The sequence below is a fragment of the Bombina bombina genome, chromosome 6 (assembly GCF_027579735.1).
Source record: "Bombina bombina isolate aBomBom1 chromosome 6, aBomBom1.pri, whole genome shotgun sequence".
Classification (NCBI taxonomy): Eukaryota; Metazoa; Chordata; class Amphibia; order Anura; family Bombinatoridae; genus Bombina; species Bombina bombina.
This window is the reverse complement of record NC_069504.1, coordinates 694,527,025-694,599,113: the sequence shown is the minus strand read 5'-3', so window position 1 is coordinate 694,599,113 and position 72,089 is coordinate 694,527,025. Positions and strand designations below refer to the sequence as shown.

Genomic DNA, 72,089 nt, shown 5'->3' with positions numbered 1-72,089 from the left:
TCATATATTTAGCATATGATAAATGCATATTGATTACTTTATTCAAACACAATAGCGCATATTTATTAATTAGATATGTTCAACATTAAACACAACATTAATTTTTAAGAAAAAGGAACATTGTTGACAAACATATTAAACATGGACTGTAGAGATTTGCACTTGCCTAGAAATATCCTATGCATGAAAACATTTTGCTTTCGTTCGTTGATTCAACCAGACATCCAGCAAAAGAGAATGTGTTGGTCTTTATCAGCTACGGGTCAACAATGTAACATGATGCAAATAATACATATTCGCAAGCTTTTTAAAATTGCATGCAGTCACAAACGTTTTTAACGTGCACAAATATTGCGGGACTACGCAATCCAATCACACGTTTTTTTAACTTTACATGTGCCGTCTTAACATGGCGCTTCCTTGATCACGTAAGAACGCCATCCAATGAAAGGCACATTATTGATCACGTAAGAACGCCCAAAAAAAAAAGGCGCATCCTTGATCGCGTCAAAACGCAATCCAATAAAAGGCATATTCCTGATCACGTAAGAACGTCAGTCAATACAAGGAATCATTGGACAGCCTGGCAGGTGACGTCTTAAGCAACATGGCGCATCCGAGATCGCTGAAAAACCGCAGACAATACAAGGACTCAGTGACATCTTGGCATATCATTAAGAAACGTATTTATATTTTAGGAACTAGTATGTGTGTAGATTGCTATCTAGGAATGTCACCAAATCATGAATCATCTTTTCGGACTTGACTGTCCCTTGAACTATAGCTATGGTGTATATCTTTAACATTTAAAAGATACACATGAGAAATACATATGCCATTGATGTTTTAAGATATCTTTGGATTGTTGTTGAATAACAATAGTTATACATGTATTGATTAAACGTGTCATTTATTCAAGTTTAATTATGGTCAGCCTACCTATAGCCATATATGGGAGGAGATGTATTTTGTTAACATATTAGTTAACTAATATTCATCATCTACATTATTTGTATTACACACAGAGATTGATTTGGTTACACTTTGACAATAATATAGATTAGAAAATGAAATACAGGTGCTGTCAACATTACAATAAGATTGTTTATTAATAAAACTATATGTCCTTGTTCTTGTAAAAAGGACAAAAACGCTTTACAAATGGAAATACATTCATTTACAATAGTGATCAACATCACTTAAAGGGACATTATTTTGTTTTTAAAAAGAGCATACACATAGTCAATACTATTTAAATAAAATGAACACTTTACAGGGATTATATCATTGTATCAATACTCAGATCATTTGGTAAAGGTGCATCAATTCATGCAGAGTTTATAAATACACACATGGATATGAACATTTAAATATACATATATACACAAATACAAAAATATATATACATATATAAAGAAATTACTCTGCTAATCATAATCAGGCAATGATAGAGCTAAGAGAAAATAATATAAACACAAATAATAAGATTACATTGGAGATGTTAATCTTAAAGTCATTTACTATTGTCTTACATATATGATTTCATTATAACAAATAGATTTGTTAGGTCCCTTTAAGGATAAACAACATAAACTAGAGCTTGCAAAAAATAACAGGAAGAATGAGGACAAATATTTGTGAAATAAAATTTATTTTATTAGTATGTAAGAAAACATACACAACGTTTATAAATAATCTTGTAAAAATAAGGAATATATGAGCCATATGACAAGGTAACACAGTGCATCACAGTCCATGAAGAGAGTTGCCAAGGGCCAGCATAGCCCCATTGGAGACACATGACAAGGTAACACAGTGCATCACAGTCCATGAAGAGAGTTGCCAAGGGCCAGCATAGCCCCATTGGAGACACATGACAAGGTAACACAGTGCATCACAGTCCATGAAGAGAGTTGCCAAGGGCCAGCATAGCCCCATTGGAGACACATGACAAGGTAACACAGTGCATCACAGTCCATGAAGAGAGTTGCCAAGGGCCAGCATAGCCTCATTGGAGACACATGACAAGGTAACACAGTGCATCACAGTCCATGAAGAGAGTTGCCAAGGGCCAGCATAGCCCCATTGGAGACACATGACAAGGTAACACAGTGCATCACAGTCCATGAAGAGAGTTGCCAAGGGCCAGCATAGCCCCATTGGAGACACATGACAAGGTAACACAGTGCATCACAGTCCATGAAGAGAGTTGCCAAGGGCCAGCATAGCCCCATTGGAGACACATGACAAGGTAACACAGTGCATCACAGTCCATGAAGAGAGTTGCCAAGGGCCAGCATAGCCTCATTGGAGACACATGACAAGGTAACACAGTGCATCACAGTCCATGAAGAGAGTTGCCAAGGGCCAGCATAGCCTCATTGGAGACACATGACAAGGTAACACAGTGCATCACAGTCCATGAAGAGAGTTGCCAAGGGCCAGCATAGCCTCATTGGAGACACATGACAAGGTAAAAGAGTGCAACAGGCACAACAAAAAACTCATAAAAAGGCCAAATGGCAACAATATAAATACAAATTCAACATGTGGACAGAGGATTATTATCTGCCACCATGGAGCATATCCAGATCCTCCACTTACTGGTCATCCTCTTCATTGTCCTGTGCATGTCCAGCTCCAGATTCAGGCCTTGAACGTAATTGCATAATTTCACGCAGAGTCAAGTCCTGAACCCGGAGCTGGGCCTGCATGGTGTCGTTCATCCCTCTCAGGACAGCTGCGTTCCTCAACACGGCCTGCTCTACTCTTGCTATCCCTTCTAGCATGAGCCATGCTGAGTCACAGCCTAAAATAAAATAAAAATTAATATTAAGGATAATTACACAACAGAATAAAAGATTTTAATACATACATTGTCATCATAAAGACAAATAATTATTTACATCAATTATTTTTCATATATTCTTTACACATGAATTAGGTTATTCAGACAGACAGAAATCATTAAAGGCTCATGTTACTCAAACATGTTGAACCCTTTAATTGGTTTTAGATGATCCACTTATACAGCTTGAGTGTATCAAATCTTGTTAAAGGATTTACATTGTACTTACATTAGCAATTTAAAAATTCAATTTAGACTGTGGTAGGCACACATATCCTTAAACATTTTGGCATTGAGGACAAGCTGTGTAAACATAGCAACCAGAAGAAATTACATTCCCACTGGGTTAGACAAGAGATAATGTATCCACATTTGGACATAAAATTTTGTATCCAAGTAGTGGTGTTTGGTATATGTAGTGATATCCAATTAAAGGGACACTGAACCTAAATATTTAATGGACTGATTCAGATAGAGCATGACATGACAAATCTTTAGAAATTACACATATTCATTATATGTTTTAATTGTCAAGCTATATTTTGAATGCAAGAATGTTGGTTTTTATGGAAGCCAATATTTGTTGATGAACCTTGTTTGTGCATGCTGGTTGATGGATACATTCATCCAACAATAAAGAAATGATGGCCACATTTATTTTATTGTTTAAACTAATTATAGGAATAAGTTGTTTTCAATTAATATATCAAGAGAATGACGAATAATTCATAAGAGTATTCTATTATACATTGGCTTAACATTGCATGCTGGATTTGAATCACAATTTAACCAATTTAACTTCACTGTACCTTTAAGTATCTTATAAAGTGTATTTAGAATGATACTTACAGCTGTGCCTGGGAAGGACAATCTGACACCCAGGACAATGAAGGTTTAAACAGGGGGGAGGGATGGGATTGGCTCGGGGAGGGATGGGAATGGCTTGGGGAGTGGTGAGCTGCTGCTCCAGGGTAGGCCGTACAGCTGGGGAGTGGGGAGTTTGGGTCTGGGCAGCTGTACGGGCCAGAATACGGGGAGAGCGGCGAAGGGGGGTGTATGGGCGTTTTTTGGGAGGGACAGGATATGAAATATGGGAAGGGCTGGCAGTGGTCGGGGCATGGTCATGGGTTTGGTGATGGGAAGGGCTCTGGGTGTGTGCAGAGGTGTGGCCATGGTCAGGGGTGTGTGCACGGGGAGGGGTCTGTGACTGGGCAGGGGCGGAATCCAGATGACCAGAAGTGGTGGATCCATCTGAAAATGTAAAATAAATATATTAACATCTCATACATCCTGACATCAAATCAACGCATTTAAAATTGATTATGTTTTCAATATACCTCGAAGTGTGTTTGAATCTGTAAACTATTCTGAAATGAGGATATGGTATCTATATAGGCACTCAGATGAATCTCAATGACTGTCTGTACAATGTGAAACTTATTATTGTGTTTTGGCATGGAATATGCATGTGACATAATGATGGCATGAATTATATATTCTTAAAAAAATATATACAAGCAGATTTTCATGCTGCCTGATATAGAAAGGGGGCAGTAGTGTATTTGAACAGACAAATAATATTCCTTTTTAAAGGGAAAAAGCTGTAGACTTTGAATGTCTTCAATAAAATGATTTCAAAAAAAGAAACATGTTGGAAACATGATAGATATATTTCACATACCATCAGACTCCAAGGCAGCCTCTTCCTCCTCCATCCCACATGTGACATCAATCTCTGTAAAACATAACATGTTGTGTACACCTTAAGATCAGATATTATAACATATGTTACTGTTGCTCAAATACGCACATCAATGTTGCATTAAAGATATACACACACAAAGTTATGATTTACATCATTTTGATGGAGCATACAAATGACAATAGATTTGTTATTGTCAATAAATCAGAATATTAATGTATTGTTTGTCTTAATGTTAAATTCATAAAAGCATAGTACATAGAACATTTAAGATTTCTCATGTGTGTATCACTTGATGACTGTTGTTAAAAAAAAAAAATTTAAAAAAACATATGTTAGACATCTTATGAATAACAAATGTGTAGAATAATAAAGTAGAAATTATTAATCGCTCAATATAAAAAATAAATATATAATCAGAAGATAAATTCTATGATTTTTTATAATGTTATGCTTCATCGGAATCATGATCATAATATTGATTAGCAATACACCTTCAATTACATATAAATGAGTCAATGGACTTACCAGGAGACCGCAAAGGCGGCTCTATGTCACTGCTGGATTCCTGTGGGCTCCCCACACCAACTCTCTCTATGAATGATATAGATATATATTATTAAACACATTTTGGATATCACTAAATCACATCTGTCTAGAATTTTAACATTAATCAACTTTAAAATGTGAAGAATAGAGCAGTCATTACACCAGAAAATGCTTGATTGAATCAAGGGGATTCTGTAAACATATCTGTATTCAACATATGTTTAATGTCAGACTACATTAGACATCAAATTCATCTCAGATGCTGCTATTGCATATCTAAATATACCCAATGATCAATGTTCTTAACCCTTTAAGGACACAGCTTTCACTTAGCTCAATTGTTTTATGACGGAATAATTCCGTCATATGTCCTTAAGAAGTTACAAGAATACACACAAACCACATATTGAGGAGCATCTGTTGACAAATCTAAACAAACATGTGTCACATCGAGCCATTTTTTCAATGTACAGTAATCTTGTTTAGGACACAACACATATTTATCACAATACATAACAAACTTTATTATTACAAATATGTAATCATGGTGCTGTTAGAGTATGCAGATATATATAAAGTAACTCCAACAGATAATTAGATTTATATATCAATAGTTTTTAATAAAAATAATGTAATGATGAATGAATCTATTTTGTCTTAAAGGGACACTGACATGATTAATTTAAATAATTGATTTCTATGTTCAAACTGTAAAAAATGATTTAACATTGACTCCTATTATAATTCGAATGTTGTTCGATATTAATCTTAAAGGCAGATAAGGAATATTGGATTCAATAAATATTGTTTGTTGAAGGTATCCACCAATCATCAATATAAACCCAGGTTGGTCAACAAATATTTAGATGCACATAAACGTACTTTATTTATTTTAAAATACATTTAGCAATAGAATATGTCACATATGATGATAGTATTATATTTTATGTTTATTAATATTGCATACTGTATGTGAAAGACAATATTAATAATTGTAGTTCAGTATCCCTTTAATCTAAAATTAAATAGATTCCACAATGTTGTTGTTTGTTAATGAATTATCTACTCCATATGTTGATGTAATGAATGGTATTGAGCATGCAATTAAAATCAAATATGTTATTTAAGTATATCCGAATAATTATATAATTTTCATCTATTAAATAGACATTACATATAAATATAGAACAATGTGTATTTAGTATGTAATGTTCATTCCATGTTTCTAAGACAAATGTCAATTAAAATGAGACATACCATACTGTGACAAGCCCTGGCTTGAGGATCCAGCAGCCACATCCATATCTGTAATATATTAAATGAGGATTGCATATCATTAATACTAATCATGCCATGTTTAAAATATTTACATTAATAACAAATCAATAGAAAAATATTAATCCTTTGGTAGTCCCATGAGTTAATAGTTTCCGCAATTAAATGAATGATAAATATATCCTGGACTCTTATTTTCAATCAGTTGTGTTGTTTACTGTATCTTTAAGAATATATGCTTGTTATTACATAATCATCAATTGATGGCCATATGTTATAATTTATTAGTATTATTCGTTTTTTATTAGATATAATATTTAAAATAAGAATACTGTATTCTTCACTAATCTAAGATTTTCCATTTAATTTTTAACAACATGTATAAAGCAATGCCACTTTCCGCAAACCCATGTTAACGTGGATGAGAAATGCCATTTTCGCGATCATTGCGCAATGATTCCAAGCGGAATTACGCATCCGTCATTTGACCAACATGTATAAAGCAATGCCACTTTCCGCAAACCCATGTTAACGTGGATGCGAAATTAGATTTCCGCTCTGTGACGCATATTCTGTAGAGCGCAATAAACATCATTCCAATTTCATGTATCACTAATGTAAAATCAGATATCTAAACATCATATGTAGTGTATGTTGTGAGATCTGTATAGGTTTAGTATCTGACTAAATACACATTTTGGATTTTTAACATTATAAATATTATATGAAGTTGGATAATTACCTGGTTCAGATTCTCTATCGGGTCCTCCCAGGCCACCGGACGGAGAAGCATCTGCCCTGTCCCCCGCGTCAGGACTTTCAGATCCCGCAGCTGGGAGGGAAGAAGAGGAGGCCGAGGATGGCGAGGATCTAAATCTTTTGGGGACCCGGAGATTGAGGAGCTCGCATAAAGTCACCTCATAAGGGAGTAGGTACAGTTTCCGCGGGGCCTTTCTTTGGCCCCCTCTTTTACGGGCTTGTACCCAGTCCCTTATGAGGTTGACTTTTTTCGATAAACGCAACCTCATATCTCCGAATCTCCTCATGATCTGATCCTGGGTCCTCTGGACGTCACACACCAATCTAACCGCATTGGTGATAGACTCCCAGAGGGCCTTCTTAACAGGCGCATCTGTCGAGCTCCTCTTGTTCCCAAACAGCTGGGGATAAAAGTCCTTGACGGCGTGGACCAGTGCAGCGCTCTCCTCCTTGGTGAACCTGGGAACTGACATGCCTGCTCGGTTGGCTACTAAATATATTATAATAATATTAATATATAAGACTGCCTGCATGCATTAGAGAACTGACAAAGATGGCAACGTGTAATGGACTTTTATATGGTGAAGTAAACATGAGATGCACCATGGGACAATTTATCTGTACATCTGATTGGATAAAAGTTTGAAATATTGTTATAATGTCTGTGAGACCATCCTGACTCAAGTTGTGTTTGTGTGATGAACTCTGATTGGCCGTTCCTTAATGTTTCATATCTTAGTAACTTCCTTACACATACCGCTTGGTGGTGCTGTAACTTCATTTTTCATGTAGACTTATTTGTAACTCATGGGCCTGTCATGCGGATATGTGTGACGCAGATTTAATATCCGTGATCCGTGAAATATTAATGATTAAATACTCTTTAAAATCTCATCCTGTCACATTATTAATGTTGTAGACATTTCTCGGTTTAATAACGGTCTGTTTCTTTAATACAAATACACATTTAATATTGTATGTCTTTATTGTTCTTTAAATAAATTGATTGTGAAGTATTGACATTGCTCTATTAAATGTATTTATAATGCACATTGATTGTGTGCTATTGCGTGACATTACACTAATGTTTAAATATGCTAATCTGGTGTTTGAAGATGCGTTTCCAACGCAATATTTATTAATGTTAAAATTCCGGGAAGAATGTCAGTAACTTTGATAATCTGTTTATAAATGTTAAACTACAGCTTTGTTATTCGCAAATAAACCTCGAGCTTGTATTTCTCTGAAGTGCTCATATATGTTATTGTGCAATGGCGTCTTTAGTTTTAAAGAGACATTACAAACAATTGTATCAAATGATCTGTAGAGATAGAAGATTGTTTAGACTTTAAAATGTAAATCATTTTCTCTTAGTATTTATATATCCTCAACATAAGAAATTTAAATGCACATGGTTGAGCCAATCACATAAGGCATCTCTGTGCATCCACCAATCTTCATCTACTGAGCCTATCTCGATATGCTTTTCAAGCAAAGTATGTCAAGATAGGAAGAGAAGTAAATACACTATTTCAAGCTCTTAAAGGGACACTGTCCAAACAAATTTACCATTGGTGATTGAGCATTAAATTTTAATCAACTTTATTATTTAATACGATTATCAAATGTTAAGTTATCTTGTTATGTTTCTTTGAAAATCAATAATGATATTTTATATTACGGACAATTGTTTAATAAAAACCTGGGTTGTCCTTGACGATTGTTGCATCAATTATTCCAAACAATCAAGTTCTGTCCAGAGTACTGAAGCAAATAAATTAGCTATTTACTGCCTTATTTCTAAAGTAATGATAGCAACATCACAATGAGCATTCATAATATGAGACAAGTTTTAAAGTTGATTAAAATAGAATACTCATTCAGAATGTATAAATCATTGTTTTTTTAAATGGCTACCTTTAAGTATATTTTGAGTTCATGTCCCTTTAAATAAACATTTCACAATAATGCTTAATATATCATAAACCTAGGCACCTTCCTTTTGCTAAATGAGTCTAACATATGAGTAAAGCAAATTTAGATTAACTTCTAGATTGTTTTACACACTGACTGAAATATATTTATTAAATGAGGTATTTTTTAGCCTTCAGCGTAGAGGGACATTAAGCTATATGTTATGTATGCATTTTGTATCATAATCTTATATTTGACCAACTTAATATGTTTTGTTATTCAATCATTATATTGTAATTATATATATTCGTGGATTAAATACATCTCTACATAGGCTATTTTGATGCTGATTGTTGTTTGCATATAGATGCCTTATATCATTCACTAAGATATGTGCATTTATTTTTATTTTAACAAGTATATTTAAAGACTGAATGTAATTCTATAGTACATTCTAAATATGTTTAAATTCTTGTATGATATTTGTAACAATGTATACAAAATATACATTTTGAATGACCCCTTTAAGGACCCAAACATATTGTATTTTTATTTAACATTGACAAAATAAACTAAAGGGGAAATTACATTCTATATAGATATTTGATGTCTAACCCAAGAGGTAAGATTGTAATAAATACATAATATTACTAAGTATAGTTAAATGACTCCACTAGAAAATTACATAGATTAACCTGGCATCCAATAACTAATTATTAAAAATTATAAAGTTAAATGACCTACCATTTATAAATGTAATAATTGTAAAATATTTTCTAATAATGTTTTGAGATACCTAAGGAAGATACATGATCTTATACAATTCTTTTTACATTCAACAACACTGTCACTTTCATGTAATTGAACCACTTCACCTTATTAAATGTTAAAACAATCATAATATTAATACATATCCTAAATATTTTTAATATATACTTTTTCAATATAAAAGCATTGAAGAATATGACTCCCCAATTAATGTTAAAATATATCTTTTAATATTCTCTGAAGAATTTTATTTTCTACTATTAATGCATTATTTTCTCTTATGCATGTGCTTGTCAAATAGCCAACTACCAGTCATGGGAGTCCAAGTTTTATTTATTTACAGATTATATTGATATATATTAGAATCTGCTAAAAAAAAAATATATATTTAATAGAAAATAAATAAATATTCCATGAAGTCATCAGATGCCAATCTGAAATGACAAATAATAAAAATGGAACAAAGTTAATACACACGTTGTAAAATATTCATAAAATACATTTAAAATCATATGGTGTCTATGCTCTAACTTTGATCAACATTTTTTAAAGATAATCATTACATTCATTTTAAATTAATGAAATACATACACCATTATATTGTTGATTAAAAATAATATTTAAATTTCAAAAATTAAATTTATACATAATAATGTATATCACATGTAAACAATATATGTATGCTGAACATAAATGTAATATTTCATGTCCATTCAAATACCTCTATATCAACTATAATATGTATTCCTTTTTCTGATTGTGATCCCTAAATATCTAATTAAGAACTAAATATGACTAATGTATGTAAGCTACTAATATTCTACAGTCTTCACTAGCATGCATTGGTACACCAACCTGGACAATGCATGGTCTTTGAAAGTCAATTCAGGGGTAAACAGTTGATCTTCAATAGGTGTCTTATTCATCAGTTCATTAAATAGAGGACTGGGAAATACCATCTAAAAAAGTAAAATCATCTAAGTGTCTGATTGTGATCCCTAAATATCTAATTAAGAACTAAATATGACTAATGTATGTAAGCTACTAATATTCTACAGTCTTCACTAGCATGCATTGGTACACCAACCTGGACAATGCATGGTCTTTGAATGTCAATTCAGGGGTAAACAGTTGATCTTCAATAGGTGTCTTATTCATCAGTTCATTAAATAGAGGACTGGGAAATACCATCTACAAAATAGAAAATCATCTAAGTGTCTCCAATAGGATGTCTCCACAGCCTTATTCTATCAAATAGTTTGCACTTACCATGTGAACATGTCTTTGTATGGTTTTCAAGGTCAGCAGAATTTAAATATGCCAGACATGATCCCATTGGTATACTTCAATTTCAATCTTGGCTTTTTCCCCACTGTCAGTCTTGGAAATCTTCACTGTCAGGCTTCAAATTGTTCCCTTTCAGTCTTTATATTAAGTCATCTCCCTAATGTAAGAAATTATATATAAAGATTTCATACAAGTGTGTGAATCAGTTCTGTACCCCTCTCCCACCCCCCATTTCATAATAAATATCTATCACTAGCTTACTAAGCCTGTGTATGAACCTGTGTTATTTTCTATCAAGTGTGAAGATGAGTCATATTGAGCAGAACAAACCTCTGTGTGACATTGAACCATAGTCATTCTAGAGTATCCCTTTCTGATTATGTACATAAGTAATGTGTAAACAAAGTTATATTTTTAAAAATTTATGCCATATTATGTATTTGTGTACAAATCATGCCAGCAACAGTCCATACATTTCTACTTACCATCTGATGTCCTCTATAAAAACCAGGTGGCAAAGACTCGCTATAGGACCCAATGCCCAGAGCATCACCTATATTATGAGAAATAAATATTATTATAACATTTTATCAATACTAACATGTTTGCACAATTCTCTACTTGTCATTTCCCTAGAGTTCACATCTATTGAAAATACTCCAGTGTAACTTCTATTATTTACCGTCTAAAGTGGCGGTTGATGACGTCTGCTCTGACATCAAGTCCCTCGTCCTGGAATTCCCCCTCTAGAACAGGATCATCCTCCTCATCTCTGAGGAGGTCTCTGTCCACCGGGACGGCCTGCAGCATCCCAGCCCGCTGTGCAATATTATGCAGGACGCTACAGGCTACAACGATCTTAGCCACCTTCTTTGGGTTGTACTGGAGTGCTCCTCCAGAACGGTCCAGGCACCTGAATCTCATCTTCAGGAGCCCGAACATCCTTTCAACCACCGCCCTGGTTCTCTTATGAGCCCTATTGTAGCGCTCCTCAGACACATCAGTTGGGCTACGCAAGGGGGTAATGAGCCAAGGCCGGCTCATGTACCCAGAATCACCTATAAATTTAGAACAGAACATAATTCAAACAGAATACTTAAACTAGTATATTGTTGTATAAATATATTTTTTAAAAACCATAATCCATATTAAAAGTTGTCAGAAACATAAAAAAAAAATAAAAAATTATATCTAAATCTGTATCTAGCCATTTCATCGAAGACATGCTACATATGCGTATTTCTCCTAAACCAAACCTTGTGTAAAATGCTAACTACATGTTTACATTGCATTCTCTATATGAACACTTAAGGTAAGACATGCTACATATCTGCATTTCAATAAAACTAGACATTAGCAGAAAAATAAAATGACAGGGTTAAATTGCATGAGATAATATATTGCCATTTCATCTAAGACATGCTACATATGCGTATTTCTCCTAAACCAAACCTTGTGTAAAATGCTAACTACATGTTTACATTGCATTCTCTATATGAACACTTAAGGTAAGACATGCTACATATCTGCTTTTCAATAAAAATAGACATTAGCAGAAAAATACAATGACAGGGTTAAATTGCATGAGATAATATCTTGCCATTTCATCTAAGACATGCTACATATGCGTATTTCTCCTAAACCAAACCTTGTGTAAAATGCTAACTACATGTTTACATTGCATTCTCTATATGAACACTTAAGGTAAGACATGCTACATATCTGCATTTCAATAAAAATAGACATTAGCAGAAAAAGACAATGACAGGGTTAAATTGCATGAGATAATATCTTGCCATTTCATCTAAGACATGCTACATATGCGTATTTCTCCTAAACCAAACCTTGTGTAAAATGCTAACTACATGTTTACATTGCATTCTCTATATGAACACTTAAGGTAAGACATGCTACATATCTGCATTTCAATAAAAATAGACATTAGCAGAAAAAGACAATGACAGGGTTAAATTGCATGAGATAATATCTTGCCATTTCATCTAAGACATGCTACATATGCGTATTTCTCCTAAACCAAACCTTGTGTAAAATGCTAACTACATGTTTACATTGCATTCTCTATATGAACACTTAAGGTAAGACATGCTACATATCTGCATTTCAATAAAAATAGACATTAGCAGAAAAAGACAATGACAGGGTTAAATTGCATGAGATAATATGTTGCCATTTCATCTAAGACATGCTACATATGCGTATTTCTCCTAAACCAAACCTTGTGTAAAATGCTAACTACATGTTTACATTGCATTCTCTATATGAACACTTAAGGTAAGACATGCTACATATCTGCATTTCAATAAAAATAGACATTAGCAGAAAAAGACAATGACAGGGTTAAATTGCATGAGATAATATCTTGCCATTTCATCTAAGACATGCTACATATGCGTATTTCTCCTAAACCAAACCTTGTGTAAAATGCTAACTACATGTTTACATTGCATTCTCTATCTGAACACTTAAGGTAAGACATGCTACATATCTGCATTTCAATAAAAATAGACATTAGCGTCGGTAAATAACAAATGGTTAAATTTAATCCTATAGCTGAACATGACGCTAACAGTTAAAAAATACAGGGGCAATTGTCAAAATAATTAACCATGTTGTGCACAAATACTCACCAACGAGATAACCAGGGGGCATTTGTCTTTCCTCAAACTGTCTCCACAGGGACGACAGAGAGAGGATGCGGGCATCATGACAAGCACCTCCAAAATTCGCATACACATGCATAATCCTCATCCGTGCGTCACAAACATACTGCACGTTGAGGCTATGAAAATGTTTGCGATTTCTGAAGGGCAAGTCATCAATTGGAGCACGCAGCGCAATGTGGGTACAATCAATGGCTCCCAAGACATTGGGCAATTGAGCAATATCAAAGAATTCCCGCTTCAGGCGCCTCCAATCACCATCATTCTGTGGGAATCCTATGTATTGCTTACTGATACGTACCATGGCGTTCAGAAAGTTATCAAACACCCCAGAGAATGTACCTTGAGCCAGGCCATGCATGTACAGTTCTCCGGATTGAAAACTCCCGGAGGCCAGGACGTATAGACAGCTTAGCATCTTACTCATGGGGGGAACAGCAGTCCTTATTTGTATACGTGGCTCCAAATGAGGTTTAAGAAGCTCGTAAAGGCCAATGAGCTGTTCGCGATCGAGCCGATACTTATCAAAAACCTCAAAGTCACTCATGTTTTCCAAGGTGGGTCTCACCCTGTAGACACGAGGACCTCGAACCAGACGACCCCTTCGTCTCGGTCTGAGCCGCCGAGGCTGCCTGATTCGACCAACAGCTAGTTCGCCAATAGCACCACCAGCAGCGTCTACCATGTCATCGTCATCCATCTTTCAAAACAGCGTAACAAGGTAAGCACTTGATCTGATGTGGATCACAAGTGATGCATTGGCCATGTTGTTTGGGGGATTTATAGTACAATTAGTCCAATGGTAGTGAGTTTGTAATGATTGCTGATTGTATTCACCTGTTTGTATGTGAGCGGCGCGAATGCTTTCACAGTGGGCGTTTATTTGTTGTTTGCTGAAATGTTATTTTCAAACAATGATTCTCAATGTGAAAGTGTCAAATATCACACATACAGTGCATGTTTGTAATGTTTGTTCATATGCGTAATCAATATTTCCTAAACGCGATGTTATAGTAACAAGCACACGTCCAGGCTAACATGAATGAAAGTGCATAGTTGTGTATAATGTGCATCAAATGTGATCGATCAATGTTGCTGCAATATTGTTTGTAAATGATAAAGGAACATCTGCCATCTGTAGGATTGTATATATAAGTTATTGCCGAGCTGTCAATATTGTATGCGTCCCTTTAAAATCGCAATAATAATTCAGAACTTCCCGTCTGCCATCTGTAGTATTATATATATAAGTGATTGCCGAGCTGTCAATATTGTACGCGTCCCTTTAAAATCGCAATAATAATTCCGAACTTCCCGTCTGCCATCTGTAGTATTGTATATATAAGTGATTGCCGAGCTGTAAAATATTGTACGCGTCCCTTTCAAATCGCAATAATAATTCCGAAATTCCCGTCTGCCATCTGTAGTATTGTATATATAAGTGATTGCCGAGCTGTAAAATATTGTACGCGTCCCTTTCAAATCGCAATAATAATTCCGAAATTCCCGTCTGCCATCTGTAGTATTGTATATATAAGTGATTGCCGAGCTGTCAATATTGTATGCGTCCCTTTCAAATGGCACTAATACTGAATAACTTCCGGCTGTCATCTGTAGTATTGTATATATAAGTGATTGCCGAGATGTGAATATTGTACGCGTCCCTTTCAAATCGCACTAATACTGAATAACTTCCGGCTGTCATCTGTAGTATTGTATATATAAGTGATTGCCGAGATGTGAATATTGTACGCGTCCCTTTAAAATCGCAATAATAATTCCAAACTTCCCGTCTGTCATCTGTAGTATTATATATATAAGTGATTTTCGATCTGACGATATTGTATGCGTCCCATAAAAATTGCACGAATACTGAATAACTTCCGGCTGCCATCTGTAGTATTATATATATATAATTGATGTGCGATCTGACAATATTTCTGAATTGTCCCATTGAAATCTCCATAATAATGCTGTTCAAAAGTGTGTTTTACGTATATGTTGTATTGTAGTATTGAGTGTTAAAGTTCCTAAAGGGGCGGTACAGTGGTGAATCTGTGATGTGTATGGTTGAATCTTGTAATGACGTCATGATATTATTAACCTGCCTATGTAGTTGTGAAATCCTCATTGTGTTGTTGTATTGTGCTACATTGTTATTGTGTGCTGAATAAAATCTAAATGTGTGCTTTGTGGTTGCGTGATGGGTGATGCGTGTTATGTACATGTACGTATATATTGTGATTGTGTCCCACATATGCTGACTTCTATATAGCGGTCTGGCATTGTTGTTCCTTCCCATAAAGTGACATCTGTAATCTGGTGTAATGATGTTATTGTTGTAGGTAATTCCTAATGGTTTCTGGTGATGGAATCATGATGTTAAAAGTACAGTAAAATCCATATGTTGTGTTTTGTGATTCCTCGAGAGAATGTAATGTGTTTTTCCCCCATCATTTGAATGCACATGTATGAGTGAATGTTAAAAGTAATGTATGTGCATCCATGAGTGATCATGTGTTAAGCCTATGTAGATATGCAGTTGCTGCAAGCATATGAGTTGAATAACAGAAATGCAATAATAAAGGTAAATGAGAGATGTTTCCCATTGTGTAGTGTTTGTGAATCCAGAAATGTGTATTGAATTTTATTTTAATTGTAAATGTAATTTTATTGAAATAATAATGTGTTACTAGTGATGGGGATTTGTAGTTGATGTAATCTAAAAGTGTTAAAAATATTTATGGTGTGGTGAATATTTAATATTAAAAAACATAAATCCACCATAGGGAAATAGTCATTTCTTGATCTATTTATCATAGCTGGGTCTAACGCATAAAAGCATGTATTTTCTAGCGCTGGTATTTGGAGTTTTTCCGTCTACGCTATTTGCGTGCGTTAGGGAAATGAGGGTTTCGCGTGCACGAGCACGTCTTCCCAATAGAAGTCAATGGAGGCTCCAAAGATTTCTATATTTTTTTTTCTAAGACTGGTTTTCCTCGTAAAGTGAGTGACGTCATGAGCTTGTGTGAAAAAGTAACTAAATCGTGTTCTTTTTGTAATAAATAAATATTTTGTGTATGTAATGTGGTGTATATTGTTTGTATGCATCGATGAGTGTATGTTTGTGATAATGTTATTCGTTAGATGTAGGTATATGAGGGTCTTTTCCCGTATGTCCATGTAAGTCAATGGGAAAATGGATTTGTGTGGATTTTTTTCAAACACCCGAGATCTCGCAACTTTAATCCTTTGTATTTTAAAGAAAAAATAACAATTCCGAAAAATAAAGATAGTGTTGTGTTTGTATGAGTGTAAGTGTACTTTGTGTAATATTTGTTTTGTGATTCGTGGATGTTTTTTTGTGCGGTATATGTTTACTACTGGGTCTGAGGTGGCGGTAGAAAGTTGAGCGTTAGGTGTATTTTGAGTCGCGGTAAATAAACTCTAAATACCGGAGTGCGTAAAAAACCCGCGTTAGGAGCCTCTAACGCTGGTTTTGACGGCTACCGCCGAACTCTAAATCTAGGCCTTTGTGTGATATTAAAGTTTTGTACATAGTGGATGTTTTTAATTGTTTGTCATGTTCTGAGTGTGTTGCATTTCAGCGAATGTCAGAATATGTGTTGCATTCTAAGTTAATTGTGGTTGTTTGAAATTTGTGTCAGCAGCTAATGTTTCGTTTTGTGTAAGACAAGAACGATTGGTTTTCATTGTTTGTTATGTTTTTCTCTTTTGTGGACAGCATATTGAATTGTGAAGTGTATTTCATTTTGCTTGCTATTGAGAGTTGTCTCTGCATGAGTGGAGTGCATGAGTTATCGTTTAGTTTCTTGTTATCTTGTGTTTGCGTGTCACATGAGATGTTTTACGCAAACATGGGGGAAGTATTGATGAGTATTGATGAATATCTTTATGTAATGGAGGAGATTATTTTTAGGAGGTGAACCTAAAACGTTTTGAATCTCCTCGTACAATGTTATTGTGTTAATTTCAGATGCCTAAAATGTTTTATTTTTCTATGTGGTTCTTAACACTATATTTGTATTTGCAGGATGAGAGTATGCTGTCTTCAGAGATTGAAACACACTAACTGAATTATTTTTGAGTTTCCATATTTAGGTAAAATCTGTACAGGCAAAATTCCATAAGTGCACTCTTCAAAAGATTAAAGATTGAAAGCGAGTAAACCTTTAAAGAAAGAAAAGATAAAGATGAAAGACCTTTTGTCAAGCTTGTTTTAACCATCATACTGCAGTAAAAAAAAAAGTTACTGAACTATCTTTGGATCCATTCTTTGCTTTGCATGCTGGTACCAGCCCCAGAACTGGACTCTGGGTAATCCATGACTGTTTTCTCTGATGTGTGTCTTCAGGACATAAAGACTATCCTTCTCTGGACTGTGCCTTACCGCTCGATATGGAAGTCCTGTTATGCTGTTACAGGATCAACCAATTAAATTAGGGGAGTATTGTTTTAACTCAATTCCTTATATTGCTTGTTTTGTATTCTCTTGTATTTGTATTATTTTTATTGATCATATTGGGTATAAGACATCATATGCTTCATTGGTATTAGTGCACATGGTAGTTTATGTGCTTAACAAAGTAACCCTTTAGATAAAGGTAACTGTGAACTTCGCAGTATTGTACCCTATTGAATGGCCCACTGAGTATAAAAGATATGTTTAAGAAAGATGCTGCAATATATCATAATATCTTAGACCCTTCACCCTTTAGAACATAAGGAGGACACGTCTAAGCTAGAAGTTTATAGTAAATATACAGAGAAATGTTTGTTCAGGGAATAGCATAATTATAGGTTATGAAAGCAAATGTATTTTTCCCTTTTATCAATTAGTATGGTATCTGCAAAGTGAATTTGGTCATTCCTGATGTTTGTCAAAGAGAGTAATTCTTACCATAAAGTTGTGTTTACCTTTAAAAGAACTTGTAGTTTTAAATGATGTTCTGTTTGTATGCTTTCCTCATACAGAAGTGTATAGAGAAGTTGTAAATTATTCTCTGAGAAATGTCAATGTATTTAGTTTGTATCAACAATGTTTTGTTTGATTTTAAATGACATAAGATTAAAAGTGACGTTTTATTTGGACATAATTGTGATTGTATTGCGGTGTGTACTCATCCTGTACTGTTTCTGTTTGCTTCCTAGACTCCCTGTGACTCGAGTGTTTGCTTGCCATGGGTATCCACTGGTTGCCTTGTCTACCCCATGAACAAACCATCAGATTTCCAGTATCTCCCTGCGGAAGAACCGTGGATAAGCACCCCTACATCTACATATGCCTCAGGTGGTACACTAGGCCCCAGGCTTTGGCCTGCGCTGACACCCCCCCGTGGGATTATACACCTTACAGTGATATTGTTTTGTTTACTTATCATATGACATGACAAATGTTATCTGTATCTTTTCTCTAAAAACCTCAATAAAAGATAAATAAATAAAAAATATGGACCATTACAGGACTACCTACTCTTGTTCAGTCTAATTGAGTGAGGGCTAAATCACAAGCGGAGCGCCAAATTATCGCAGTCAAGCAAACGGCAAAATGTGCCCGTTTTATCAGGCACACGATAATTAATCAGCCATTACAAGTGGCTGGTTATTGCTACCGCGAGCTTGTGTAGCAATTAGCGTTTATAAAATTAACCAGAGATCAGATCTCCGGTTAATTTTAGAAATGTGCCCCAAATGCCCCAAAATACTGCGTTGTGTATTTTATTAAAAAATAACGATAGCAGCATTTTTATTTTTTAATAAAATAACTGCACTAAGCAGTATTTTGGAGTTAAAGTTAGCTTTAGTGGGGTGTTAGAAAAAAAATAGCACTGAAAAGTGCTTTTACATTGTGGTCTATGGGAACTTTGTGTTCCCAGTAAATATATATGTATATATGCTAATATACATATATATTTATGTGTTAATATGTGTATATACTTATATATATGTATATTAGCATATACTGTATATACAGTATATATATATATTTAAATTTGCTGCCATTGCTGCGCTACTTACCCGTTCACTGCACTTAGGTTTTGATGCTGTCTCAGATGGCATCAGAATGAGGCTTCCATTGGCACGCTGTCGTGAGCGCAATGCTTCCTAGCAATGCAAATGAGAGCTCAAATTCGCATCGCGCTTAACTTGTAATATCAGCACACATTAGTGAGCGCTGGTTTTACACAGTGGAGTACAAATATCACTTTTATGAAAGCAATATATAGCGCTCTACCTGTAATTTTGCCCTATATATGTTGCGTCCCAGTCAGGGATAGGCACGGACCAAGGCTGTGGCGGACATTTTCCAAAGTACAGACCTTAGTGAAGGACACCAAGGTACATTTCAAATGAAAAACATCATTATATAGTGCAGGGTGGTATTATACAGATGCAGATACCACTGATCCTATATCCAGCCCTCCTCAACTATACCCATGTGCCAGTGTCACTACTGTGTATTTGTATAGTGCTGGGTGTTATTATTATTATTATTATTATTATCGGTTATTTGTAGAGCGCCAACAGATTCCGCAGCACTATAAACAAAGGGGAGTACAACAAAACAATTAAAGGGATCAGATTGGTAGAGGGCCCTGCCAAGAGTTGCACTGTTGTAATCCACTCTTGAGAAGGTGATCTACAAACAGCTGGACTCTTAGGCTTACATGCTAAGGGGGTTCAGGGGATAGCAATGGAGGATTGGAACTGGTATAAAGTAAGGTTAGCATAGGTTGTATGCATCCTTGAACAGTAGAGTCTTTAGGGAGCGCTTGAAGCTTTCAAAACTAGGGGAGAGTCTTGTGGGGCGAGGCAGAGAGCTCCACAAGATGGGAGCCAGTCTGGAGAAGTCCTGTAAACGGGAGTGCGATGAAGTAACCAGAGAGGAGGAGAGTAGGAGGTCATGAGCAGAGCGAAGGGGACGGGAGGGAGAGTATCTGGAGACAAGGTCTGAGATATAGGGGGAGCAGTGCAGTTGAGGGCTTTGTATGTCAGAGTGAGAATTTTGTGTTTGATCCTAGAGGCAAGAGGAAGCCAGTAAAGGGATTGGCAGAGAGGAGCAGCAGATGAAGAGCGACGAGTAAGGAAGATGAGTCTGGCAGAGGCATTCATTATGGATTGTAAGGAGACCAGAGAGGACAGAGTTGCAGTAATCAAGGCGGGAAAGAATGAGAGAGTGTATTAAAATCTTAGTTGTATCTTGTGTAAGGAAGTGTCTAATTTTGGAGATGTTTTTAAGGTGGAAGCGGCAGGCTTTAGCCAAGGAATGAATGTGAGGAGTGAAGGAAAGATCTGAGTCAAATGTGACCCTGAGACATCGGGCATGCGGGGTAGGGGTAGGGGTAATGATGGAGTTGTCGACAGTTATAGAGATATTGGGGGTGGAGATTTTGGAAGAAGGGGGGAAAATGAGGAGCTCAGTTTTGGAGAGATTTAGCTTGAGGTAGTGGGAGGACATCCAGGAAGAGATGTGAGAAAGACAGTTAGTGACACAGGTTAGCAAGGAAGGAGATAGGTCTGGTGCAGAGAAGTAGATTTGGGTGTCGTCGGCATACAAATGATATTGGAAACCGTGGGACTTAATTAGGGAGCCTAGTGATGACGTATAGATTGAGAAGAGAAGGGGACCGAGGACAAAGCCTTGCGGTACTCCAACAGAAAGTGGTGACGGGGCAGAGGAGGCCCCAGAGAAGGCTACACTGAAGGTACGGTTTGATAGGTAGGAAGAGAGCCACGAAAGGGCTGTGTTACAGATGCCGAAGGATTGGAGGGTTTGGAGCAAAAGAGGGTGGTCGACAGTGTCAAAGGCTGCGGACAAAGGCTGCGGGTGTTATTATACAGATGCAGATACACATCCAGTATTTCACTCAGGCTTTATTTATTCAATATCACCCAATATAGCTAGCAGTCTCTTGACAAGCCACTAACTTTATTCACACTACATATTTTCCCTTTACTATTATTCAATAAGAAATAAAAGATATACTAAGGTTGTGAATCACAACCTTAGTATATCTTTTTCTTTTTAATTAAATAATAGGAAAGGGGAAATATAAACCTCACGTGTCTGTTAAAGTGCTTTACCTTTGCATATAAAGCTCCAAGGACACAGTGCTAGCTTGCTTCTTGAATCTTCCCTCTCAGTCTCACTCTGAGTTACTTTTCCGCAACTGAGCGGCATCAAGGAGGAGTCAGGACCTGCATTTATCTGCCCTATTCCTCCCTCCCCAATTCAAAATGCCCGGCAGACACTGCAAGACCCAGTCACGGACACCAGTGTCCGTGTACGGACACCTTGCCTATACCTAGTCCCAGTGCAGGTTTTTTTTTATAAAAAAAGAGTCATAGCGCAAATACAATTAAATAATATAGTTCTAGATATTCAGAAAAACAGGTAGATTTTGCATATGATCACATCCAGACCAATTATGGTGCAACTGATGATGCTCCTCCAATCATGGGTCACAGTCAAACAATCCGATGAATAAAATCTTTTTTGTGCCTAATTATAGAGCTCATAAAGCCAGATTATCCGAAAAATACTATGGTTTTTATTTCATCTTTTACTGTTATACATATTACATTAAAATTGCAGTTTTACCGAAGTTTAGCGTTGTAGATGTGCAGTGACTAATTGTGAAGTGCACTGCTAAATTATAGCAGTGTCTATTAATTATGGTCTCTGAAACAACAGAAAGTGGGAAAATGGCCTGGAAAGAAGAGCTATGCTACACTTTTGTGTATAAAAAGTAATGTGTGGACAGATCAGTAGCTGGTCATTTGTGATAGCCCCTCTCCAATACAAAAGTTGCCAGTCAGCACCTATAAATTAGCACTCAATTTAAGCACCAAAATCCTCCAGAATGCTAGAAAAATATGGGATTATGCATATACAGAGATCAGTAGTTGTCAAATTATAATCTAGTTGGCAACCGGTTGCTATGTGCCCAAGTCAAAAGGGATGTTCTTCCCGGAGTCATTCTGAAGTAATCAATGACTCCATCCTGAAGTAGGCCCACAGGCTGTAATATTTATAAAAAAAATTACAGCTCTAATCCGTTAGAACATGTCATTTTCCGACTATCGACCCTGGTCTACTGTGTATTTAAACCCTGCAAAAAGGTTAAACACACAGTAGTTGTTCCACACGGGACCTGCGGTGCACTGCTGGTCCCAAATAGAACCAGCGGCTGATCCAAGCAGTGCTAGCCGCACAACTCAGATGTGCAACTAGAGCTGCTGATTGGACCAGTGGGGGGTTCAGCTTGGGAACGGAACATCTGTAGTCTGTTTAACTCCTTTGTGGGGTAAAATACACAGTAGAGCAGGGTCGATAGTCAAAACATTACATGCTCTAATGCAGGGGTTTCCAAACTTGGCTCTCCAGAGGTTTTGGAACTCCATTTCCCATGATGCTCAGCTAGATAAAATGCTGGCTGAGCATCATGGGAAATGTAGTTCCAAAACCTCTGAAGGATCAATGGATTGTCAGGTACTACTACTTTTCAAGGGCCAGACATAGCCTAATATTGACTAAAAAAAAAAACTGATATCCCTGGTATCCCTATGTATGTTTGATGTAGGATTTTTGCATGAGTATCTATGTACAGATTATAAAATGAACAACATATGTAAGCTGGTTTAGCATAATTGTATTATGTATACAAATAGCAAGACTGACCACTAGATGTCAGCAAATACACTCCTGCTAATTTCAGTCTTATCTGAGTTGTTGCATTTACATGTAAAGATACCTAATTTATCTAACTTTTTTAAGAGTCCAGTGAGGGACTGACATTATTTGAAATCAGTCACACTATTTGCTGATATCTCTGTATACAAAAACTTATCTCCCTGAGCAAACAGGCTATGCTGTAAAATATATAAACATGATATTTCCTAATATATTAATCTGTAATTTAAAGTGAAGGTCCATTTTGATGAATTAGTGCCCAATTTTTAATAAACCTATTAAAAACAAGGGCACTTTAATTAATCAAAATTGACATTTCACTGTTTTCTTCAAAAACTTACCTTTAAATCCTGGCAACCGCTCCAGCACTTCCTCTGCCCGTCGCAAGCCACCTTCACAGATCCAAAATGACGAATCCGTCTTCCTCCAATCACAGCGTTGCATCAGGTCAAGATTCCCCCGGTTGGGGGGGGGGGGGGGGTAAGCTGTGATTGGAGGAAGCCTTGAAAAAAACAGGGAAATTTCAATTTTGATGAATTAAAGTTCCCTTGTTTTTAATAGGTTTAATAAAAACTGGGCACTAATTCATCAAAATGGACCTTCACTTTAAGAAAGACATTTTAGAGTAAAAGTACAATTTGCATATACAGTATGTTCATATAACTATTTGGTACTTCACTGAATCTAAATACAATTGTGCAGATGGCTAGCATGTAGATAATATCTTTATGTCATCTTAATTCTTTAAAAGTAACATTCTAGTGCACAAATAAAATGATCCGTTTCATTAGAGCAGTTAATTTTTTAAATCAGATTTCTTTCTTTTACTATGTGTTTTAGCCCCATCACTGTCCCTCACCGGACAAGCTCTGACCTGTAGAAAGGAACACAATTTCAACAAAGGGTTCCATTAGAAAGAAGACAATTTGATCATATTAATAAATTGTAAAGTACATTGGAAATATTGTACATTTATATTTAATTTAAAAATGTGACCTCAGTTACAAACATATTGTATTATTCATCATTTAAAAAAAGTTTGCTTATCCCAAATATGTATGTAGACAGTGTAACAGTGCTGCCATCAAATCTCCTTAATTTTTAATCTGCCATTATTATTATTTATTTAAAGGGACAGTCAATGCCAAAAAATTATTGTTGAAAAAGATAGATAATCCCTTTATTACCCATTCCCCAGATTTGCACAGAAAACATGGTTATATGAATATACTTTTTATCTTTGTGATTACCTTGTATCTAAGCATCTTCTGACAGCCCCCTGATCACATGACTTTAAGTCTTGATTGTCAATCCTCTTGATTGATACTCATCCACATTTTACCAATTCCTCCACAGTTTAATTTATTTTTATTTTTATGAATAAAGTTTCTCATTTTTTGTATTTATTGAGGGGGGGGGGGTCAGTGTGGCTCCTCATTTGAGTATGCGTATACCATACTAAGGGTGTATTTAACCAATGACATAAATAGTGAATATTATTGCAGAACAGCTGATATATCTTCCTATAAGGTTACTGCTGTATTCCCTGGAGTCAGTCCAAGTGCCACTACTTTTTACCGTTTATTTAGGGCTCTGAAGGGGCTGAGCAGGAGGAGGGATATTTACTACAGCTGTTCTAGACTCCACCTCTCTTAGGAAACGGATACTTTGACCCGAACTTTATAACTTTATGAGACAGAAAAGAGAAACGAGAATAAACAAACACGGGGAGAGAAAGAAGAATAAACAAACTAGAGGGGGTGTGAGAAAAGAAGGAAGGAGAGAGGAAAACCAAGGAGGGAGGGACTCAGGTCACAGTTTTCCCAGGAGAGTCATACACAGAGTGACACTGCTGCAGAGGCCATTTACATACACAATGTCTCACACAGACTAATAATGTTTTACATACAGTGATTGTCACACGCTGTGTCACTGCCTTGCACCCGGATTACTGCCACTTCTGGTGTCTTCTCTGGAGTTCATACAGCAACAACATGGTAAGTGACGGGGTGAGGGCGAGAAAGTGCACAGTCACAGCCCTACCCTCCTCCATGCTGACTTTTATTCCCCGGATACGTTCAGTTTCTAAATTCACTTTCTGTGGATTAAAGGGAAAAGAGGGCAGAGATCATTTGGAACTCAGAAAACATAAATGACAGGGCTAAAATTAGAAGTAATAAATATAGGCTGGAAGTAAATGTGTTTATCCATATGTATATGAAGCAGGAGCAATGTATGCTACATTTATTTCCATCGACATTTTAAAAAGCAATTTAATGTGTGGAATATGTACTTCGTGATTGGCCAATATTATATTATGCCCCCATCCACTGAGTTTTACTTGCCATGCTGTTTATATGTAGCACATTGTTGCATGATAATATAATGAATCTGCAGTTATTAAATGACACTACTTAACCTCTCTCCATTTGTAACACTATCCACATTTAGTCTCACCTAAAGGGTCAGTCTACTTGAAAATTGTTATTGTTTATTATTACCCATTCCACAGTTTTGCATAACCAACATGGTTATATTAAAGGGATAGTCTTGTCAAAACTAAACATTCATGTTTCAGATAAGAGCATGCAATTTTAAGCAACTTTCTAATTTACTCCTATTATCAATTTTTCTTTGTTCTATTGGTATCTTTATTTGAAAAATCAAAAATGTAAGCTTACAAGCCCTCCCATTTTTGTCTCAGCTCCTGGGTAGCGCTTGCTGATTGGTGTCCAAATGTAGCCACAGCATCACAATTAGAAAGACAAATAATATGTGAACCCATTCAATAATAATAACAATATTCCATTAGGAATGAATTATATTTAAATAATACACTATATCTATTTATCATCTATCTATCTGTATATGTGTGTATGTATATGTATGTATATATATGTGTGTGTGTGTGTGTGTATATATATATATATATATATATATATATATATATATATATATATATATATATATATATATATATATATATATATATACATACAACAAATGTTGCGCAAAGGAGATTTTCAGGGACATTTCCAGGGACAAAATCAGGGACTGTTGGCAACTATGCCCGCCCCAGTACTTTATGAAGTGACCACAGTTGTCAGTGACATGGTCAAGTCCCCCGGTACTGTATATAGTGGTACTGTATAGTGACACTGTTTACCCCCCGCCCCCCCATGCTGTAGTAACAAGGTCTGTAATTTGCTGGTTCCACAAACATACACACACATACATGCATAAATACACACACAATCACATACATACACACACATACATGCATAAATACACACACAATCACATACATACACACACATACATGCATAAATACACACACAATCACATACATACACACACATACATGCATAAATACACACACAATCACATACATACACACACAATCACATACATACACACATACATGCATAAATACACACACAGTCACATACATACATACACAATCACATACATACATACACACATACATGCATAAATACACACACAGTCACATACATGCATAAATACACACACAGTCACATACATACACACATACATGCATAAATACACACATACATGCATAAATACACACAGTCACATACATGCATAAATACACACACAGTCACATACATGCATAAATACACACACAGTCACATACATGCATAAATACACACACAGTCACATACATGCATAAATACACACACAGTCACATACATGCATAAATACACACACAGTCACATACATGCATAAATACACACACACAGTCACATACATGCATAAATACACACACACAGTCACATACATGCATAAATACACACACACAGTCACATACATGCATAAATACACACACACAGTCACATACAAACACACACATACATGCATAAATACACACACAGTCACATACATACATACACACATAAACACCAATGGGTAAAGCAGAAACACTAACCCCTGTAGTCAGAGACACTAGTGAAGCATCATGTCACACTCACATGATATCAGTGCAGGCAGTGGCAGGTCAACGATTTTTTTTTTTTTTTTTGCTGGGCCCCCACAATCAGTGGCCCAGTTGCAGTTGCGTACTCTGCACCCCCCTGTAGTTCCGCCCCTGTATCTATGCCTCTGCAGACTTTCATCTTATCTAAGTGCTTTTTACAAACTTGCATTTTAGCCAATCACATACATACACACACATACATGCATAAATACACACACAATCACATACATACACACACATACATGCATAAATACACACACAATCACATACATACACACACAATCACATACATACACACATACATGCATAAATACACACACAGTCACATACATACATACATACACACATACATGCATAAATACACACACAGTCACATACATGCATAAATACACACACAGTCACATACATGCATAAATACACACACAGTCACATACATACACACATACATGCATAAATACACACAGTCACATACATGCATAAATACACACACAGTCACATACATGCATAAATACACACACAGTCACATACATGCATAAATACACACACAGTCACATACATGCATAAATACTCACACAGTCACATACATGCATAAATACACACACAGTCACATACATGCATAAATACTCACACAGTCACATACATACATAAATACACACACAGTCACATACATGCATAAATACACACACAGTCACATACATGCATAAATACACACACAGTCACATACATGCATAAATACACACACAGTCACATACATGCATAAATACACACACAGTCACATACATGCATAAATACACACACAGTCACATACATGCATAAATACACACACAGTCACATACATACATAAATACACACACAGTCACATACATGCATAAATACACACACAGTCACATACATGCATAAATACACACACAGTCACATACATGCATAAATACACACACAGTCACATACATGCATAAATACACACACAGTCACATACATGCATAAATACACACACAGTCACATACATGCATAAATACACACACAGTCACATACATGCATAAATACACACACAGTCACATACATGCATAAATACACACACAGTCACATACATGCATAAATACACACACAGTCACATACATGCATAAATACACACACAGTCACATACATGCATAAATACACACACACAGTCACATACATGCATAAATACACACACACAGTCACATACATGCATAAATACACACACACAGTCACATACATGCATAAATACACACATAAACACCAATGGGTAAAGCAGAAACACTAACCCCTGTAGTCAGAGACACTAGTGAAGCATCATGTCACACTCACATGATATCAGTGCAGGCAGTGGCAGGTCAACGATTTTTTTTTTTTTTTTGCTGGGCCCCCACAATCAGTGGCCCAGTTGCAGTTGCGTACTCTGCACCCCCCTGTAGTTCCGCCCCTGTATCTATGCCTCTGCAGACTTTCATCTTATCTAAGTGCTTTTTACAAACTTGCATTTTAGCCAATTTGTGCTGGTTCCTGCATAATTTCACGGGAGTCAGCACAATGTTATCTATATGGCACACATGAACTAGCACAATCTGGCTTTGAAAAGCGAATAAAATGTACTGAGATAAGAGGCGGCCTGAGGGGGCTTTAAAACCAATAAGCCTTTACATCTCTGCCTGTTTCTAAGTATATTAATATAACAATGTTGGTTGTGCCATGCTGGGAAATGGGTAGTAAAGGCTTTATCTATCTTATTATACAATGAAAAATAAAAAAAGTAGATTGTCTCTTTAAAGCTGGGATTGGGCGAAGAACTGATTTCTGCTCACTGGAAGGGTTAAATTGTGTGTGGAGTACTACATGGCAAGAAATAGTCATCTAGTGCTCTTGCAAATGGATAACATTCTTACAAAACTGCTGCAATATAGAGCTCCAGACACGTGCACACTCCTAAGCTTATGTCCCTGCTTTTCAGCAAAAGATACCAAAGAAACAAAGACAATTTGATGATAGAAGTAAATTAGGAAGTTGTTTAAAATTGCATGCCCTATCGAAATTTGGAAATAACATTTTTGGTTTTCATGTCCCTTCTAATAGCCCTGGGTGACTTGATATAGCACAGGGTACTTTACTATTTTGGCTTGTGTAAGAAATATAATTATTTCCTGTTTTAGGTTTGATCACACAGGTGAAGTTGGGCAGAGATTTTAAAAATGAAAATTTTGTATTTTTATTTTACTTGAAAGGCATTATTCAGAAACAAATAAATAAATGTATAATTTAAATCAGCTTTGTCAGATAAGATGTATCACCAACATCTAGATCAGGGCTGGAATATTTTTTTTGTGTGTGTGTAAATCTAGGAGACATACAATTAGGAGCCAGAAATTTTTGGCCATCCATATAAAACTGTGAGGTTAAAATACCCCATTTCATAAAAGTAAGAAACACAATTATTGTATAGCCAATAGAAAGGCTAAGCTTGATTATTGCCGTATGACTCGCACAAACATTGGATGAGCGGTGAATACGTCACAGGTTGAAAAAAAGCAATCTTCACAGTGGGCCAACAGTGGTGGGGGTGAGTAATAAACTACAGAAACGTTTTAACCCTTTCAGGTAAGCTTACACTATAAAGCACAGGTACAGATATATTTTTTTTTATACATTGATTTCATATTTAACTTTTTGTAAGACTTAATTTACCATCACTTTAAAATTCTGATACCTTTGACTGTTAATGGTGTTTTTGTATAAAGTGTAGAAAACTATAGAGTGTGCATTTGGATTAATTGTTAAGATTGATTAGACTTAATGTAATAAAAATTGGGGAAGGAAAATTGTATTTTTGGGACACACAAAAAAAAAATATGCTTGAAAATGTAAATCTGTCTACAGAAACTGTGTAGAACAGGGTTCTTCAAACAATGGGCCAGGAACCATTATTGGTTTGCAACACCATGTTTACTGAGTTGCTGCTTGTGTGTGTTTTAGGAGGGTGTGTATATGTGTTTTAATTGTGTGTGGTAGTGTATATGTGTGTGTATTGTATCAGTGTGTGTGGTGTGTCTTTATGAGAATGCGTGTTACTTCCTTTTACAACACTTTCAAGTTTGACTACAATCAGGACTAAAGTACACACACATTTTAGTCACATTGCCAAAAATTGCAGATATCCTGTTATATATTACTTCAGAAATTTTCAGACCAAGCATAAAAAAATTACCACAGAGGTATGTAAAATCATGGCACTGGGCCTTGGGGAAAAAAAGTTTGAAGAACCCTGGTGTAGAGTATAGTTTGCAGTTTTTCAAGATGTTAAGAATTCCATCTAGATTTAAAAAAACACAGTGCCCCCACTTAAAAATACAAATAGAAACTTAATACAATTTTGAAGGGTTCCAAATGAGAGCCTGGCTTCTCCTGCCAACAAAAATCAAGCAAAATCCAAACTATTCTACCTTTCTTAAATAGAAATAGGAAAGTTGTGCTGGCTTTTGCTTATAAACTAGTCTGTAATACTGAATGTAGCATATAGTGTCTGTTGTATTGTGCTTGGTTATGTAAGGATTAACAAGGGTCTTAGAAAGGTCACTGGATATGTTTGTATTCATTTAGATGGCTTTTTCTTTTTTGATGACTTGCATTGGACCCCTAGATATCAAACTCACACAGACACATTTAATTTTGACAGTGAAACAATGAAATGCCAATTGACAGTGACTATGACTATTTTGGTAGTCATGATTTGATCATTTTGAAATATGCTTGTATACCATTTTATTTGAGACTTGACAGTGACAAATATGTACACTCAATAGCTGCAGTGTTTAAAACTGTGTGTTAAGAGGACCAATAAAGTGTTCTCCACAAAAAAATAAAAAATTGCCAGCTGGGTGGCATTATGAAGTAGCCTAGCGGGGGGCAGTGTAATACTTTGCAATATTATAACATTTTATGCTATTTATCAGTGTTACTTAAAGGGACATGAAACCCAACCTTTTCCTTCATGATTCAGATATAGTATAACATTTTAAACAACTTTAATCTACTTCTATTATCAAATTGGTTTAATTCTCTTGGTATCCTTTAGGGATGCACCGAAATTTCGGCCGCAGAAAGTTTCGGCCGAAAATGGCATTTTCGGCTATTTCGGTTTTTGTTTTTTTTGCCTGTTATTTTCGGGAAAATTATTGTGTAGCATGTTTCAAATTTGATGCTAGCCTAGAGCTGCTATTTAAGTTTATTACTTGACTTACTGTTCTGCATATAATGAGTTTTCTAGGACTATACTTTATTTGGATAATTAGTAAAAAAAAACTGTTAAATATGATTCTGTTACATAGAACTAAATGAAGAATAATACAGTATATTGATATTTATAATTGTTTTAAGTAGGGATGCACCAAAATTTTGGTTCCAGAAACATTTTGGCCGAAAATGGCATTATTTTTTGCCTGTTTTTTTTTTTTCTTGGTAAAATTATTGTGTAGCATATTATTGTTTTAAGATCTTTTTGTCCAATTTTAGTGTGTTACTTTCAATAAAAGTGTGGGCTTTTTTATTGGCTCTAATTATGCAAAAATAAATAAATACATTTGAAAAAATACATTTTCGGTATCAGTTTCGGTTTTCGGCCAAGTGCATCCCGGATTTTCGGATTCGGTTTCGGTCCAGAATTTCCATTTCGGTGCATCACTAGTATCCTTTGTTGAATAGCATAACTCAGTAGGCTCAGGAGCTTGACTCTAGCTGCTGATTGGTGGCTGCACATATGCCTGTTTTCATTTTCTTACTGATGTGTTCAGCTAGCTCCCAGTAGTGCATTGCTCCTCCTACTTATCAAGAGAATGAAGCAAATTTGATACTAAGGGCCAGATCTATTAAAGGGACATTAAACACTTTGAGATGGTAATATAAAATGATACATTGTATATAATAAAACAACTCTGCAATATACTTTCATTATTTATTTTGTCCTCTTTGTCTGTAATTCCATTCTGAAATTGTGAGCTTTTCAGTTCCTGTTAGAAATGGAAGTGCAGAACACTGTTAAATCCAGCACAACCATTGGCTGCACACTCTAGTGACCTATTTATAACTGTCTCTAATTGGCCACAGCAGAGAAGGTAACACAAGTTACAACATGGCAGCTCCCAGTGTTTTATAGACACTAAAACTTTACACTTATTTTGTCACTTTTTAAACAACTAATGAAACTTTAAAATAAACATCTGCATGTTAGTCATGGACTAATCTTTTCTTTGAATGCATCATTCTATCTAGCATGTATTTAGTGTTTAATGTCCCTTTAAGTGAGAGCAGCTCAGTGCGGCAAACGCTTCCAACAAATAAAGGAGCTTTTCAGTATGAAGTATTTTATACTTCATGACTGAAAGTCCTCTTTATTTGTTCCAATGGTAAATCCTAGCGTTTCACAAACGCTAGGAATTACAATCACTTTAATAATAATATTATTATTATTATTATTAATAATAATAAAATAATGTTTACTAATCAGCTGATTATTTAACCTGTGCTCTAGTTCAGTTATTCTCAAAATCGGGCCTGTTAGGAAGGCCTTAGGACAGTTTTGAAAATCCGTGGGGTGGAGCAAACTGGATGTGTTTTAACACATTAGAGCATTTTATTATTGCACTAGCATGTGCCATTATCTTTACCTTATCTTTTTAGAGTTTGGTAAATAAAATGGCGTTGATGAAAATAGTCAATTTGAAGAAATATCTCAACAGGACCATGCTCTTATTGAAAATCACTAAGAGATAACTCTGTTTAGTTCATAAGTAACTAGATATTTTCCCTATTATTTGCCTTGTGTTTTCAGCTCATTTATGGTTACTAGAAACTAAAATAAAATGTGTAGTAAACTATAAAAACCGACTATGCGAACACTTACAAGTAAAGCATAAAGTAACGTGTGATATGTAGTACTGAAATGACATTAGCACAATCATTTAACTTTTATTAACATTGAGTACATCATTCTTTCAGTTTTCTTTTTTAGTCTCACAGTTTGGTTATTGCGTTTAGTAGGAGCCACTTTGTCTGTTGTTAAGAGTTTGCTATGAATTGTTTATATTTTGGAAATTATGGCCTTTGTTCCTGCCCAACATTTTCATTTCCAATTATATCTTATGATAAGAGGAAGTTCGCAAGCTTAAAGGGCCACTGTAAGTAAATATTTTCTATGCCTGTTACTAACTAACTATCCCAAATACGCTTTTTATCAATAGCATTTCATTAACATATCTCTACCGTATATTAGAAATCTTGTCTGCAAATTTAATTGTTTTCCAAACCCACTCCGTGGGTATCCTTTGCTCTGTACCAATCCGTTTACAATACCTAGGTTTCAAAATGGCGCTTTAAACACAAAGTTATTGGTTTAAGTATTTTGAACACGCAGTGCTGAAAATAGTGGGCAGGATAATGTGACATCATCGACGAATAAAAGATATAACTTTTAGAACGTTATGAAACTTTGTTTTGGAGAAAATATAGGTCAGTAGGTTTTAATTAATGTTTATTAACTTTAATATGTTAGTTGTTTAGCTTAAAAATTATAACAGAAAGTGATCCTTTAAAAGTACATCTAAATCCTCTTGCTTATAAACAGGTAGATTATGAGTTGTGCATTCGTGTTTTAACGCTGACATTTTTTTAATTTCAGCATTAAAACAGCAACGTAGCCATTATAAGTCTTGTCGGTTTAGCTGTACCGCAAGCCTTTTAGCCTGTAACGCAGCGCCAGTCACGCACTTCCTATAACGTCAAGATCCGTACCGGCATCTGAGAGCAGTAGTTATGAGTTTTTCGCTACAAAACTGTTACATAAAACTCATAACTAATCTGTTACAAAATACACTAAACACCCATAAACTACCTATTAACCCCTAAACCGAGGCCCTCCCGCATAGCAAACACTATTTAAATATTATTAACCCCTAATCTGCCTTCCGCCCACATTGCCCCCACTATACTAAAGATATTAACCCCATTCCACCGCTCCCCAACAGTCACCACCGCCACTATATTACACCTATGAACCCCTAAACCGCAAGCACCCCACAACAAAATATACTAAATTAAACTATCGACCTCTAAACTGAAAGCCCCCCACATCGCAATAAACTAATTTAAACTAGTAACCCCTAACCCTAATGCCCCTTAACTTTATATTAAAATTACAATTTCCCTATCTTAAATTAAATTAAAACTTACCTGTCAAATTAAAAAAACTTAGTTTAAACTAACAATTAAACTAATATAACTATTAAACTAAAATTAAACTAACTACCAATTAAATAATCTATATTACACATTAGAAAAATCCTAAAACTACTATAAAAATTACAAAGTATCTAATTACAAAAAATAACAAATTAAATTATCAAAAATAAAAAAGAATTACACCTAATCTAATAGCCCTATAAAAATAAAAAAGCCCACCAAAAATAAAAAAACCTAGCCTACAATAAACTACCAATAGCCATTAAAATGGCCTTTTGTAGGGCATTGCCCTAAGTTAAACAGCTCTTTTACCTGTAAAAAAAATAATAATACAAAGACCCCCCAACAGTAAAACCCACCACCCAACCAACCCCCCAAAATAAAAAAACCTAACTCTAACAAAAACCTACCCATCTACCCATTGCCCTGAAAAGGGCATTTGTATGGGCATTGCCCTTTAAAGGGCATTTAGCTCTTTTAAGAAAAGCCCAAACCCTAAACTAAAAAAAACCCACCCAAAAAACCTTAAAAAAACTTAACACTAACCCCTCTTTAGGTACTCAGTTGCTGAAGTTCCTCTTGAACGATCTTCATCTCGGCGGCTCCATCTTCATCCTGGCGGCATCTTCTATCTTCAGCGCGGAGCGGGTCCATCCTGAAGACATCCAGCACGGAGCATCCTCTTCATACGGGCGCCGCCGTATACTGAATCTTCAATGCAAGGGAGCCTTTTCAAAATGGCATCCCTTGCATTCCTATTGGCTGATTTGATTTTGGAAATTCAAATCAGCCAATAGGATAAGAGCTACTAAAATCCTATTGGCTGTTCAAAACAGCCAGTAGGATGAGAGCTTCTAAAATTCTGTTTTGTGGTGGCTTTTTCTTTTTAGAATAGCCATTTTTTATTTTTAATGGGCAGCAAAAGAGCTGAGTGCCCTTTTTAAGGGCAATGCCCATACAAATGCCTTTTTCAGGGCAATGGGTAGATTAGGTTTTACTTTATTTTTATTTTTTGGGTTTGGGGGGTGGGGGTTTGTATACTGTTAGAGAGTGTTTGTTTATCTTTTGTAGAAAAAGAGCTGATATCTTTAGGGCAATGCCCTACAAAAGGCCCTTTTTTATTGTAGATTAGGTTTTTTTTTTTTTTTTTTTTTTAAATGGTATTAGAATAGGAATAATTTTTATTGTTTTGGATTATTTTCTTTTTTTTTGTAATGTTAGGTTTTAGTGTAAGGCAGCTTAGGTTTTATTTCACAGGTAAGTTTGTATTTATTTTAACTAGGTAGTTTGTTAGTAGTAACTATTTACTAACTAGTCTACCTAGTTAAAATAAATAAAAAGTTACCTGTGAAAACAATAAAACCTAAGCTAGCTACAATATAACTATTGTATAAGGGCGTCGATATCAGGAGAGGCAGATTAGAGGTTAATACCTTTTATTTATGTGGCGGCAATATCGGGAACGGCAGATTAGGGGTTAATAGATTTGTGGGGGTTTATGTTAGGGTGTTAAGTTTAAACGTAACTATTTTTTTTTCCCCATAGACATCAATAGGGCTGCGTTACGGAGCTTTTCATTCCGCGCTTCAGGTGTTTTTTTCTAACCCATTCTCCCCATTGATGTCTATGGGGAAAACGTGCACGAGCACATTAAAACAGCACTTGTATTTTGTGTGGTATGGAGCTCAACGCAACCATATCGCACGCACAAGCCGGCTGTTTCAAAACTTGTAATGGCAGCGCTATGGAGGGTGAAATTACGCAACTTTTGTTGCGTTCGTTAAATACCCTCTAACGTGCATAACTCTTAATCTACCTGAAAGTATATTAACCCCTAATCCGCCATTCACCCACATTGCAATCTACCTAATAAAAGTATTAACCCCTAATCCGCCATCCCCCAACATTGCAAAGTAACTAATGAAGCTATTAACTCCTAAACCACCAACCCCCCACAATGCAAATGTGACGGATAGCCCGGCTACCCCATCTGGGTAGCTCCGCCAAATGGGTCCTACTTCCTTCCTGCCGACTGATGCCCGACAGCACCAGTACTCAGGGTCCCACCCTATGGCAGACTCCAGCTACCCCGACTGAGTAGCTCTGCCAGAGGGTCCTTCCTTTGCCTGCAACAGGCTGCTATGTAGCCCAGGAAAGTGATTTTAGCTGGAGCCCATCCAAATAACTAGACAGACTAGCCTTCAGGTTAAACAGGAACTGATTTTATTGAAAACACACACTCCTTTTATACAGACAGCTCATCTTGATAAGACCCTGGACAATCCCACTATTTTCTCGCCATTCCCGCCCCTCCAGACTGACCGGCGCCTCCATAGGAGCCACAGTCCCACATAATCTCAATACCTACGGGTGGCGGTTTCAGGGTGATCCCGGTGGAGCGGCGGCACTTCCAGGGTGTCATTTTAAAGCTCTCGATCCCCAGATTTCACAGTCCAAAAATCAGCATGATTAGTTACTGGGGATCGGAGTTACAGTCCGTTGAATTTATGGGTTTAGGGGTGTCCAAAACCCCCGGTTCCCAAAGGAGCTCCCCTCCGGTAATTCCCCCACCTCTTGTCCTCTCTAGGGGCTACTAATCCCCAAAAGAGCGGAGCTCTGGGGCACATGGTTGCTGGAGCGACCAGGGGTAAAGTTAGCGGGTGTCCTGCTGTCCGACCGGGAGTTCCAGGAGCCTGGACAGTCTGAGAGGGGTTAGGTGGGTGTCTGTGGTGGGGCGGCTAACCAGGAGTTCCAGGAGCCAGGCCAGCCTAGGAGGGTTTTCCTGGTCATACCCCAGCTCTTCATAAACAAGCAAACCAAAGCTTCCACTGAGAAACAACAGGGGTGAGGTTGTAGGGGGTATGGATTTAACCCTTGCAGCCCAGTATCCGTGACAGCAAATAACTAATTTAATTACTAAGCCCCCTAACCTAACACCCCCTAAATTAACCTCAATTACCTAAAATTAAAAAATACTAAATTACAATTATAATTAAAAAAAACTAACATTACTTTAAAAATAAAAAAACTAAGTTTAAATTAATCTAAAATTACAAAAAAATAAAATCTAACATTGCAGAAAATAATAAACCAAATTATCAAAAATTAAAAAATTAAACCTGGGGGCGGAGCCAACTACCGAAGAGGAGAGACGTTTTACTTCAGAGCTCCTGAAGCCTGGCTGTTAAAACTTTTATTTATGGAGATTTAGGAACCTATATATATATTTTTGCATCACGCTATGAGGATGGAGGAATCTTCCACATGCCTCAATTCTTTATTGGAAAGCCTGCTTGAGAAAGCTGACAGTTATCACAACTTATGATCTCTCATTCAGGAACCATGTCGCCAAGATGGCGTTTCTCGCCTTTCCATCTCTGATATCCACATGGCTGACCGGACAGCAGACTTACTGCCTACTCCACACTTTATTGAGAGACTGCAAGAAAGGCAGCTTGAATGTGGTTTGACCGATCTTTTACCTGGGAATGCATATTGTGACCCGACGCAAACGCACTCTACTGGCCCGGTCTGCATGGGGGCCGTTGTATCAGGCTCAGTGAGATTCCACCAGACCACAGCTGCGCAGAGCTCATGGCCCTGTCTGTCTCCTCACTCAAGCCTGCAAATATTGTCAAAGCCCAAGTTACTTGAGACACCGGACGATGCAGGGGGCTATTGCGAGCACTTAGGGGAGAACTTTTACCTGCCATTTAAGATTACTAGATTCTCCGGGGAGGATCGCCCAGAAGCCCTTAACTTCTCCATTGGGGTTAAAGCTCTTACTCTGGAAGATCTCCTCTTTGATTCTGCCTAAAGATAGCTCAGGACTTCACCTTTCCCTGCCTTCGCAACTAGCTCAAGGCAAATTACCACAGGAGACTCACAGAATGGGTGTCATGCTTCGTAGTTCTATACTGAAAGGCCCGTATAATCCGGGTGGCCGGTTTCCCTACATACCGAGCATGGGATATGATGTGAGGTAGATAAGTAGTTTTTTATCATAGTTGTGCAGCTGGACTCAAGAGGGTTTGATACTCTATTACCCTACCTCCTTTTTTTTATTTTATTCTACTCCTTTAGGGGCAAGCTTTGGACATTTGTTCTAACAGCGCATACCTCCTCATATTACAAGCGCTTTTTTTTTTTTTCACCTAAATGACTAAATTAGACTCTACCTCACGAGCCTAGTTAATACTCTCATGTTTTCTGCAATATATTTCAAATTGGCCTAATTTTACCTGCTGTTTTGGCAGGTGTGCATATGTTTTTATGCTCCCTCTATCTAAGTGCAAAGGTTTTGTTAAATGTGGTTGTGTTTGTATTAAGAAATAATTACTTTACTCTAGCTAAACTAGCCCCTAGTGACACTTTTCTAACTAAATATTACTTGTCAGCATATAGTGTTCATATTAGTGCAGCTTGTTAAGTTTAGGTATGCACTAAATTGTTCTTAGGTTCACTGTTTTCTGTACATATACGTTTTGTTCTCTGGCCTCTATACCATGCTGGAAACTTATATGTCTCAAAATGGAACCTTAGGGGATTTTCCCCAGATATGACCTCCCTAAGGGCTATACTGACTTCATCCCAATAGTTATCCCTAGCCTGAGTAACACAGTTAATAGATTATATGTCCTAAGTATAAATGGGAAAATGTTTGCCTACAAAGCTTAATTACCTAGTATTTATACGGGGTTTTGGTATATTTTTGTGTATGACCTTGACACTCTGAATGCTTATGGGATATGTACATGTTACAGCCATTAATAGTTAAGTTGTGATGGTTACTTATATTTAGGCTACCATAGTTAGAGAAAGGCTCATATTAAAGCTACATTACCCGATAACTTACTCTGATAAAATAGTGGACCATCCAGAATATTTCCTATAAGATCACCATAAGCCACTACTATTTTATAGTTTAATACTTTTTCTACCTTTTTTATATTTGTTAGCGATTATTGCTGCTTTACCCACTATAGGGAATGCTATATGACGCAATATAGTTCATTGAGTTCTTACTAGGACCCTTCTTACTTTCCTAATGGTGCTCTTCTATATGATTGTTTTAATGTGACAAATGCTATATTTAGTTATTACTAAACAGAGTTAGCTAGCCTTGTAAAGTTTACTGTTGACATTGCATACATTATGGTAGTGTTTTGTTTGAAGTCTTAACGTGAAAAGATATATACTATTCATATATATGTTGGTTGCAATTAGCTATGGTCCCTAGATAATACCTAATTTGTGGTTCCTCTCTTACTTTATAGGGGCATAGATTTAAGTGTCATATAGACTCCAAGTCCTTCTAGTGGGCTCTCATACGTGCATACTCTAAGGGACGATCAAAAATGTATTCCTCATTTCTCACCTAGGTTTTTCTCTTAACTACCTAACTCATTGATTGCTACCACGACTTTAAGCTTTTTAGCCCTGATCCTAAATAAAGAGTACACAACAGGTCCCATACATCCTAGCATTATGTAGACTTGACCTCCTAATTCACTCTACCATATCTTATGGTAGTTATTTATTGATACCTTCTACCTGTTATGACAAAACACCTAAGTCCCATTAAAGCTTTCTGTCACATTACTTGTGCAAGAATGACATAGTCGATAACTTTTTAAATTAGAGAAGTTTTACTTCGTAATCTTAGAGCAAGCATCAGTTGTATGCACTGTGCCCTGCTATTGGACTTCTCAGGTTAGGAACTGCCCCTAAAACAGTTGTTTATATAAAATTCCTGTAGGGGCTATAGGGTAATCCTCTCGTTATTTATTTTTACAGGCTTACACTACCTAGGACTATGACTTTGCTGATTTCAGGACATTAGCGGTTTATACATATTATACAACAGTGTCGTGTCCTACTAGCCCTGATGCCATTCTTCTCCAAAAGATGGATGATATACATATATATTCACATTCCAATAGCTCCGTTATAACTCATATTTCTTTTTGTATGGATCCCCATATTTACAAACCTGACATGCTGACTGGCTCCGCCCTCCACTTCCACCCCCCCTCCCTATTCTATTTCGAGCGGCTCTTGCCGCTGCATTCCCCCCCATTTACCATAAAGCTTACTCCCCCTTGGCCCTAATTTTACTTGAATAGATACTCTACTTTACTTTTTATACGGCACAGAGAGAATCATTATTGTTTTTATTACCTTTATTATAAAACGGAAGTCTCACTTTAGATCGCCCGAATCTTATAATAATGTTTGAGCTATATGGATACATAATGCCCTGTCTACAGGGTTTTTTTTTTTTCTCTTCTGTAATTCTTATCTAACGATACTGTATATGCACTTTTTTGTAAATGTTTTGGGGCATACCCTTTATGTTGTATATGTTTATGACTTCAATAAAAATTGTTTAAAAAAAAAATAAAAAAAATTAAACCTAATCCCAATGAAAATAAAAAAGCTCCCCCCCAAATAAAAACACCCCTTAATCTAAACTACCAATAGCCCTTAAAAGAGCCTTTTTTAGGTCATTGCCCTAAATTACACAGCTCTTTTACATTTAAAAATACTAAGCCCACCAAACCCCCCAAAATAAAAAACCTAACACTAAAAAAACCTAAGCTATCCATTGCCCCTAAAGGGGCATGTGTATGAGCAATGTCCTTTAAAAGGGCATTCAGATCTTTTACAATCCCATTAAAACCCTAATCTAAAAAACAGACCCTCAAAAAATAAAAAAAATCCTAAATCTAACCCCCAAATAGGTACTCACCGTTCCTGAAGTCCGGCGGACTAGGTCTTCTTCCAGGCAGCAATATCTTCTTCCAGCGCTGCAACCTCTTCTATCTTCATCCAGGACCAAGCAGGCGCGGAGCTGAGGTGACCGCGGAACATAAGACTAGCGACCAGGGCCGGACTGGGACCAAATATAGGCCCGGGTATTTTAAGGCAAAGCGGCTCTCCCATATACACACACACATCAGATACATTCCGATGCATGCATGAGACATACACACACTCATATGCACGCACATTACACATACATACACTTGTGTATGAATAATGGCACAATACTTTTATTATTAGTTGCGATGTGGGGGGATTGCGGATAGAGGGGTTTTGACGTGCCGTGTTTATTTTTGGGAGGCGGGTTAGACTTTTACTGGAAAATTTTCTAAGTTTCTAAACTGCCGTAAGTCACTGGCAACCCCAGAAATGTATTTCTGGACATCGCTAGTTTATCCAACTTACGGCAATTTATAAACAGCCGGCGGGGTTTATGTGATTCCCCGATGTGCAGGGTAAAATTACGGGCGACGCAGGTTTTCAGCAGTTACGCTGAAGCCTGCGACGTATATGTAATCTCGCCCCTGGTTTACAGCTTTTACTTTTTTACCTCTCTAGGGAACGTGGGACAAGCACAATTTTTACACAAAAATGAAAGGTGTTTAATGTCCCTTTAAAGTGATGGTAAACTGTAGCATTTTTGAAACACTAGTCTGCATGTAAGGATAAAATAAAAGTACATCCATAATTTTTATTTAAACATGCGCTAAAATTGTATCTGTAGCGAAGGAAAGAAGGCGCCAAATAGGGTGATATCGCTACAAACAAATATAATGGCAAAGTGATAAAGAATATTACTCACAAGCCAAGCGGCACTGAATTGTGCCTTCACAAGCGGACCGGGACCTCAGCGTCGCCCGGAAGACCAACCAAGGCAAAATCCAATCGATGGTCAGGAACACTCTACCGACAGCCAATCAGGGCCCGAAGCGGCAACACACCTTCCTTTCAAAACCTACGGGTCTCTACACTTCCAGCTGGGAATAGATGATACACCACAGGTGCCGGGAAATTACTCCAGTTCCTTGGTAGTCGTAAAGGAAATGAAAAGTGGATAAAGGGGAGAACAAACTCCAGCAGGATATATAAAAACAAGTTTATTAAAATGTTTGAAGGCACAATTCAGTGCCGCTTGGCTTGTGAGTAATATTCTTTATCACTTTGCCATTATATTTGTTTGTAGCGATATCACCCTATTTGGCGCCTTCTTTCCTTCGCTACAGATACTACTTACCCTGTCTATATCGGAAGAGCAGCCTGGTTTCTACGATTTTGGAAGCCGTCGATTACCACCTTTGTTTGTTCCCTGAGCGCACCTACATAGGAGGACGACACCCTGAACTGTTTGCTAAAATTGTAACTTTATTTTGTGTCTCTTTCTACTAACATAACCCCTCCACAAAGCTAATTTATTTCACAAGGTAATATTTCCACCTCTTTTCCAATAACTGTGCTAGCCATATGGCACTGAACGGTAGCAGACTAGCTTTTCAGAAATGGTACAGTTTACCATCGCTATTTAAGGACTGATTGCTCATTGGCTGATAAGCAAATCTCCCACTTCTTTACTGGTGCAGAGCGACATGCCTCAACTAGAGATGTTTTCTTCTTAGTATAGACACATCCGTTTAAAAAATAGAAACTAACAAAAAAAAAAAAAACTGTTACATCTTTTTAAATGCTGTCTCTTAGATTCAACAAAGTAAAGAAATATAAAAGCACAATGTACTCAGACAAGCAGCTGAGAATGGTGCTTTGCATAGCTGCTGCACGGACATCCTTTCTAATGGCTGCATGTCCTTTGTCTTCCATCCTCCACTGGGCAGTTGATTTCTGCTATTTCCCCTTATTTCTTACAGCCAGTACTCCAGGATTCTTATTTTCAGTATAAAGTGTGGTTTCAACAGGCAAAAGCAGTTAACTCAAATGGAAAAATAAATATAAAGTAACTGTTTGCTAACAAAATAATACTCTCCAGCAGGTAAAATTGATAATTGGAGAGAACATTTGAAAGTGTTCCTTTAACGTGCTACATTTGATTGCGGATTTTCAATTATGTGCGCATTTTAATCAATTAGTTCACACTCAGCCAAAGCGATTATATGATCTTTGGGAAATTTTCGCAAATTTCTTCGTAATGTGACAGTGATGTGTGACATAATAACGATGTAAGGTTGACCAACTGGTAACATGTCCCTCATTATCCCACAGGCGAGCAATAACCTGGAAATGTGTCAGCAAAGCGCAGAGGAAGTGAAAGGTCTGATGGCTGATAATGTCAAGAAGGTCATCGAAAGAGAAGGAAAAATAGCTGATATGGAAGTGCGATCCGATGACTTGCTTAGCATGGTAAGTCATGGCACACTATACAGTCTACTTATTCTTCTCTTCCCTGTTATATCAATATGGCTCCCTCTCTGTCTCACCTGCATTGTCATCCTGTTTCCTTACTGCATATACTACCCCAGAATAATGCATTACTTTTACGGTAATATCTTGCTTTCATTTCCTGCTAACTATTGTCCTGTAGCTGAAGATGTTTCTCAGGCTTTATTAAAGGGATATAAACGTGCAAAAAGAGTATGCTCAGTTAGAACTTTTTTTTATTGCACTATTGCTTGCTTATAATATGTTAGATTCAGCTCTAGAGGAGCAGTGCACTACTGGGAGCTAGCTGAATACACCAGGCAAGCCAATGACAAGAGGCATGTGTGCAGCCACCAATCAGCAGCTAGCTCCCAGTAGTGTATTGTTGCTCCTGAGCCTACTTATGTATGCTTGTCAACAAAGGCAGGGGGTTATTTGTAGGGTTGAGAGCACTATTAGGCTGACATATGCCCTCTTTACTTAATATTTGCTGTCTACATTGTCCAACCCTTACCATTTAAAAAAAAATTGTGTGTATCACCAACAAAGATAAATAAGATGTAGTTTACAACATGGCTTTAATTTTTTTTCCCTTTTAAGCTGTCATTCAGTTTGAGTTATGCTTATTTTAGAGCCCCAATCTAATCCCTTTGGGATGGTGTTTAACTGTAAGAGAACACCCTTTTTTGTTTGAACAAACCAGGAACATGCTATTTTCTACAATAGTACTTAGCAATAAAAATAGCAATGTCCTTAAAGGGATGTGAAACAGTGCTCCTAGACCTATAGTAAAAACAAATATGATAAATCAAAGTAAACATAAAAAACAGATTGTGTAAAAAATAAATAAAATCAGCAACAACTTACTTGTTTTCATGCAAAACTACCACTGTAGCCCCTAGCCTTGGGGAGATGATAGGACTGACAACATTATGTCCTCTTCTGAGCATGGGCAAGAAACTACCTGTTTCTCTTGTATTCACTAAACAGTACTGGCCTGATGATCAAAAGTTTGTCACTAAAATGTGGGAAACCATGTTTAGCCGCACAGGGCCAGTCTTGGTGCAATTATCAAAGAAAATAGGCTATCCCTGCAAGTGGCCTAGGGTTGTCACTTCACCCATGTTTTCCTGGACACTTATGAGGTATACATGCTGCAGGGTGTGCAGGTAGGGACATGAATTTCAACTCTGGAAAGCACTCAAATAGTGACACTAAAGAGTGCCATTCATGTTCCTCTCTGCAGTTCTCTGCAGCATGTATAACTCATGTGTCCATGAAAATATGGCCGACGTGGCAACCCTAGAATCGCCCATAGAAATAATGAGCTCTCAGCTATGTAAAAGTTCACAATGGAGAACGAAGTACACAGGGAGAACCCGGTGTATGTTTAAACCTTAATATTATGCCTAATAAAATCAAAATACGCTGTTTTCACTGTACTATACCTTTTTAAAATAGCTGTTATTTCTGTAAACATAGGTTTTCTTTTCAGAGTAATTAATGTTTTGAGTATTTTGATAAAAGCTCACTCACCACCTTTTAATTAGAGCCAGAGAGCTTTAAATCATCTGGCCCTAAACCAGCTCATGTTACTCTAAAAGATTTATGACATCAGCAGCTAGATAAGCCTTCCTGTAGGGCTGTGCCAGGATGTAATGGTCACTGCACAAATTAAGTTTAAAAAAAAAATTATCCTTTTAAAATGATGGATAATTCATTTTGCAATTATTTCTATTAAGTATAACCCAGTGCTTAGTGCTTTTTTATTACTATGAAACATACTGTTTTATATCTCTTTAGATTACATAGATTAATACCAAACCTTTTTTTTTTAGACTTCTAAAATAAAGTGCACAGGTTTCACCAGCTTATTTACATGTATTCTCGTTTTTCTGTTTTATTGCAATAAAAAAAAATGAAGCCGTTGACTTGCACATCAAAGCTCATGCAGTCAGCTTCCTTTAAGCAGAAACAGGTGTCAGATGCTGGCTTTGTTCCAACACCCAGTAATACTCCAGGAAATGATGTAGCTCAGCCCTGGTGTTTATAGTAAAGGTGATGTTCACTTATGCATGAACAGGAAAACCAGCCGTTTATTTTCATGTAGCTTTTTGTACACCATATGCATACACAGGTTCTCTCTAACTCTGGTGAGCAGTGTGCAGAAGAAAATAAAGAGAACTCACATTTGCAAATAAAATAAGCAAATAGTATTAATGAAAGATCCATGCAGTGATTGGGATAATAATATCATTTTAAAAAAATGTATATTTTGTAAACTGCAAAGCAAAATTAGCTGGGCATCAAACTCATTTTTTATATGCATAGTATATGTCAGCAGTTAACTCTAGATTTTTCTTTGCATAAATGTTTTGTAGACGATCCATTTATATAGCACATACATTTATTTTTTTTAAATGTATAGTTTTGCTTATTTTTAAATAACATTGCGCTGATTTTTAAACTCCTAACCCATTCCCAAAGTTTTTAGAAGTAGACTGTTGGAGTGTTTTACCTTTTTGCTTTCCAGACCATTTCAGTGGGTGTCCCCACCTAACCTTTTCAACAGTGCTTCTAAGTAAGTTTTTAAAAGGTTTTATACTGGAATTTTAGATCAGTATCTGTGCATGTAGGCCACTTTGTATTTAAAGAGGACTACTACTGATTGTGCTCAAGGGCAGGGCATTCCTCTCCTTTTGTATAACTGAATAATTGCACCTACAACTGCTATTTACCCCTACTGTACTTGTTTGTGTATTACTGTATCCCTGTAATGTTTTTATTCTTTGTATAGCGCTGCGTAATCTGCTGTCGCTTTATAAATTGATGATGATAATAATAGTAGTGTCCATTACATGCAGTTATATGAAAACTGGTGTATATCGTCCCTTTAAGCACAACATTGCAGATCTGCCTAAAAAAAAGAAGTATTTTAAAAGCATTTAAACTGTAGTAACAGTAACAGTAAACACAGTAGATTTGCATAATCAACAAATGCAAGACAATGCAATAGCACTTGGTCTGAACTTCAAATGAGTAGTCAATCAGCCAATCACAAATGCATAAACACGCTTATTCTATGAATTCTTGCACATGCTCAGTAGGAGCTGGTGCCTCAGAAAGTGTAAATATAAAAGACTGTGCACATTTTGTTAATGGAAGTAAATTGGAAAGTTGTTTAAAATTGCATGCTCTATCTGAATTATGAAAGTTTAATTTTGACTTGCTATACAGTACACATTTCTCCACACTTTTATTACCTCCTTCAAGGCCTGTTGCCATATTAAAGGGGCAGTTAACACTTTGAAATTGTAATATAAAATGTTTAATTATGTGTAGTAAAAAAACAAACTTTGCTATGTACCTTAAAGTGATGGTAAATTCAAATAGTCTGACTATCATCATCGGTGCAACTATAAAAATAAGTAGGTGTTTTATTCATCAAAAATGTCAATACCACCTTATATTTATGTAAACTAAAGCAAACTGCTCTGATGGTAATGTGCGCTCCAGCAGCCCTGCCAGTCAGTGTTTGGTTTTTACTGATGTTGTCTCTGCTATCCAATCACATTCCTGCCATTCTGGCATGTTTGTAAGAAAAGAAAAAGTTCTTTAGCCAATGCGTTCGTGTGGGACAGCTCTACAACGGCGCTGTGCATAAAGCCGGAACAACAAGGGGGGCAGAGTGAACGGATGCCGCAATAAAAAAGTAAGAATCAAAGAATATAAAACGTTATCATTTTTTTCTTAAAGTAAGTGACTCGACTGTTTATCAGATTTATTTTCAAATCAAGCTTACCAGAATATATAAATTTAGTTAATTTACAACTTTTCATGTAATTGAAGAGTTTTAATTGTTTACAAGCCTAATCCTGATACATAAATGTCCCTAACTGGTCTCATAAAAGGTGATCAAATAAGATGCTGCAAAACAATTCCTGTTTTTGTCAACAAAATGACAATGGCTAGCCTTGTCTATCCAGTATCAAGTCTGGATTGACTCCTTCAAATATGACAAGTAGCGGGTAACGTTTGGCTGTTGAAAAACATCTGCAGCAAAACATTTTCAAACTCCTCTATAATATTTATTTATTGCAAGACAGTCAAGACAGACAGTGAGCTGTTGTTTACTGCTTACCAACCGGATCTGGCTCAATGCTGCTCTGTTGTTTAAAATTTCTTGTACATTAGGCTATTAGGTTCCCCTTTTTAGAATTGTATTGCAGTAATTAGTCTATATAACAGTAATCTTCAATTATTTCCTCTTTTTGCTTTTCCCAAAATAGTAGATTTGATATTTCTTCCCTGTAGTATTTGAACTATATAATGGCATTGTTTTTCATCTTATAGTACAGAATACATTGCAGACCTCTAAAGTTTTTGACCCATACTAAGTTCTCAACCAGCTATCTCTCTCCCTGTTTGCAACACACATGCACATTCTTGTCATATTCAAGTGGATCTGTGCTTATAACCACCAGGGCCGGCTCAAGAAATTGTGCTGCCTGGGTCCCAGAATGCAATGATGCCCCCCAGTAGTAACATTACTGATTAGCATATCAACCTACTAGCTGGCGCTTTCCTTACTAAGCCTACCTACCTGCATGCAACCAATGCTTATGCACAATTGTGCAATAAGTGGGAAGGAAGTTAGGGCAGAGGTGCACTTGTCCCACCTTTAATGTCACCCCTTACCGATTCTGTGTCTTTGTGCATAATGGTCTGGGTCAGACAGTGACTGACTAAGTCACTGAAGTGCTGCCCCTTGTCAAGTGCTGCCTGGGTCCCTTGGACCCACTTGGTCCCATGGTTGAGCCGGCCCTGATAACCACCCTGTAAGGAACAACCACAGTGACATGGCTGGACACCCTAGACAAATGCAATACCACCAATCTCGCTCACTCTGCGGTCTCGCATCAGCCCCAAAAGTAATGTTCCATAGAGTTCAATGCTGTCTAAATTTATTTTCCTTACAATCTAAAATGGTGCCGATTTCCTCTCCAAGATGGAATATTGAAGTAATTGTAGGAACCATGCACTGTAGACAGGAGGTGACCAGTGTTCCCTCTAAGGCCAGTTTTTTGTGAGCGGTCCAGCAGTTAAACAGTTACAAAGGGAACCATGCCTTGCAGTCTGCATTGTGCAGTGTTTGATAAGTGCTCTAATTAACTGTTTCACTGCTGGGCTGCTCACAAAACTGGCCTTAGAGGGAACACTGGAGGTGACCATAAAAATTTGCATTTGGGGGGGGGGGGGGGTGTAGTTTCTTAGTGTATTTTCTTTAAAGGGACATAAAACCTATTTTTTTTTTTTTCATGGTTCAAATAGAGCATACGATTTTTAAATAACTTTGTAATTTACTTATTTAACTCTCTCATCAAATGTTGTTGAAGGAGCAGCAATGCAATACTGGGAGCTAGTTAAACATATTGCATAAATAAATGACAAGTTATTATATACTGTCCCTTTTTATATGGCATTTTATATAGATGTGTAGTATATATCAGAAATTAAAGGGACAAGAACACCAAAATTAAACTTTAAAGAGACATTATACACTTGATTTTTCTTTGCATAAATGTTTTGTAAATTATCCATTTATATTGCCCATACAGGTTTTTTTTGTTGTTGTTTTTTTTAAATGTATATTTTTGCTTGTTTTTAAATAACATTGCTCTGATTGTCAGACTCCTAACCAAGCCCCAAAGTTTTAGGAGAATACAGAGGTATACCTACTCCAGCTTGCTCCTGTTTGTGTAAAGAGTATTTTCATATGCAGGGGGAGGGGGAGTGTTATTTTCCACTTAAAGTGAAGGTAAAGTTAACTACATATAACAATATAATAACACTTGTCACACAAATTGAATATGAGTTTCATTCATCACTTTTTGTAATTTTAATTAGACAGAAAGTTATTAACGTTTTTACTCACAACTTTTAGATAATAAAATTCAACCCGTAAATTATGTTTACTTTTTTCCTAGGGTCACGTTTTATTTGTATCCTATTGAAATGCTGGCCGTTAGGCGGCCGTCAAACAACGTCATCCGCCTCTCCTATGATATGCGCATGCGTTAGTTTGGTGCCGTTGTTCAGTGCGATATAAGCGCGCTCCTACTTTGCATCCAAAAATTGACGCCTGCGCACAAGACCTTTGCCAACTATCAGACCTTTGAAACGGAAACGCAGTGCCTTTTGGGGTTTGTAGTTCTCTTCCTGTTAGCGATCCTAGGTGAAAGCGGATGGGACCATTTAACAGCCCTGAGACAAGTGGCTGCGGATTTTTCAATGTGTTTGGTTATACGCCGGTGTTCTGGTACATCATGTAGGAGGACAGTAGTGCCACCAGGGTTACCGTAGGCCAGTAAGCATATGCGCATGCGCAGTTCGTTGGATCTCGTGAACGTGCCTTGTTGTGACGTATAGAGCGGGTGGGACCGCTCTATATGTCATTGTCAGTAAACAAGGAAATGGCTGTGGGGAGGAGTCAGGGACCAAACGGTAGGGAAAAATAAAACTTATTTATTATATATTTATTTAATTATTTGGGTAAAATAGTTAGCGACTGAGGTATTTATAACATGACTAACTCATTAGAGTGTACAAATATGTAAAACTTTACCTTCACTTTAAAGTAGGTGTTCTAGCTACGTTTTTTAACAGAGCTAAACTGGGAGCTTCTAAGTACGTTTTTAAACAGTTTTATACTGGATTTTTATCAGTATATGTGCATATTATTCTTTATAGTAGTGTCTATTACATGCAGTTATATGAAAATTGGTGTATACTGTCCCTTTAATGATTCAGATAGAGCATGGAATTAAAAAGCTAATATCAAATTTAATTTGTTCATTTTTTTATTTTTTGTTGAAGGGCATACTTGGGTAGGCTCAGGAGCATTTGTGTGTCATGAGCACTATATGGCAGCATGTAACATTGGTAGGGGTTATTACCCACATGGCTATTATTAAAACACTTGGGAGTGTTTCTTTAGGCCTCACAGCACCGGAGTAAGGTGGGAGGGGCCTAATTTTGCGCCTCAGATGCGCAGTTAATTTTGACTAGAAGTTCAGGCTGTTTCACATGGAGGGTCCTGCTGCAGTTTGAGGGCCTATAAGAAGCTTTTTCCCCACAAATCTGGTTCCTAAGGGCAGGTAGGGCCACAGCAGAGCTGTGGCAAGGTGCTGTAGCTTTTTTAACCGGTTTGTTGGCTTACTGTTGATCCGGTTTGGGCATTAAGGGGTTAATCGATTTTTTTTTTTTTTTGCTAGTGGTGCAATCTTACTAATGCTTTAGGTACATACTGTGAAAATTTCGAAAAGTTTGCTGCATTTTTCACTGTTTTGCAAAATTGTGTGCCTTTTTTATCTCTTAAAGGCACAGTAACGTTTTTTTTTTTCAAAGTGTATTTTTATTTGATTAAAGTGTTTTCCAAGCCTGTTTGTGTTACTACTAGTCTGTTAAACATGTCTGACACCAAGGAAAATCCTTGTTCAATGTGTTTAGAAGCCATGGTGGAACTCCCTCTCAGAATGTGTCCCACTTGTACTGATATGTCTATACACTTTAAAGAACATATTGTTGCACTTAAAAATGTGGCCCAAGATGATTCTCAGACGGAAGGTAACGAGGTTAGCCCGTCAACCTCTCCCCAAGTGTCACAACCAGTTACGCCCGCTCAAGCGACGCCTAGCACCTCTAGTGCGTCTAACTCTTTTACCTTGCAAGATTTGGCGGCAGTTATGAATAATACCCTCTCTGTGTTTTTATCTAAACTGCCCGTGTTACCTGCAAAGCGTGATAGCTCTGTTTTAAGAACAGATTCTGAGCATTCTGACGCTTTAGTAGCCGTATCCGATATACCCTCACAGCGTTCTGAAGTGGGGGCGAGGGATTTGCTGTCTGAGGGAGAAATTTCCGATTCGGGAAAGGTTGCTCCTCAGACAGATTCAGATACGTTGGCTTTTAAATTTAAACTAGAACACCTCCGATTATTGCTCAGGGAGGTATTAGTTACTCTGGATGACTGCGACCCTATGGTGGTTCCAGAGAAATTGTGTAAAATGGACAAGTACCTAGAAGTTCCTGTTTACACTGATGTGTTTCCGGTCCCTAAGAGGATTGCGGATATCGTTAGTAGGGAGTGGGATAGACCAGGTATTCCCTTTGTTCCCCCTTCTGTTTTTAAGAAAATGTTCCCCATATCTGACCCCATGCGGGACTCGTGGCAGACGGTCCCTAAGGTGGAGGGGGCTGTTTCTTCACTTGCTAAGCGCACAACCATACCAATTGAAGACAGTTGTGCTTTTAAAGACCCTATGGATAAAAAATTAGAGGGTTTACTTAAGAAAATTTTTATTCAACAAGGTTTTCTTCTCCAACCTATTGCGTGCATTGTTCCTGTAACTACTGCAGCTGCTTTCTGGTTCGAGGCGCTGGAAGATGCGCTCCAGACGGAGACCTCATATGAGGACATTATGGACAGAATTAAGGCTCTTAAGCTGGCTAATTCTTTTATCACAGATGCCGCTTTCCAACTAGCTAAGTTAGCGGCAAAGAATTCAGGTTTCGCCATTTTGGCGCAGGGCGCTATGGCTAAAGTCCTGGTCGGCCGATGTGTCGTCAAAATCCAAACATCCCTTTCAAAGGAAAGACCCTTTTCGGGCCTGAATTGAAAGAGATTATTTTAGAAATCACTGGGGGAAAAGGCCATGCTCTCCCCCAGGACAAGTCCTTTAAGACAAAGAACAAACAAAATAATTTTCGTTCCTTTAGGAATTTCAGGAGCGGTCTCGTTTCATCCTCCCCTGCTGCAAAGCAAGAGGGTAACACTTCACAACCCAGGGTAGCCTGGAAACCTTACCAGGGCTGGAACAAGGGTAAACAGACCAAGAAGCCTGCAGCTGCCTCCAAGACAGCATGAAGGGGTAGCCCCCGATCCGGGACCGGATCTAGTAGGGGGCAGACTCTCTCTCTTCGCTCAGGCCTAGGCAAGAGACGTACACGATCCTTGGGCCTTAGAGATTGTATCCCCGGGATATCTTCTAGAATTCAAGGACTCCCCTCCAAGGGGAAGGTTCCACATTTCTCGTCTGTCTACAGACCAGACAAAGAAAGAGGCGTTCTTACGCTGTGTAGAAGACCTACATACAATGGGAGTGATCCACCCAGTTCCAATTGCGGAACAAGGGCTGGGGTTTTACTCAAACCTGTTTGTGGTTCCCAAAAAAGAAGGAACTTTCAGACCAATCCTGGATCTCAAAATTCTAAACAAATTCCTCAGTCCCATCATTCAAGATGGAGACCATTCGGACAATCTTACCAATGATCCAGGAGGGTCAATATATGACTACCGTGGATCTAAAGGATGCGTATCTGCACATTCCTATCCACAAAGATCATCACCAGTTTCTCAGGTTCGCCTTTCTGGACAAGCATCAGTTTGTGGCTCTTCCTTTCGGGTTGGCCACTGCTCCCAGAATTTTCACAAAGGTGCTAGGGTCCCTCCTGGCGGTTCTAAGACCGCGGGGCATAGCAGTGGCGCCTTATCTAGACGACATCTTAATTCAGGCGTCAACTTTCCAAAGAGCCAAGTCTCACACGGAAATTGTATTGGCCTTTCTGAGATCTCACGGGTGGAAGGTGAACATCAAAAAGAGTTCTCTCTCCCCCCTCACAAGAGTTTCCTTCCTAGGAACTCTATTAGACTCGGTAGAAATGAAAATATTTCTGACGGAGGTCAGAAAGTTAAAACTCTTAACCACTTGCCGAGCTCTTCATTCCATTCCTCGGCCATCTGTAGCTCAGTGCATGGAGACAATCGGACTAATGGTAGCGGCAATGGACATAGTCCCTTTTGCTCGGATACACCCCAGACCACTGCAACTATGCATGCTCAAACAGTGGAATGGGGATTATGCAGATTTGTCTTCTCAAATTCAGTTGGACCAGGAGACCAGAGATTCTCTTCTCTGGTGGTTGTCTCAGGATCACCTGTCTCAGGGAATATGTTTCCGCCGACCAGAGTGGATTATTGTAACGACCGACGCCAGTCTGTTAGGCGCGGTCTGGGACTCCCTGAAAGCTCAGGGCTTATGGTCTCGGGAAGAAGCTCTTCTTCCGATAAACATTCTGGAACTGAGGGCGATATTAAACGCGCTTCAGGCATGGCCTCAGCTAGCTGCGGCCAGATTCATAAGATTTCAGTCGGACAACATCACGACTGTAGCTTACGTCAACCATCAAGGGGGAACAAGGAGTTCCCTAGCAATGATGGAAGTAACCAAAATAATCAGGTGGGCGGAGGATCACTCTTGCCATCTCTCAGCAATTCACATCCCAGGAGTAGACAACTGGGAGGCGGATTTTCTCTAAGTCGTCAAACTTTTCACCCGGGGGAGGGGGAACTCCACCCGGAGGTATTTGCCCAGCTGTCTCAGCTATGGGGCACTCCAGAGTTGGATCTGATGGCATCCCGTCAGAACACCAAGCTTCCTCTTTACAGGTCCAGGTCCCGGGATCCCCAGGCGGTGCTGATAGATGCTCTAGCAGCGCCTTGGTCCTTCAATCTGGCCTATGTTTTTCCACCGTTTCCTCTCCTTCCTCGTCTGGTTGCCAGAATCAAGCAGGAGAGGGCGTCCGTGATTCTAATAGCGCCTGCGTGGCCATGCAGGACCTGGTATGCAGACCTAGTGGACATGTCATCCGTTTCACCATGGACTCTGCCAATGAGGCAGGACCTTCTACCAAAAGGTCCTTTCAAACATCCAAATCTAATTTCTCTGCGTCTGACTGCTTGGAGATTGAACGCCTAATTCTATCAAAGCGTGGTTTTGGTTATTGATACCCTGATTCAGGCTAGAAAGCCTGTCACCAGGAAAATCTACCATAAGATTTGGCGAAAATATCTTTGTTGGTGCGAATCCAAGGGTTACTCATGGAGTAAGATTAGGATTCCCAGGATATTGTCCTTTCTCCAAGATGGATTGGAGAAAGGATTGTCAGCTAGTTCCTTAAAAGGACAGATATCTGTTTTTTCTATTCTTTTACACAAACGTCTGGCAGAGGTACCAGACGTTCAAGCGTTTAGTCAGGCTTTAGTCAGAATCAAGCCTGTTTATAGACCTGTGGCTCCGCCATGGAGTCTGAATTTAGTTCTTTCAGTTCTGCAAGGGCTTCCGTTTGAACCTTTACATTCCATAGATATTAAGCTTTTATCTTGGAAAGTTTTGTTTTTGGTAGCTATCTCTTCTGCTCGAAGAGTTTCTGAGTTATCTGCTTTACAGTGTGATTCACCTTACTTGGTTTTCCATGCAGATAAGGTAGTTTTGCGTACCAAACCCGGTTTTCTTCCTAAGGTTGTGTCTAATAAGAATATTAACCAGGAAATTGTTGTTCCTTCTCTTTGTCCTAATCCTTCTTCGAAGAAGGAACGTCTGTTACACAATCTTGATGTGGTTCATGCTTTAAAGTTCTATTTACAAGCAACTAAGGATTTCAGACAAACAACTTCATTGTTTGTTTTCTATTCTGGTAAGAGGAGAGGTCAGAAGGCGACTGCTACTTCTCTTTGATTTTGGCTGAAAAGCATCATCCGTTTGGCCTATGAGACTGCTGGCCAGCAGCCTCCCGAAACAATTACTGCTCATTCTACCAGAGCAGTGGCTTCCACATGGGCTTTTAAAAATGAGGCTTCTGTTGAACAGATTTGTAAGGCAGTGACTTGGTCTTCGCTGCATACTTTTTCCAAATTTTACAAATTCAATACTTTTGCTTCTTCGGAGGCTATTTTTGGGAGAAAGGTTTTACAAGCAGTGGTGCCTTCCGTTTAAGGTACCTGCCTTGTTCCCTCCCTTCATCCGTGTCCTAAAGCTTTGGTATTGGTATCCCACAAGTAAAGGATGAACCCGTGGACTGGATAAACCTTACAAGAGAAAACAGAATTTATGCTTACCTGATAAATTTCTTTCTCTTGTGGTGTATCCAGTCCACGGCCCGCCCTGGCTATTAGGTAAATTTTTTATTTAAACTACAGTCACCACTGCACCCTATGGTTTCTCCTTTTTCTTCCTAACCTTCGGTCTAATGACTGGGGGGTGGAGCTAGAGGGGGAGCTATATGGACAGCTCTGCTGTGTGCTCTCTTTGCCACTTCCTGTTGGGAAGGATTATATCCCACAAGTAAAGGATGAACCCGGGGACTGGATACACCACAAGAGAGAAATTTATCAGGTAAGAATAAATTCTGTTTTTATATATGTAATCTGTTGGCAAAGGAACACTCAGATCAAAATTAAACTTTCATGATTCAGATAGAGCATGTAATTTTTAAACAACTTTTAAATTTACTTCCATTAACAAAAAGTGCACAGTCTTTTTCTTTCCTATGGCATGGAGAGTCCACAATGTCATTCCAATTACTAGTGGGATATTCAACTCCTGGCCAGCAGGAGGAGGCAAAGAGCACCCCAGCAAAGCTGTTAAGTGTAACTTCCCTTACCAATTATCCCCAGTCATTCTCTTTGCGTCTGTCAATGGAGGATGTGCGAAGACGGTGTCTGAAAATATTTAATCCTTTTATGGGTACTTTTCCCTGCAAGCAAGGATCGGGGTCTAGCTGTGTCCACATCAATCTCTTTAGTAAGAGTAGTGATGGTTTTTAGCAGTTAGAAGGCGGCAAGGTTGTCTTTGCTTTACTTCTAACACTTTTGCTACCCCTTTGCAGAAAGCCAGGGTTGGTTACTCTGTTCTTTCTTTTACTACAGGTCACTGACAGTGAGTGGAGTACCAGTCACACCATAGTAGCTGTTATCTGCCCTGCAGCTGAATCCACAGGTAAGTGCTTTTGCCTTCTAGGTATTGAAGGACAGCACTTTTGAGGTTAACCCTCAAGTGGATATATTTGGGACTCAGTTTATCCTTCTATGGTTAAGGGTACTTTCAGGGGCAACTTTATTGGCAACAGGGTCAATATGTTTAAAGGCAGACTACAGGCACTTTATAAATGAGAAGAGACTTAAGGGTTAATGCAGATTACTTGCTTTTCCCCGTTTTTCACTTTCGTGCACTTATTATCTGTGGCGCAGTTCTTTTTTGGCTGCTCATGTGACCGCCACATTTCTGCTGGAGTGGAGCAGCGTGAGTTTAGAAGTGCCGCTTTTACTGTCTTTTGCTGATCAACTTTTTCTCTTGGAGGATAGGATCTCTGTTGACGACTATCGCTCCTCTTACTAGTGGGATCTTACTCCGGTTACGGTAGGAGCCGCATGGAGACATTTTTTCCTGAGGTTGCACTTAGAGGTTTTTAAATAAATATTTTTACACAAAGTCTAATTACTTCACTTGTGTTAGCCTCTGTGTTAAAGGTTTCACATATTGATTATTGTTTGGGCTCAATTTAATAAGAATTTTGCTCATATATTTTTTCCTCATTTCAATAGGATTTAGTTGGAACTAATTACGGTAGCTATGGAATCAGAACAGGATCTGTCCATCTCTATGGATAAATGTTTATTATGTTTAGAGGCTCAAATTGTTTTACCTATGCAATTTTGTTCCTCATGCTTAGTTAAGACTTTAAAATTAAAAAACAAATTACTCCCCTCTGAGCCATGTGTCTCACAGGATACTGCTGTGCTTGACATGCCTCAGCTTTCTCCTCAAACGTCCCAAGCTTTAATTGTTTCTAATTCTGTGCCTTGTGTTTCTTCTCATCCTCCTGGGGGTGTTTATTTACCAGGGGATTTTGGTGCACAGATAACTTCTGCAGTTTCTGTGGCTTTGTCTGCTTTCCCTAATTCAGGTAAGCGTAAGAGAAAATCTAAATATTTGTCTGCTAGTAAGGTTCCTGACCCATCTAAATCTGCATTGGTCAACCTGTCTCAAATGTCTGATAAGGAGAATACTTTAGTAGCTTCTGAAGGTGAGATCTCAGCCTCTGACACTATGGGGGAAAAAATCTTCTGAATCTGAAGAAGTTAATTTCCGATTTAAGCTTGAACATCTCCGGTTGCTTCTGAAGGAGGTTCTACCTAGCTTGGATGACTCTGAACCTTCGGTTGCAGTCAACCCCAAGAAGTCCTCTAAACTTAATAGAGTTTATGATTCTCCAACGTCTGAGGATGTTTTTCCTGTTCCAGACAAGATGTCTGAAATTATAACTCAGGAATGGGATAAGCCAGGGGTTCCTTTTTCTGTTTCTCCTGTTTTTAAAAAGATGTTCCCTATTGCTGACTCCATTTGGGACTCATAGTGCACTGTGCCTAAAGTAGAGGGAGCTATCTCTACTCTAGCTAAAAGAACTACCATTCCTATAGAGGATAGTTGTTCTTTTAAGGATCCAATGGATAAAGAAGCTAGAGGCTTACTTAAAAAAGATGTACATCCATCAAGGATTACAGTGGCAACCTGTGGCAAGTATTGCCACAGTTGCAGGAGCATCATCTTATTGGTGCGATGCCCTGTCTTATCTGATATCAGAAGAGACTAAGGTAGAGGATATCCAAGATAGGATCAAAGCTCTTAAACTGGCCAATACCTTTATCTGCGATGCCAACATGCAGGTAATTAGACTGGGAGCTAAGATGTCTAGCTTCACTGTTCTAGCTGACTGACTTGAAATCCAACATGAAGGGTCCGCCCCCGATCCGGGTTTGGATCCGGTGGGGTGCAGGCTTTTTTTTTTTTTTTTTTTTTTTGATAGGCTTGGATACGCAATGTTCCAGATCCATGGGCTTTGGACATAGTATCACAGGGTTACAAAATAGGATTCAAGTCATGCCCTCCAAGGGGCAGATTTCTCCTGTCAAGACTATCCTCAAACCAGGTAAAGAGGAAGGCCTTCTTAAATTGCATAGAGAACCTATCATCCCTGGGAGTTATTGTACCAGTCCTTCTAGAGGAACATGTTCTAGCATTCTATTCAAATTTGTTTGTGGTTCCCAAAAAGGAGGGAACTTTCCGTCCCATCCTAGATCTAAAGTGTCTCAACAAATTCCTCAGGGTTCCGTCTTTCATGATACACATTCCCATTCACGAGTTTCTGAGGTTTGCCTTTCAGGACAAGCATTTCCAGTTTATTGCCCTTCCGTTTGCTCTTGCCACAGCTCCCAGAATATTCACAAAGGTTCTGGGAGCTCTATTGGCAGTGATCAGATCCCAGGGAATTGCTGCGGCATCTAATCTAGTCAACATCTTGCGTCATCTTTTCAACTAGCAAAATCTCATACAGAGATGTTGTCTTTTCTACGTTCCCACAGGTGGAAAGTCAATCTGGAAAAGAGCTCTCTAGTTCCAACTACAAGTGTGTGTTTCCTAGGGACAATGATAGATTCCCTATCCATGAAGATTTTCCTGACTGACATCAGAAAATCCAAACTTCTGGATTCTTGCCTTTCTCTCCAGTCTGCTATTCATTTATCAGTGGCTCAATGCATGGAGGTGATTGGTCTGATGGTGGCTTCCATGGACATCATTCCTTTTGCTCAGTTCCATCTATGACCGCTGCAGCTTTGCATGCTCAGTCAATGGAACGGCGACCATTCAGATTTTTTGCTGAGGATAAATGTGGACCCCCTAAATTGATACTCTCTCTCTCTCTCTCTCTCTCTCTCTCTCTCGTTGTGGATTTCACAGGAACATCTGTCTCTGGGCACTTGCTTCCTGATACCTTCCTGGGTAATTGTGACTACGGACGCTAGCCTGTTAGGCTGGGGAGCTGTTTGGGGATCTCTGAAAGCCCAGGGCCTGTGGTCTCGGGAAGTCTTCTCTTCCCATAAACATCTTGGAGTTGAGAGCAATCTTCAATGCCTTGACAGCTTGACCTCAATTATATTTAGTCCGGTTTATCAGTGTCAGGGTGCCAGGAATCAGACTGAGACGAGAACTGCAAAAATAATCACACCTTTATTAATAGCAAAAAATAATAAAAAGTCCACAAGTTAAATAACAAGCCAGGAATCAAAACCAGAGCTGGTAGTCAGACGAGCCGAGCCAGGAGCCAAAGCAAATAGTCAGACGAGACGGAATCAGGAACAAGGAAAACAGCAGAGTCAGGAACAAGACAGGGATCAGGAACCAGGAAGGATGTCAGGCAGCCAGGTAATACACAGGAACTCTCACAAACAGGTCTGAGACAACGCAAAGGCAAAGCATACTGAACAGAGGCCCTTTAAATAATGTGATGACATCACAATTCTGAGACTGCATCCTGTCTCACTTGGATGATGCACACCAGTCTGGCCATAAAAGGATGTGCAGGAATTGAGCAGCATCCCCCACAATGCACCATAGTCAGGAAGAGAGGTGAGTAAAATGGCTGCCAGCAGCACATGGCAAACACAACAGGGAAAAAACCCTGACAATCAGATTCCAGTTGTAAGCCACTGAAGTGATGTTGTCCATCAACCATCAGGGAGGAACTCGGAGTTCCTTGGCCATGAAGGAGGTGACTCGCATTTTGGAGTGGGTGGAAGCTCACAATTTTCTCCTATCTGCATCCGCATTCCAGGAGTGGACAATTGGGAGGCGGTTTTTCTGAGCAGATAGACTTTTCATCCTGGGGAGTGGGCTCTCCATCCGGAAGTGTTCTCCAGGATAACCCTCAGGTGGGGGGTTCCGGAGTTGGAGCTGATGACGTCTCGTCAGAACTCCAAGCTTCCAAGGTACAAGGTTCAAGGTCAAGAGATCCTCAGTCTGCCCTGATAAATGCTCTGGCGGTTCCTTGGGATTTCGGTCTAGCATACCTGTTTCCTTTGTTTGCTCTCCTTCCACGAGTCATTGCTTGTATCAAGCAGGAGAGAGCATCCGTGATTCTAATAGCTCCTGTCTGGCCTCGCAAAATCTAGTTTGCGGATCTGGTGAAGATGTCATCTCTTCCACCCTGGAAGTTACCTCTGAGGAAGGACCTTCTAGTTCAGGGTCCATTCCTTCATCCAAATCTGGATTCTCTGAAGATGACAGCTTGGAGATTAAATGCCTAGTCTTATCTAGACGTGGTTTTTCTGAGGTGGTCATTGACACTATGCTTCAGGCTCGTAAACCTGTTACTCGCAGGATTTACCATAAGGTTTGGCGTTAATACCTTTTTTGATGCAAAGCTAAAGGTTTATTTTAGAGTCGGGTAAGGATTCCCCGAATTGTATCCTTTATTTAGGATGGCCTGGAGAAAGGTTTGTCAGTCAGTACTCTGAAGGGTCAGATTTCTGCACTGTATTCTTTTGCACAAACGTCTGGCAGATTTACCAGATGTTCAAGCTTTTGTTCAGGCCCTGGTCAGAATCAGGCCTTTGTTTAAACCTGTTGCTCCTCTTTGGAGCCTTAACCTAATTGTTAAAGTTTTGCAGCAGGCTCCGTTTAAGCCGATGCATGTTGTTGATATAAAGTTGTTATCTTGGAAGGTATTGCTATTTCTTCCGCTCGCAGAGTTTCTGAGTTTTCAGCTCTGCGGTGTAATTCCCCGTACCTTATCTTTCATGCAGATAAGGCGGTCCTTTGTCCTAAATTGGGGTTTCTACCTAAGGTGGTGTCGGATCGAAACATTAATCAGGAAATTGTTGTTCCTTCTTTTTTACCTATTCCTGGATGTTGTGCATGCTCTAAAATTTTACTTACAAGCTACTAAAGATTTTCAGCAATCTTCCGCCCTGTTTGTTGTTTTCTCTTAAAAGCTTATGGGTCAGAAGGCCACTTCTACTACTCTTTTTCCTCTGGTTAAGAACTATGATTCTTTTTGCTTATGAGACCGCTGGACAGCAGCCTCCTGAGAGAATTACGGCCCATTCCACTAGGGCTGTCTCCTCTTCTTGGGCTTTCAAAAATGAAGCTTCTGTGGAATAGATTTGCAAGGTGGCAACATGGTCCTCTTTGCATGCTTTTTCCAAATTCTACAAATTTTTCTTTTGCCTCGGCTGAGGCCTCTTTTGGGAGAAAGGTTCTTCAAGCAGTGGTGCCTTCTGTTTAGGTCCTCCTGCCTTGTTCTCCCTCCCTGTTCATTCTGTGTCCTCTAGCTTGGGTATTAGTTCCCACTAGTAATTGGAATGGCATGGACTCACCATGCCATAGGAAAGAAAACAAAATGTATGCTTACCTGATTTCTTTCTTTCTGGGCATGGAGAGTCCACGACCCCACCCTCTATTTTAATTATAATTTGGAGTTTTTTTTTGAGTAAACCTCAGGCACCTTTACACCCTTGTGTTTTTTTCTTTGGCTGAATGACTGGGGGTTATGTGTAAGGGAAGTGACACTTAACAGCTTTGCTGGGGTGCTCTTTGCCTCCTCCTGCTGGCCAGGAGTTGAATATCCCACTAGTAATTGGAATGCCGTTGTGTATTCTCCATGTCCAAAAAGAAAGAAATTTATTAGGTAAGCATATTTGTTATTTTTTATATTTACACATTTTGAGTCACCAGCTCCAGCTGAGCATGTGCAAGACTTCACAGAATATACGTATATGCATTTGTGATTGGCTGATGGCTGTCACATTAAACAGGAGGTGTGGAAATATACACAACTTTAAAATTTGTCAGAAAAAAATATGCTACTCATTTGAAGTTCAGACTATTGCATTCTCTTGTTATCATGCATTTGTTAATTATGTAAATCTACTGTATTTACTGCTCCTGTCTGTATTCAGATTTTATAAAAGAATTTCCTTCCCTTAAAGGAAAAATGTTATCATGTTTACATTAAAGATACATTAAAACCAAAATGCATCTTTCATGACACAGAGTGTAACCCCCCCCAACAAAAAAACCCAACAAACCCCAGTTTACTTCTATTATCAAATTTCTTTATTCTCTAGGTATCCTTTGTTGATATGCGGGTAGGTAGGCTTAGGAACGTGCATGTGTCTGGATAACTATATGCTGCCATTTAGTGCTCAAACAAATCATTGCAAAACTGTTGCCATATAGTGGTTCGGACAAGAACATGCTCCTGAGCCTACCTATATATGCTTTTGCAACAAAGTATACCAACCAATTACCCCAAATGGTCAATAATTAGTGAACATTAAAATATGTACATAATGAAACAGAAAACAATTATAAGAAAGAAAAACAGAGATTATCAGCTACTTTGTAATTGCTTGACATTGTGTTGTCTTTAGTTCTCAGGTGTGTTTTTTATCAATGCTTCCATTCAGATGCATACAGTGGGGAAAAAAAGTATTTAGTCAGCCACCAATTGTGCAAGTTCTCCCACTTAAGAAGATGAGAGAGGCCTGTAATTTTCATCATAGGTATACCTCAACTATGAGAGACAAAATGTGGAAACAAATCCAGACAATCACATTGTCTGATTTGGAAAGAATTTATTTGCAAATTATGGTGGAAAATAAGTATTTGGTCACCTACAAACAAGCAAGATTTCTGGCTCTCACATACCTGTATCTTCTTCTTTAAGAGGCTCCTCTGTCCTCCACTCATTACCTGTATTAATGGCACCTGTTTGAACTTGTTGTCAGTATAAAAGACACATGTCCACAACCTCAAACAGTCACACTCCAAACTCCACTATGGTGAAGACCAAAGAGCTGTCGAAAGGACACCAGAAACAAAATTGTAGACCTGCACCAGGCTGGGAAGACTGAATCTGCAATAGGCAAGCAGCTTGGTGTGAAGAAATCAACTGTGGGAGCAATAATTAGAAAATGGAAGACATACAAGACCACTGATAATCTCCCTCGATCTGGGGCTCCACGCAAGAACTCACCCCGTGGGGTCAAAATGATCACAAGAACGGTGAGCAAACATCCCAGAACCACATGGGGGGACCTAGTGAATGACCTGCATAGAGCTGGGACCAACGTAACAAAGGCTACCATCAGTAACACACTACGCCGCCAGGGACTCAGATCCTGCAGTGCCAAACGTGTCCCCCTGCTTAAGCCAGTACATGTCCGGGCCTGTCTGAAGTATGCTAGATAGCATTTGGATGATCCAGAAGCGGTTTGGGAGAATGTCATATGGTCAGATGAAACCAAAGTAGAACTGTTTGGTAGAAACACAATTTGTCGTGTTTGGAGGAGAGAGAACACCATACGTACTGTGAAGCATGGGGGTGGAAACATCATGCTTTGGGGCTGTTTCTCTGCAAAGGGAACAGGACGACTGATCCGTGTACATGAAAGAATGAATGGGGCCATGTATCGTGAGATTTTGAGTGCAAACCTCCTTCCATCAGCAAGGGCATTGAAGATGAAACATGGCTGGATCTTTCAGCATGACAATGATCCCAAACTCACCGCCCGGGCAACGAAGGAGTGGCTTGGTAAGAAGCATTTCAAGGTCCTGGAGTGGCCTAGCCAGTCTCCAGATCTCAACCCCATAGAAAACCTTTGGAGGGAGTTGAAAGTCCGTTTTGCCCAGCGACAGCCCCAAAACATCACTGCTCTACTGTAGAGGAGATCTGCATGCAGGAATGGGCCAACATACCAGCAACAGTGTGTGACAACCTTGTGAAGACTTACAGAAAATGTTTGACCTCTTTCATTGCCAACAAAGGATATATAACAAAGTATTGAGATGAACTTTTGATATTGACCAAATACTTATTTTCCACCATAATTTGCAAATAAATTCTTTCCAAATCAGACAATGTGATTATCTGGATTTGTTTCCACATTTTGTCTCTCATAGTTGAGGTATACCAATGATGAAAATTACAGGCCTCTCATCTTCTTAAGTGGGAGAACTTGCACAATTAGTGGCTGACTAAATACTTTTTTTCCCCACTGTAGATAAAAAATGGCAAAATAATGGAAATAATTTGGAACTAAATATATAATAAGGTAAGCAGAATATAATCAAGGTAATGGGGGAACAAATACTTGTGGATGTTTGCACAGTATATTTATTTATTTGTATTTAGAATCAGTCTCTGCTTGAAGCAGGCTAGGATTAAGGCAGACGCCGAAACTGGTCAGCCTTTTTGTTTTCTGTTTTTCAATTGTTTCTTTTTCACTCTTACCCTGGGGGTTAATTAACCCTTTTGTAAATCAATAAAGTTTAGCTTTTTAACTCGCTTTTTGGTGCTCCTGATAACTTTCTTTACTGGACATTTGTAAGCAGAATATAGCTAATAAGGTGAATGTAAAAAAAAAAAAGGATCTAATGTCCCTTTAAAAGGAAGAGACTCATATAAAGTGAAAATTTGTATTTAGTTAAATGTTACAAGTTTTGCTAATTTCAGTTTAAACACTTAGACACTGGCTGAAGAAGCTTTTATAAGAAGCCTATATTTGTTTCATTTGCTGACCGTTATTATTATGAGTGTTTTTTTGTTTTATTCAGGCCACCTCTTTTCAGAAGACTGCCCGAACTGTGGAACGTCACACGCGATGGGAGAAATGGCGCTGGTATATTATTGCAGGATCGATTGTTACAGCAGTAATAGTGATTCTGATCACCATACTGGCTGTTCAGCTGGGAGGTGGGAGTAGCAGCCCTGCAGAAGAGCGAGCGGCATCCGAAGACCCAAACTGATCCCTATTCTTATCATACTCGTCGCCCATCATGGGAATAATTGGATGTTGAAATTTGTACTCGGCAATCCTGGCGTTTTTTATATTAGAGTATCTGTCAGTGCCGGGGACATGTGAAGGTTAAAGAACACAGCTCATTGTATACAGTCCTGCAGAGCATTGCAGTACTTTTCATTACATTGCAGCCATGCAGAACATTCTGCCATCATCTATAGAGATCTGCTGCTCTAAGGCATTCATATTGTACAGATCTGTGGAACACTGCTACACCCCCCCCCACACACACACACATTGCCCTTTGGAGTTGCAAATTGTAATCGGTGCAATGGTAGCTCTATTAAGCATCGCTTATTTGTAAAACATTGGAAATTTATGGAAACGTGATGGCAAATGCAAATATTACAATGTATTAAAGACTTAATGTACATAAAAAATTGTAGAAAAAAACCTTTGCTTTATTCGTATTTCTAGGTGTTTAAATATGTTACAACACAGACAGAATGTAGAGGGTTTTTTAATTTATCCCATAAGTTTGGAAAAAGGTCACCAAGCTGTGTTTAAAGGCCTGTTGTAAATTCCTCAGTTCTATACTAGAACTACTCTTGTCTACTCAGCAAATCCTTAGCAAGTACCCCTGTAGGCATTCATTTGTTTTCTATGTACCCCAACTGTAACATAAATATTACTGATCTTTTAAATGAGCAAAAATAGAAACCATGTGTATCACTTGATTTCACAAGCTTGTGTCAGATATGTTAAGTAAATATATAGGAATCTGATATTTGTTTTATGTTTTTCGGAATGCAATATTTGTTAATATTACCACAGAGAATAATAAACACATAAATACAGATATATAGCCCATTTATGTTAATAATTAGATACAATTACTTCTTACATTAAAACAGAGGGAAATAAACTATTTCTGCATGATGAGGAAAGTAATATTTATGGTACCATCTTTCTATGTTAATAAGCATTTCATGCACAGTTGTATCTGTCTTGATTTACTGTGGCATACTTCAGTGTGATGCACTTTACCTGTTTTACAGTGGCACATTTATCTGACACTTGTCTCTATGACACTTGGTCACAGTAATACACTTTCTCTGTTTATATGAGTGAAGCTCAACTCCAGCCCTCAACAAGCCAGAATCTAAGGTTTTACTAATTTACAATAATGGGTCGGCTCCTACGCTTTACATTCCTACTTTTCAAATAAAGATAAGAAGAGAATGAAGAAAAATTATAATATATGTAATGCTATGCATGATGTATAACATGTACAAAAAGAGTCACATTGTACTTCACTAATGTTCTGATCCATCTGCCAGTGTTCCTTGGTGGAAAGACAAGGCCCAGTAATTATTTGCATGCTTTTTCTCTCCCTTTTTCTCTTGTTAAGTGTATCCAGTCCACGGATCATCCATTACTTGTGGGATATTCTCCTTCCCAACAGGAAGTTGCAAGAGGATCACCCACAGCAGAGCTGCTATATAGCTCCTCCCCTCACTGCCATATCCAGTCATTCTCTTGCAACTCTCAACAAAGATGGACGTAGTAAGAGGAGAGTGGTGTATTATAGTTAGTTTTTTAACTTCAATCAAAAGTTTGTTATTTTTAAATGGTACCGGAGTGTACTGTTTATCTCAGGCAGTATTTAGAAGAAGAATCTGCCTGCATTTTCTATGATCTTAGCAGAAGTAACTAAGATCCATGGCTGTTCTCACATATTCTGAGGAGTGAGGTAACTTCAGAGAGGGAATGGCGTGCAGGTTTTCCTGCAATAAAGTATGTGCAGTTAATATATTTCTAGGGATGGAATTTGCTAGAAAAATACTGCTGATACCGGATTAATGTAAGTTAAGCCTTAAATGCAGTGATAGCGACTGGTATCAGGCTTATTAACAGAGATACATACTCTTATAAAAGTGTAATATAAAACGTTTGCTGGCATGTTAATCGTTTTTTATATATGTTTGGTGACAAAACTTATTGGGGCCTAGTTTTTTTCCACATGGCTGGTTTGATTTTTGCCTAGAAACAGGCTTTCCACTGTTGCAATATGAGTGGGAAGGGCCTATTTTAGTGCTTTTCTGTGCAGCTAAAAATACTGACAGAGACATTCAGCTTCCCTCTGCATGATACAGGACATCTCTGAAGGGCTCAAAAGGCTTCAAAGTCGTGTTTGAGGAGGGTAACAATCACAGTAGACTGTGGCAGTTGTGACTGTGTTTAAAAAACGTTTTTGTAATTTATTATTCTGTTTTTGTTATTAAGGGGTTAATCATCCATTTGCAAGTGGGTGCAATGCTCTGCTGACTTGTTACATGCACTGTAAAAATTTTGTTAGTGTAACTGCCTTTTTTCACTGTTATTTCAAATTTTGTCAAAATTTGTTTGTTTCTCTTAACGGCACAGTAACGTTTTTTATATTGCTTGTTAACTTGCTTTAAAGTGTTTTCCAAGCTTGCTAGTCTCATTGCTAGTCTGTACAAACATGTCTGAAACAGAGGATACTTGTTCATTATGTTTAAAAGCCATGGTGGAGCCCCATAGGAGAATGTGTACTAAATGTATTGATTTCACCTTAAACAGTAAAGATCAGTCTTTATCTATAAAAGAATTGTCACCAGAGGGGTCTGTCGAGGGGGAAATTATGCCGACTAACTCTCCCCACGTGTCGGACCCTTCGCCTCCCGCTCAAGGGACGCACGCTAATATGGCGCCAAGTACATCAGGGACGCCCATAGCGATTACTTTGCAGGACATGGCTGCAATCATGAATAATACCCTGTCAGAGGTATTATCCAGATTGCCTGAATTGAGAGGCAAGCGCGATAGCTCTGGGGTTAGACGAGATACAGAGCGCGTAGATGCTGTAAGAGCCATGTCTGATACTGCGTCACAATATGCAGAACCTGAGGACGGAGAGCTTCAGTCTGTGGGTGACGTCTCTGAATCGGGGAGACCTGATTCAGAGATTTCTAATTTTAAATTTAAGCTTGAGAACCTCTGTGTATTGCTTGGGGAGGTATTAGCTGCTCTGAATGACTGTGACACAATTGCAGTGCCAGAGAAATTGTGTAGGCTGGATAAATACTATGCAGTGCCGGTGAGTACTGATGTTTTTCCAATACCTAAAAGGCTTACAGAAATTATTAGTAAGGAGTGGGATAGGCCCGGTGTGCCCTTTTCCCCACCTCCTATATTTAGAAAAATGTTTCCAATAGATGCCACTACACGGGACTTATGGCAGACTGTCCCTAAGGTGGAAGGAGCAGTTTCTACTTTAGCAAAGCGTACCACTATCCCGGTTGAGGACAGTTGTGCTTTTTCAGATCCAATGGATAAAAAATTAGAGGGTTACCTTAAGAAAATGTTTATTCAACAAGGTTTTATTTTACAGCCCCTTGCATGCATCGCGCCTGTCACTGCTGCGGCGGCATTCTGGTTTGAGGCCCTGGAAGAGGCCATCCATACAGCTCCATTGACTGAAATTGTTGACAAGCTTAGAACTCTTAAGCTAGCTAACTCATTTGTTTCTGATGCCATTGTTCATTTGACTAAACTAACGGCTAAGAATTCCGGATTCGCCATCCAGGCGCGTAGGGCACTATGGCTCAAATCCTGGTCAACTGATGTGACTTCAAAGTCTAAATTACTCAACATTCCTTTCAAGGGGCAGACCTTATTCGGGCCTGGTTTGAAAGAAATTATTGCTGACATTACTGGAGGTAAGGGTCATACCCTTCCTCAGGACAGGGCCAAATCAAGGGCCAAACAGTCTAATTTTCATGCCTTTCGAAATTTCAAGGCAGGTGCAGCATAAACTTCCTCTGCTTCAAAACAAGAGGGAACTTTTGCTCAATCCAAGCAGGCCTGGAAACCTAACCAGTCCTGGAACAAGGGCAAGCAGGCCAGAAAGCCTGCTGCTGCCTCTAAGACAGCATGAAGGAGCGGCCCCTATCCGACAACGGATCTAGTAGGGGGCAGACTCTCTCTCTTCGCCCAGGCGTGGGCAAGAGATGTTCAGGATCCCTGGGCGTTGGAGATCATATCTCAGGGATATCTTCTGGACTTCAAAGCTTCTCCTCCACAAGGGAGATTTCAACTTTCAAGATTATCTGCAAACCAGATAAAGAAAGAGGCATTCCTAAGCTGCGTACAAGATCTCCTTGTAATGGGAGTGATCCATCCAGTTCCGCGGACGGAACAAGGACAGGGGTTTTATGCAAATCTGTTTGTGTTTCCCAAAAAAGAGGGAACCTTCAGACCAATTTTGGATTTAAAGATCCTAAACAAATTCCTCAGAGTTCCGTCATTCAAGATGGAAACTATTCGAACCATTTTACCCATGATCCAAGAGGTTCAGTACATGACCACAGTGGACTTAAAGGATGCCTACCTTCACATTCCGATTCACAAGAATCATCATCAGTTCCTGAGGTTTGCCTTTCTAGACAGGCATTACCAATTTGTAGCTCTTCCATTCGGGTTGGCTACAGCCCCAAGAATTTTTACAAAGGTTCTGGGCTCACTTCTGGCGGTCCTAAGACCGCGAGGCATAGCGGTGGCTCCTTACCTGGACGATATCCTGATACAGGCGTCAAGCTTTCAAATTGACAAATTTCATACAGAGATAGTTCTGGCATTTCCTGAGGTCGCATGGGTGGAAAGTGAACGAAGAAAAGAGTTCTCTATCTCCTCTCACGAGGGTTTCCTTCCTAGGGACTCTAATAGATTCTGTAGAAATGAAAATTTACCTGACGGAGTCCAGGTTATCAAAACTTCTAAATGCTTGCCGTGTTCTTCACTCCATTCCGCGCCCCACAGTGGCTCAGTGCATGGAAGTAATCGGCTTAATGGTAGCGGCGATGGACATAGTGCCATTCGCGCGCCTGCATCTCAGACCGCTGCAATTATGCATGCTAAGTCAGTGGAATGGGGATTACACAGATTTGTCCCCTCTACTAAATCTGGATCAGGAAACCAGAGATTCTCTTCTCTGGTGGTTATCTCGGGCCCATCTGTCCAAGGGTATGACCTTTCGCAGACCAGATTGGACAATTGTAACAACAGATGCCAGCCTTCTAGGTTGGGGTGCAGTCTGGAACTCCCTGAAGGCTCAGGGTTCATGGACTCAGGAGGAGAAACTCCTCCCAATAAATATTCTGGAGTTAAGAGCAATATTCAATGCTCTTCTGGCTTGGCCTCAGCTAGCAACACTGAGGTTCATCTGATTTCAGTCGGACAACATCACGACTGTGGCTTACATCAACCATCAAGGGGGAACCAGGAGTTCCCTAGCGTTGTCAGAAGTCTCCAAGATAATTCGCTGGGCAGAGACTCACTCTTGCCACCTGTCAGCGATCCATATCCCAGGTGTAGAGAACTGGGAGGCGGATTTTCTAAGTCGTCAGACTTTTCATCCGGGGGAATGGGAACTCCATCCGGAGGTGTTTGCTCAATTGGTTCTCCGTTGGGGCAAACCAGAAATGGATCTCATGGCGTCTCGCCAGATCGCCAAGCTTCCTTGTTACAGATCCAGGTCCAGGGACCCAGAAGCGGCACTGATAGATGCTCTAGCAGCGCCTTGGTTCTTCAACCTGGCTTATGTGTTTCCACCGTTTCCTCTGCTCCCTCGTCTGATTGCCAAAATCAAACAGGAAAGAGCATCGGTGATATTGATAGCGCCTGCGTGGCCACGCAGGACCTGGTATGCAGACCTAGTGGACATGTCATCCTTTCCACAATGGACTCTGAGACAAGACCTTCTAATACAAGGTCCTTTCAATCATCCGAATCTACTTTCTCTGAGACTGACTGCATGGAGATTGAATGCTTGATCCTATCAAAGCGTGGCTTTTCCGATTCAGTAATTGATACCTTAATACAGGCACGAAAGCCTGTCACCAGGAAAATTTACCACAAGATATGGCGTAAATATCTTCATTGGTGTGAATCCAAGAATTACTCATGGAGTAGGGTTAGGATTCCTAGGATATTGTCCTTCCTCCAAGAGGGTTTGGACAAAGGATTATCAGCTAGTTCTTTAAAGGGACAGATTTCTGCTCTGTCTATTCTTTTACATAAGCGTCTGGCAGAAGTTCCAGACGTTCAGGCATTTTGTCAGGCTTTAGTTGGAATTAAACCTGTTGCTCCCCCATGGAGCTTAAACTTGGTTCTTAAAGTTCTTCAAGGGGTTCCGTTTGAACCCCTTCATTCTATTGATATCAAACTTCTTTCATGGAAAGTTCTTTTTCTGATGGCTATTTCCTCGGCTCGAAGAGTCTTGGAGTTATCTGCCTTACATTGTGATTCTCCTTATCTGATCTTTCATTCAGATAAAGTTGTTCTGCGTACAAAACCTGGGTTTTTACCTAAGGTGGTTTCTAACAAGAATATCAATCAAGAGATTGTTGTTCCATCATTATGTCCTAATCCTTCTTCAAAGAAGGAACGTCTTTTGCATAATCTAGAAGACGTAGTCTGTGCCTTGAAGTTTTACTTACAGGCTACTAAAGATTTTCGCCAAACATCTAACCTGTTTGTTGTTTACTCTGGACAGAGGAGAGGTCAGAAGGCCTCGGCAACCTCTCTTTCTTTTTGGCTTCGGAGTATAATCCGTTTAGCCTATGAGACTGCTGGACAGCAGCCTCCTGAAAGGATTACAGCT

The 72,089-nt window shown here is 38.4% G+C and overlaps 1 protein-coding gene across 1 annotated transcript; it reads left to right on the top strand.

Annotated features, from left to right (window-relative positions):
- The first annotated feature begins 25,136 nt into the window (after positions 1-25,136).
- On the top strand, positions 25,137-66,263 carry LOC128662206 (vesicle-associated membrane protein 5-like). The gene is made up of 3 exons (XM_053716026.1): positions 25,137-25,495; positions 43,771-43,908; positions 65,220-66,263. The coding sequence occupies exons 1-3, from the start codon at positions 25,493-25,495 to the stop codon at positions 65,409-65,411; spliced, it is 333 nt and encodes a 110-aa protein (XP_053572001.1). The 5' UTR covers positions 25,137-25,492; the 3' UTR covers positions 65,412-66,263.
- Positions 66,264-72,089: the final 5,826 nt, after the last annotated feature.

What these genes read in the sequence shown, in the direction of transcription:
- LOC128662206 (XM_053716026.1), top strand. An exon ending in CCGATGACTTGCTTAGCATG is followed by an intron (nt 43,909 to 65,219) that starts GTAAGTCATGGC and finishes TGTTTTATTCAG; the next exon opens with GCCACCTCTTTTCAGAAGAC.